The 58,481-nt window shown below is 45.8% G+C and overlaps 2 protein-coding genes across 2 annotated transcripts in view; both read right to left on the reverse strand.

Annotated features, from left to right (window-relative positions):
- Nucleotides 1-21,931: 21,931 nt before the first annotated feature.
- LOC149359785 (neprilysin-1-like) lies at nt 21,932-49,220 on the reverse strand. The gene is made up of 10 exons (XM_089567747.1): nt 49,182-49,220; nt 48,820-48,945; nt 47,081-47,355; nt 42,982-43,204; nt 36,794-36,985; nt 35,739-35,867; nt 31,927-32,040; nt 27,567-29,525; nt 24,390-24,740; nt 21,932-22,246 (listed from the first exon to the last, which is right to left on the reverse strand). The coding sequence occupies exons 1-10, from the start codon at nt 49,218-49,220 to the stop codon at nt 21,932-21,934; spliced, it is 3,723 nt and encodes a 1,240-aa protein (XP_089423873.1).
- A 5,806-nt stretch (nt 49,221-55,026) lies between these two features.
- LOC149359786 (uncharacterized) overlaps nt 55,027-58,481 on the reverse strand; it is a 7,181-nt gene continuing 3,726 nt past the window's right edge. Inside the window, exons 3-4 of the mRNA XM_089569143.1 lie at nt 57,733-57,789; nt 55,027-55,421 (exon numbers count right to left, since the gene is read on the reverse strand). Coding sequence (XP_089425269.1) covers nt 55,112-55,421; nt 57,733-57,734 — 312 coding nt within the window. The 5' untranslated portion in view covers nt 57,735-57,789 and the 3' untranslated portion in view covers nt 55,027-55,111. The remainder of the gene's footprint in view (nt 55,422-57,732; nt 57,790-58,481) is intronic.

A 58,481-nucleotide genomic window follows, 5' to 3' on the forward strand; every position in this document is an offset into this window, starting at 1 on the left:
TTGTGTACTATGCAAAAAATAAAATTTCTCGAAGTGAGAATCCTCTGTTTCACTCAAATATCTGCTGTACACAAGCGGAAGAAATTATCCGTCCATTTGGAGCAGAAAATATAAAAAAATAGAGATGGTTCTTCTAACTCCATCTGAAAAAAAAAAAAAAAAGCCCATACAGAAAATGAAGGACTTTGACCAGCGGGCACAAAATTGCGGTAGATTCGTTTCTTTTTTTTCAGGGGAGAAGTATCCAAAAATACCAGACTTTAAAAGATAGCCTCCTTATCCCGCCAGACCGTATCCTCGGTGCAGCGATTTCTCTTCTGTCACTTCCGGCGGTCAATTTTTCACACCTTTCCCTGGCTGTTCCCGAGGAAGCAAGCCGCGAACTGTGGATAGAGCGGACAGCAGCGAGAAAAATGAAGCACCCGAAGGAGAGATTAAAAAAAAAAAGCAGTTTGCTTTGGAGGCCAAAGGATCCTGCCTGTATCCAGCTGATGAATACTCAGAGGCTGGCGTTTGTCACTCGGGCTGTGAGCCCGAGAGGAAGGCAGGCCGCAACGGCGCCAAGCGGCTAGCAATAACGACTTCTCTGATTTGCGGTTATCAGAGGAAGGCGTGGTCTGCCCGTCCAGAGTCTAAAAGTAGCGAAAACGTGGCACATGTGAAGGCAAGAAAGAAGAGAAAATACTCCCGAAGAAGGAACACTCTGAAGGAGACACACACAAAAAAAATGCATCCTTATTCGCGATGAAGGCTCAGTTTCCTACCTTGGTTTTTCCCCTCCGGGCAGCCATTTGTGGCCTTGCTTGGCCGGTGGAAAGAGAAATGCGCCTGCCAGAATTTGGATCAGGGCAAGTGGATGCCGGAAATCCGAGAACTAGGCAGCTGACTTACGAGGATAACTGGGTTAGACAACGAGACCAATATATATATACCCGCGAGACTTTATCAACGATCGACAGCAGTACTTTAGTCAGTTACCCAGAAGTACCAATTATGCAGCGTTTGCGTTCAAGTTTCACGTTGAAGGTTTTAGAAATATATTCCAAACAGTGCTCCAGAGAGCTGCTTCTGATTGATTAGTGCCCTGCTGCTTCTTTCTTTGAGCATGCATAGACATCGACAGCCAGCGTTTCAGTCCGTGGCTTGTTCCTGGAAGTGTATTGAAATGGCTGACCGAATGTACAAATAGAATCGTGTTCCTCCTAGTGAGACCACACGCTAGGGGGTGGCTCTTCTATGTACTCTATGGGAGAAGCTCTCGCTTCAGCATCAGAAAAATGGCATTTTAATTGTGCCTTTTTGTAGCAGCTCTTTTAGTGAATGTATGTTTGGCTGAAGAGAACATAGAGCAGTTATAGGAGATGTGAAAAATTGCTGTGCCGCAGTACGTTCTCCATAGCTTTTATGAATGAAGCCCCCTTTGCTATCCTGAGAATTTTAGCTCACTGCTGTTGTCTGGTCTTTAAGTGTGCTTTTGCATACGCACTCCCTAAGTGCTATTTGAAGGAGCCGTAAAAAACATTACAACAATTATTCAAAGGGCTGAAAAAAATAAACGAGAAAATCTTTTATTGTTTCTCCAGGCAGCAACTTCACGCTATCTTCAGTATCACCGAGGGCCCACTAAATGCACGCTGAAAGGGAAAGGAGCAGTAGTATCCAGAATAGAAGGGAGAGAAAAAGGCATCTTTCAGGCGACGAAATCGCATGGGGCCGCCCACTTACTGGGATTCATGTTCAGTGTGAATCGTGGTGGCCTCTTCGTTTTCTTCCGCAGCAAGGTAAAAATCAGACACGCTACCCTCCCCCCCCTCCCTCCTCCCCCTCCTCTCCTGATATCGTTTGTTTATCCTTCCTTCGCAGCATCTTCCAGCTCGTGGCTTGAGTGCCTCTTAAAAATGCACGGTTTGCAGGAAACATCATCTGGGCGGAGCACTCAATGAAAAATCGAGAGATTACAGCTTGCGTGACCCTCCCGCTTTTGCAAACCTCTTACTATGGAACAACGTATAGGCGGAATGGGTAGGTTTCGATTATGCGCTACTGCATCGTCTTAACATAAAAAGGAAGCTAAACGTTAAGGCAAATGAAATGTAAATAACTCCTATTACCCTTAACTACTCTGTGTTAATACCAGATAAAAATAGATGGGTCTTTTAATTTCATTTTAGCGTGAGCATTATAAGACTCTCTGTAATTCTAGTTCTTTTGGGTCTTTGTTTACAGTGTCGTCAAAGTTAATGCATTCAAATATACTCTGGCCCACAGGAGAACATACTTGTTTCTGTTTCCAACATTTCTTAATGCTCAGAAAGCAGATGAAGTATTTATTACCAAGCAAAATTTTTTTTACATTGTGCCTTTTCTGATTTTTGATATTGTCAGTATTTCTTGAAGTTTTGGATTCTTGGAGACTGCGTTTACATTTGGCATGCGCATATGACCAATGTATCAAAAACTTCCAAAATACTTCCACTCAGTTGTGACCGGTCCGGGAGGGAGGGGGGGGGGGGAAACAACGCTGCCGCTATAGTCAAGCAGCCCTAGTTTAGTGCCCGGTCAAACTTCGCTGCATTGGTTTAGCCCCGTTATTGTGTCTCCATTTCTCGGGAAGGAATACTGCTATAGCAGCCAAAGATAAAAGCTGGCTTTCTGTCGCGTTTGAATGAGCGGCAGTTATATCCACGCATACCTGGTTCCAGCGTTGTACCAACGATGCTGAACCTGATGGCAGCTTGGACTGCTTTCAGCCATTCACAGCTCGGCGCACAAAAGCAGTGTCTGAAATTAATCGGCATAGAGGTAAATCTCTTAGCGCTCTCTCATTGGCTCCAGTATTCGTCCTATTCGTCGTGCAATAAAGTCACGCGTCGCCTGATAAAATGTTGCCTCGATAATCTATTTTTCCGGAATGTGCGTACAAAGTTCGAGCTTTACTCGAATAGCCTCTCTTCTTGAGGCTAGTAGTATACCGGTAGAGGGGTACTAAGATCAGTGACGTGATATTTTGGCAATGCTAGTGACGAACTTCGGTGCCCAGTAGAAACGTGGCGGCTGACATATCGTAACGGTGACTAGCGAGGTAACTGGGTTCAAGTTTCGCGCGTAACTGCGAGCAGCTGCTATCCGCCTTTTGCTACACGAGCAGGGTAACTGTGGTTAAGCGTGACCGCTTCTCGCCGCATCCAGGCACGGCTAAGGTTGGGTGAGTAAAAAGGATAAAACGAGGTCCATAGATTGAGCCAACCATGATCAGCAAGTAGCCATGCATAGTTGGGTGTGCCGTGAGACTACGATCACCCGCAATTATCGATAGTCATTGCGGCATTTTTCTACTGCCTTTGAATTCTCGATGCGTTATGTTCTTTCTAACTCAATAGAACACGGTTCTTGGTCGCGCATTAGATCTGTCAAAGAAATGTAGTGAAAAAGCAAATAAGTAATAATGACATTAACTACAAGCATCTTGAGGTTCGCCACCCATCTCTGAGAAATAGAAGGAATAAAAAGGAGACAGGGAGGAAGCTAGGGATGCAAAACCTTCACGGCTGCACTCACGAAGTGTAATATTCAAGGATTTTTTCTTCTTTAGTGGCCGGTGATATAGGCATGGAACAAGCAAGCATCGTCAACGCAGTCGCATAATTGGCCAAGGACCGAGGAGTCCGAGCGCTGGCCTGAGGCTGCAATTGCAGGATGCGAGCCACCACATAAAAAAAAAAAATCAGAGATGATGGAGCTGCCTAAAAAATGGCGTTGCGGGGCTCGTTACGCATTACCACCGACACTCATGCATCTCACTCGACCGGTCGCTCGGCAGCCAGGTGAAGTCGAGAAATAGATTATTTAGCATTTGTTCAGAACCGCCTTGACTCTAAAAGCTTCTTAGACTTTGAGTTCATTTCTGAAAAAATTACCGACGATTACGTTACTTCCTAATGCGAAATTTGAGCGCAGCAAATAAGCTGTCTCACCTTTTCGATAGTGAGTCAACCCCAGCTGCGGAGTTGGTTTCAGGGACAACGCCGCCGATGCCGACACAAACAATATGATACCCTCGCTTCCGCAGCGCTAAGAACCAGGTCTAGCCGTGGGAAGGTGGTCACGTATTCGTCGACGTGCCGGGGCCTACGTGAAATAACCGGCGCGTCGGCAACTGAAGAGCACCCTATCCGCCACACAAGAACAGAGGGGGGGACCCTTTCTTCCTCTTTCTGCATGGCGGCGACGGTGTTCTATGCAGTCACGTTATCTTGACTCTCTAGCGGCGTCAGCGGCATCCAGCGGTATCAGTCGGTCGCTGCTAGCGCTGGGGGGATGAAAGGGGGGCGGAGCTGGTTACGAGGCCGACGACAACGCCGACGACGATGCGAAACCCAGGAACGGACGCCAAAGAGCTGCGCTCTAAAAAGCGATCCATCCCTCTAGTTCTGGCGGCCAGATTAGTTACCGTACTCAATACGTCTCTGAGGTTTTTGTATTCGAATTTTCTTGCTTTGAGTTGAAGTTGGTTGAACAGCACTTCATTTACTGGTTTTAGTGTTTTCCTTCCTACTCTTTCACAGGGAAAAAATATCCTCTAAACATGCACTAATCTAAATATTTGTTTAGATTAGATGCTGGCCACGTTCGTTTAGATTAGTACAAAAATTCTTTTTTCTGGAATCGCTGAACAAAATATTACTCCTAACATGAAGGTACCTCTTAGCAAGCTTGATTCTAAAGCTTTTTGCGTCTTCAAGATTGCAGCTTGCGAGTGAGGAAGCTGCTATTTTATTATGTCACTCATATCGCCCCATCAAAACCCGCTCTTTGATAAAATGCTTAGTTTGTAGGGAGCGAAGATTAATTAAAGCCCTCTTCATGCATGCTGATGAGAATACGACCGGCTGTTCCTTTTGCGAATGTGCGTTATGTACCATTCACAACGCAGTACAGCTTTGAGAGATATCAGAGTGTCGGCAATAAATTAGTGCTTTACAAAACCAGGCGTTGTGACCCCAAGTTTACACCTACCGCACCCATCGCTTTGTCATTGGTTAAGTTTCTAAACGTTGCGGGACGCATTTCGACGGAAGAAATTTTATTGCGATTTAATAAATAGAAATAGCTGCTAACCTCTGCAGATTGATCGTTGTCCTGTTTGTTGTCGCACAGTTTGGTCTCGATCGCCCCCAGATGAACTGACTCGGGCTGCTCCCTTTCATTGCTAGCCGCCCGCGGTGGCGGAAAAGCCGTGATATTTCCGCGCCCTTCAGGAATCTCGTTTTCACTTCCTGAACCTTTTGGGGCTTTTCCTAACGAAGATGCGTTCCCGCATACCGGCTGATTGCTTTCAGCGTCCTCACTGCTGTTTTCCTGACCTGTGCATGACAAGCATAAGGCTTTACCTTCCAGCACAGGTGGCCTCACCTCTTCGGACTCGGAGCAGTTGTCCCTCGCTAGTTCACTACCTCTCCTAGACTCTTTCAGCTTAGCCAGCTCGAGCTCTAGCTGCTGGCGCCTTGCTTCTAACACCTGCAAATTCGGAGGTTTTTCCTCGCATAGCGAAAGGATGTAGAGGGAAGAAGCGAAGGGTTCTGGGCATAGGGCGCAAGCAGGAGTGAGTTCCCTCTGCCCGGCGGACCCTCCCCCGCGGAACCTAGAGAACCTCAAGACCTGGGAGGACTGGGAGACCCTGCTGCGCTCGGAGGACCCGGTCGTGCAGACCATCGCCACCGGCCGTGCTGCCAGTGTTATGGACCTTCGGAACATAAACACTTGAGTGCAGTGGGGTCGTGCGGGGACCCTGGGGCGTGCCCCGAATTCCTCTGTAAATAAAGTTTTCTCTCTCTCTCTCTCCTCGCATAGCAGCGCCTTTCCTCCATTAACTTTTGCAAGCTCTGCCTGATAATAAGCTAAGCGCGCCTTCGCTAATTCTACTCGGTACTTCACATCAAGTGAGGGCCGGCTTGGATAACTCTCCATATCGCCTTCCGTACCCCTCAGCTGTCCTACCGGCTCGAACACAGGGACGTGAACAATGCGACCAAGGAAACTCACAGTTTCGATGCGTCGACCCGCATTGCCAGCTCCTTGGCGTCGGAGTCCACCGCCACTTTCACCGGACGCTGCGATGAGCTGTCGCACGCCACTGGTCCTGTGCACGTTGTCGTCACTTGCTGTGACCCGCCGGTGACCGTCAAGTTCTCGACGCGCTGCTTTGCTTGACCGGATGCAGTCCCGCGTCGCTGGACTACTGCCGTGGTCCTTGCGTCCTTGCCGCCGTCTCTCCGCAGGTCCTTTCTCGAACGCTGCTGTTGCCTGATCGTCGCCTTTCTCCCTGCCTTCAGTCTTCTTCCTGCGCCGTCTTCCGATGGCCGCAGGATCCTCGTCGACTGCGTTCAGGTTCTCTATCTTCCTTCCTCGCACCAGAGGTGCCCCGCCAGAGACGGTTGGCTTAACTTGGACTGAAGCTTGATCTTCGCACCAGGGGTGCCCCGTCAGAGACGGTCTTGTGATGAGTTGAGACGCAGGGGTAAGGCGAACGCTTGATGTTTATGTACAGCAATTCACATTGCATACAAGTTTAGGCACTCGAGACAAATTAAACGGCAAAACGACAAACAACAAAAAGGTGGAACTAGCTAATACTAGAGGAGGCCCCTACTGGGCGTAGCCGAAGATGCATAGCATCTCACATTAGCGCAGAACCCCGCTTCCAGCTCCGGGGCCCGGTTTTAAAGCCCTAAAGGCCCGGCCCACATTTCGTAGCTTCCAATCATCTTGTGCTCTTAACATGATTGGTTCTTCAAGGGCATGGCCAGCCCTCCGGCTTCAACAAGGTAAACCACCCTCTCTACCACTAAATAAAATAAAAACAAACACAAATACACAATCGTGCCAGCACGTGCGCGAATCGGTTCCGCGGGGTGGGGGTACACCCGTACTTGCCGGCGCGTTCGCGAGCGGCCGCTTTCCAAGAAAGGAGATGCTTCGCTTTGAGCGCCCCCAGCCGCGTTCCGATGACCCCGCGTACACTAACGATCCCTTACACGCCCTTCCCAAGATTCTACAAAGGGCTCAAATGCCACTTTTAGAATTATAATAAAGTGATGGGTACGGGTCACAAAACCACCCGGTGGGTGAGATACCGCAGCTACGCTAGAGCTGGCACCAACAAAACCAAAAGCAAAATAATGCACACGGGCACCAACACAACATTACGCAAAATGCACACTTAAATACACACAGTCGCATGCCTGCCGTGTGCCGTAACACAGCGTCCAAGTTGGTGCGTTGCACCCAGTTCACCACCTCCAAGAACACACTCGTCCTCGCGAATGGGCACACATGCACACAGACACTCGCAACCGGAGCATTCATTGGCACTCATATTGGGTCCGTAAGCGGCCACGTGAGCCTCCTTGGTCGCACCGCGCGTCCCCCTGTGCGTTCAAGCCAACACGTATGTCAAACGACACGATTAACGCCTAATGGCCGCTATGCTCATTAGACTGCTGCCACAGCGAGGCGTGAACTGAAAAGATAGTGCCCTCCAGGATCAAAAACGTCCTGGTCATCGATAGGTGAAAATCTCTGACCATGCGACGCACTTGAGAGCACTGTCTCTCCGGCGCGCCAGTACGACACGCGTGCTGCGTAAAGAGCATAGCCCCTGGCCCGTCAGAATATACCAGTACGGTCAGTCTTGCTGCACTTGATATGCCGACCTCTAGCACGGAACATACTGTTCCTCGCGTCGACTTTCAGCGTGAAAGCCATGCACCTGTCTCTCTCTACTTTGCCTCTCTTCGAGCCATTTGCCCTGTTTCTGCTCGGGCAAACACTGACGTTGCCGTTGCCTGCTCGATAGGCATTTGCCGGCTTCGTGGCATCGTCTAGCACCGAGGCTACATGAGCTCCCTCGCAGTTACTTGACCCGAATTTGCCTTCTGGCAAGCCGCCACGCATTTCTTCGAAGGACCTGGTGGGACACCCGCCGGGTGCGTTCAACTGCGCGGCGCTCGGTCCCGTCGGCCCATCAGGCCAACCTTCGTTCTTTGCCTCGGATGGAAGGTTCCTGGCATCAATAGCGCTACGGGACACTTTATGCCCTATGCCAGACACGGTGTGCCGCTGCGGGAACGCTAGACTTCCTCCTTTCACTCGCTCGCCGATCTGGCGTCTGTCTTCACTGACTGTTTCCTGCTGCACGAAATGCTCTTTTTCGTAGCTTGCTTGAGACTGCGTTTTTGGAATTGTCAGACTCAATTCCAGCGTTACTGAACTCGCGTCCGTGTCCCAGGTGTCATTTGGGGTAGAGCTAGCCTGTGCAGTACTAGATCTCCTAGACTCTCTGAGCTTAGCCAGCTCGAGCTCTAACTGCTGGCGCCTTGCTTCCAACGCCTGCAAATCCGGAGGTTTTTCCTCGCATAGCGGCGCCTTTCCTCCGTTAACTTTTGCAAGCTCTGCCTGATAATAAGCTAAGCACGCCTTCGCCAATTCTACTCGGTACTTCACATCAAGTGAGGGCCGGCTTGGATAACTCTCCATACCGCCTTCCGTACCCCTCAGCTGTCCTACCGGCTCGAACACAGGGACATGAACAATGCGACCAAGGAAACTCACGGTTTCGATGCGTCAACCCGCATTGCCAGCTCCTTGGCGTCGGAGTCCACCGCCACTTTCCCCGGACACTGCGAGGAGCTGTCGCACGCCGCTGGTCCGCCGCCGGTGACCGTCAAGTTCTCGACGCGCTGCTTTTCTGGACCGTATGCAGTCCCGCGTCGCTGGACTACTGCCGTGGTCCTTGCATCCTTGCCGCCGTCTCTCCGCAGGTCCTGTCTCGAACGCTGACCTGTTGCCTTGTCGTCGCTTTTCTCCCTGCCTTCAGTCTTCTTCCTGCGCCGTCTTCCGATGGCCGCAGGATCCTCGTCGACTGCGCCAGTAAATTTCACGTTCTCTATCTTCCTTCCTCGTACCAGAGGTGCCCCGCCAGAGACGGTTTGCTTAACTTGAAGACTGAAGCTTGATCTTCGCACCAGGGGTGCCCCGTCAGAGACGGTCTTGTGATGAGTTGAGACGCAGGGGTAAGGCGAACACTTGATGTTTATGTACAGCAATTCACATTGCATACAAGTTTAGGCACTCGAGACAAATTAAATGGCAATAGGACAAACAACAAAAAGGTGGAACTGGCTAATACTAGAGGAGGCCCCTACTCGGCGTAGCCGAAGATGCATAGCATCTCACCTTAGCGCAGAACCCCGCTTCCAGCTCCGGGGCCCGGTTTTAAAGCCCTAAAGGCCCGGCCCACATTTCGTAGCTTCCAATCATGTTGTGCTCTTAACATGATTGGTTCTTCAAGGGCATGGCCAGCCCTCCGGCTTCAACTAGGTAAACCACCCTCTCTACCACTAAATAAAATAAAAACAAACACAAAAACACATTCGTGCCAGCACGTGCGCGAATCGGTTCCGCGGGGTGGGGGTACACCCGTACTTGCCAGCGCGTTCGCGAGCGGCCGGGTTCCGAGAAAGGAGACGCTTCGCTTTGAGCGCCCCCAGCCGCGTTCCGATGACCCCGCGTACACTAACGATCCCTTACAAGCTTCTTAGACTTTGAGTTGATTTCTGAAAAAAAAACGATCCATCCCTCTAGTTCTGGCGGCCAGATAAGTTACCGTACTGAATACGTCTCTGAGGTTTTTGTATTCGAATTTTCTTGCTTTGAGTTGAAGTTGGTTGAACAGCACTTCATTTACTGGTTTTAGTGTTTTCCTTCTTACTCTTTCACAGGGAAAAAATATCCTCTAAACATGCACTAATCTAAATATTTGTTTAGATTAGATGCTGGCCACGTTCGTTTAGATTAGTACAAAAATTCTTTTTTCTGGAATCGCTGAACAAAATATTACTCCTAACATGAAGGTACCTCTTATCAAGCTTGATTCTAAAGTTTTTTGCGTCTTCAAGATTGCAGCTTGCGAGGGAGGAAGCTGCTATTTTATTATGTCACTCATATCGCCCCATCAAAACCCGCTCTTTGATAAAATGGTTAGTTTTTAGGGAGCGAAGATGAATTAAAGCCCTCTTCATGCATGCTGATGAGAATACGATCGGCTGTTCCTTTTGCGAATGTGCCTTATGTACCATTCACAACGGAGTACAGCTTTGAGAGATATCAGAGTGTCGGTAATAAATTTGTGCTTTACAAAACCAGGCGTTGTGACCCCAAGTTTACACCTACCGCACCCATTGCATTGTCATGGGTTAAGTTTCTAAAAGTTGCGGGACGCATTTCGACGGAAAAAATTTTATTCCGATTTAATAAATAGAAATTATTTCGTGAGGCGGTAATTCAGGTGTATTTTCTCATGCGTGCGCACAGAGAAAACTTGACTGATATGTTTGCATTTACACAATAAATTCGCTAGTGTAGACATATTTCCGCGTGGTTGTCGAAATATATTAGTAGGTGGGTGGGTGGGTGTTAATGCAAAGGGACTGAGGGCCTGCTTCCTTCGACTCGGTACTTTTGTGATAAGTGTTGCAGGGAAATACGTGCGGCATAGTCCCTCGCATATATCATGCTTCGGCAGCCTTAGAGCTTAATTCCATGGTGATTAAAGAAAACACACTTCAAGTGAGAACGAGGGCGGAGAGGAAAGCATGGTCTTACCTTCGGTTGTTTGAAGTGAACTCAGACAAATATGATGATGCGACGAAATGTAACGAGGGAAAAGACTACTGAAAAATGAAGAGACGATTTCTTCGATAGTAAGAATTGCCACATTTCTTTCCATTCGGAAGGACGAAAGAGTACTCCAGAATTACCTAAGGTACAATCATCGTATCATATTCAATGTTTTAGGTAACAAACATTCTTGACTTCAAAGTTCCTGTACTGAGCTTATCTAGTGCACAGCTCTAACGAAAGTATCACCATTCTGAGGGCATTTCCGCCACGCATGTCTACGGACACAAGATTTTATTTTCCTAGAAAACTAATTCAGCGCTACTTTTCGCGGACAAACACTTGAGACAGATATGACAAGTCGAGCGCTAACTACAACTAAGTTTATTGAAAAGCAGTGCAGCTTCATTTATTTAGAACAAAGGCAGTGAGCGCAGGCGCATTTAAGACCGTAGCAAGAAACCATTGTACAGTAAAGAAAACAGACAAAATTTTATCATTCACTAATCTTGCATCACTAGCTCACCAGGAGATCGATGTTACCCTCACGCAGATGTCACCTTCTCCTGGATAAAAAATGCTTCGGCCGTTCACGAGCTAATCTGTTTAGAATTTTGATTTCCTCATATCGTGGCTCCCAGACTTCATTGTTAGTCATCCTTGCAGGAGGGGCAATGGACGGGTATATTCTGGTTCGGGACCGTTGCGTTTCTAACGATCTTTCCTGTTCCCTATCACGTTCGTTAAGACAACACCGAGTTTGTCCATCGTACGCTTTCCCACATGAAAGGCGGATCTCGAAGACCGCGCCCATGGCTCGTCGAAGGTTTCGTTTCGCGTGTTCCATTCCGCACATAGAAGTCAGATTGCCAGTACTTATGACCATGGGGCACTTCTTCGCTAATTTACATGGTGTAGAGAAGACCACCGGGACACAGGGCTTTTTGCCAACCATTTTATGATTGTGGGATATACTGTGGATTTAAGGTAACACCACGGGTTCGGCTTTGCCAGGTTCTTCTTTGCTCCGTGTTTTATTTTGTCTTCCCATAAATTTCATCAATCGTGGCTCGTTCACAGTTTCCAGTACGTGGTCAGGGAACCGTGGATAGTGTAATGCATGGATAGTGCAACGGAAACTTCCAGCCACTTTTTCTTGGAAGTTTTCAGTGGAACAGCATTTGGTATGTGGCTGACCTGAGCTGTATTAGTATCTTGGAGGGCACCGGCCTACCGACACCTGAGGCAGAGCGCCCCCGTATTTGGTTTCAATTCTTTCGCCGTTATGATTATTTATAGCATTAGTTCAATCGGACCCATCCAATGAAAAATAAAGTTATACAATTCTTCTGAGTTTTCGTATTCGAAGGAATTATCAGAGCCACTAATCAGAGACAGTGGTCACATCGGCCGATTCCTCTCTCAACTATGCTAACCATAACGGCTGCCAGTTGTCAGGGTGAAACATAAGATGACATCTGTGTTTAGTTATGTCCGGAGAGGAATGAGTTTTTTGTGGCGGGAAAGAACTGTAAAAGTTGTCTTGTTAGGATTTATTTCCAAATGGTTATTTTGGCTGCAAACTGGATTACGTCACCATCGGACGCAAAAATGTTTGTATCATCGGCCTTAAGAATGAAACTATAGCGCTTAAGGCATTTGGGCAAGTCGTTCTTTATTTTCTGTAGCGTTTGCCCTTCTTGTCTCGCGCTGCTATTTCCCAGGGACAAAGGCTTCGTTTGGGTCCCGATCCGAAGAAAAGCATTGAAGTCTGGTTAAGGGAAAAATTGAAGATACTTATTATGGCAGTGGTTCTTTCTATATTCTTAGCACATATAATAGATGAACGTATTTGCTCTCGCTGGATCTGGATCCCGCCGGATCTTGCCTCCGCTTGTGGATCTGAAGCTATCGATTCTGGTAACTTTGAATCTCTCATTAGAAACGCGATTTCCATTCGGCACATCCTTCAGCTTCCTGTTCATATTTGTTCACGTTATCTTTGTTCCAGTGAGCTAATCAATGGTTCCTATGTACAGAATACTGAAGATGCAATGTGGATAAGTAATACTGAATTCAAGGATTTCCGCACAGCGCAGCACCTTGACTTTTCCTCATGTCTTAGTCTCAGACTAGAGTTATGGGGACCACTCGTTTAGAAATAAGCGACAAAACGGTGGCGCAGAAGCAACAAAAAAAAGGATAATAAGGAATTTGAGGATTGTGTTCCTTTTGTAGAACAGATTGCTATGTTAGATTTTTGTTATTTTCTGCATTGGTTCGTATACGTATGTTGCTGTCTAAGAGAAGTTATTGCTTCGATAACTTGTACCAATAATGCGTCAGTTTTTGAAACGGGTTAGAATAAGTCGATCGGCCTTTGGTTTGGCCCGCATTTCGCGAGTCACATTATTTCCAGAACAGGCTGCTGAATCTCACCATTGTCCTTTCATTAATGCGAACGAACAACCACGTGTAATATAATAGCCGTGAATAACAGCGGTGTGCCACAGCCCATGAATGATATCTGGTGTAGTAGCTGGTACAAGCGCCAATGTGCCCTTTGTACAAGTGGCTGCATGCAGAGATGAAGAAATATTGCGAATGAATCACGTTGCAAGACGTCGAAGTCTTAGAACAAAGTTTTAATGACAACCTAAACTTTCTTCGCACATACTTGCTTTCGTGAACTCGAAAATGAACTGAATTGTTGTGGAGTGATCTCAGGGTTATAGTAACTACAAATCTTCGAAAGCGAGTGACGTCACTGTTTCATGTGGATCTGTTGTTGTGCTTACTACAACTATGCTTCTTTAGAGGCTTTTATTCTACCCGTAAGCGCTCTGAAGTTCAAAACATGGTGTGACTAAATACTTAAAAGTGTGTATGAAATAAACTGGCAGGGCACGAATTAAATGAAACAAATAATGCGGGAAATACAAACGTCACAAATGCCCCAAGCAACACGCCCGAAGCGCTACATCTGTACTCCGATGCCCATATCCCATTTGCATATAAGACTCGTTCATTCTGAAAGGATCAAGCGGGAAAAGATAACAAGCGGCTGCGTTCCCTGCATTAAAGATGCAAGACTTCTGCTGGTTCAGTGCTCGATTCGAGGGCTTGATGAGATTACGATTCCCGCAGAGAGTCTTTCTTTTCGCTCACTCTTCTCGGTTGGCACTCTGGGCATACCGATCCCCTCTCACAAATGGAAGCAGTAATCAGCCGACAACAGTTTTCGGGCGAAGTTTTTCTGCAAAGTTGCTAGCGCTTTCTTCTATGCTTTCTTTCACCTGTTGAGTGGTGCCTTTTTTGCGCTTTTCGTTGTAGAACCAACGATGAGGAGATGTAAGGCAATGATCGAACATCTTGCAGTCGTTCCAATGCGGAAAGGGAAGGAGTAGGGAACGCTCGCAGAATGGTTAATAATAAACTACCGCGGAAGCCGACGTTCTAGCACGCGTGGCAGTGCCGAGAAGGAAGGGTGACCCGGTTTCTCCTATGCTGCTCCTCGTTAGAAATACCATTGCGAAGTGCATGGAATGGGGACGCATGTAGAAAGTGGCGGAACCACGTACGCAGTCTGCGTTGTAATATGAACAAGACGAAGGGCAATCAGCGAAGAGTGCCATGCTCACAGTGAATGGCTATGTTATATTTATTAAAGAACTGACTCCTTGGGTGGTACAGCGAGATTCGTAAAAACGTGCGCGCATATTTTCACCTCAACCATGAAGCGAGGAAATGAAGGCGAACATGAGGACACCCATGCAACAGCAGCAGGAACAGGAAAATCATAATCCAGCAATACAACTGGAGCTTATTGGCAGGAGTATAGTAAAATATGCTGAATATCGTTAGCACACCGCTCATAGGACATGCTGCAGAATGCAAGGAGTTTCTTTGCGTTTAAGACTGGGAATTCAACCGAGTGCATAACGAGATGAGCAGCGCAGTCCCCAAGCAAAGGATTAGCTACATATTCCGTTGTCATCCGAGGATTCTTGTTACTTCGTAACAATTTCGTCAGGTTTGAGGCGGTAGTTGGCTTCCGCCTGCATTTAGAAGGACCTGTTTAGCTGACGCAATGTTGTTGCCATCTTCTGCCTCGATGAAGAATCCATTTTCTGTTGCTGAAGTGTACAACTTAAACTATGAAGGTTTCCACAACGAGAATCTAGTGCTAGAAAAATCCAGTCGGTCACAGCTGCTTAAGTGCGCCCATATTGCACACGATGCTCATATTACGAGAAAACAGTGAATAAGACCATTCGAAGAACATGCGCCCATATACGCCGATGGCTCATGACATGACAGAAAAAACAATTATATTGTGGTGTGACAGTTTGCGAACGGAACAGGAATGCGCCAGGAATGTATTGTAAAATTCGCCTTGCATTGGGAACAATAGCTGGTGAGATCATAAAGTTAAGGTGAAGGTTGCTCAAACACGGGACGATTCACAACGAAGAGACACAGAGAAACAAACATGAGCTGTGCGTGTGTCAGAGCGCCTGTGTGTGTCTCTTTGTCTCTTCGTTGGGGATCGTCCCGTGTTTGCGCAACCTTCACCTTAACAATAACTTGCTGCAACTAGGCCCAACCGAAGTTTTATTGAAGATGACAAAGTGTTCAGTAGTCATCAGCGATGTATTCTTCCTATTAAAATCGCGCCATCACTGCTTCATTTGTAGACATTTAATATATCCGAGAAAACAATCTCATATCAGGGCAACATTGCTACACCACGAGTCGTGGAGGATACTTAAAAGAAAAGAGGGAAACCTGAGGACTGCTATGCACATTGCATTCTTCTGTAGAATGTTAAAAGTATTCATAAAACGTGAAAACTGAGTAATGCTCAAAGGGCTGACCTCCCTTGCGGTGAAATAGTCACACTGAGGATCTTTGCAGAATATCCCAACAAAGAGCCCTTCGTCTATACAGAAAGAATGAACCATAAAGAGCCTATGTGCAAACTTTGGGCATGGTAAAAACGCAAGACGTGTTTTGCAAACTAGGCTTAATAATTGAAACTCGATGGCGACAAAAATAGGTTCTGTGTACTCAGTTCACCTTGACAGGGCGCCAATCCCAAAGGGCAGGATAATGCACCAACTTGTATGGGTACCCCAGTTGGATATGCACCCGCGAGCGCCTAGGCTTTACGCCTGTATAGGGCCACTCACCAGAGTGTGAAATTTTAAATCAGTCACAGCTAGTTAAAAGCAGAGTGACTTAGTCATTCGAAACTCCAGTCACAAAGGAAGTATCGTTGTCCATCATAAATGCATCTCTGCCATAATCTGCGCGAATTCTAGCTCACGTTTGTTCCCTGGCCAAGTGTTTCTTTTTCCGGTCGCTTAGATCCCTCTAGCTTTATGCACATCAATTTTTAGCTCTAGAATTCTCCTTTGTGCATTTAGTCCACAATCATGCACTGCCAATTCTCACCCAAGTCAATTTTCGAGTATGCGTACGCATGCGCACAAGAAAAAAAGAATGGCGTTTTAATTATCATTCTTGACTGTTCTTTATGTGCTCAAGAACAGATAAACACGCGAGAACGGCCCAGAAGGCGTCTAGACTATGTAATGCAGAAGTGTAAATGGTGGAAGGACATTTAGTACTTAACGGATTTCTTTTTGCAGTAGATCCACGAAAGGGGCAAACTATTCAGAGGTTATGTTCTCGCTTATCAGTCTAGGATAATAAACAAGGAAAAAGCGAAACCACCCGCGGCGCAATATATAACAATTTATGTCCCCGTTATTCCGCTTTGTAGGAAATTATTAGGGACTCAAGCAAAGCCACATCGTCGTCAATAATTTGAATTGTTCATTTCGTGAGTCGATATTACACGAAAAACTGAACGGCAATAACAAAAGTGTGAGGCTACTCTTCCCTAGCTCTTATGCCATTAGTGTGGCGAAGTAGAATAAGAAAAATCGTCAAATGGTCGCTAATTAGAAGCACTCAGATTTTTTTCCTCCTGACGGTCGGTTTTTCAGTATTTTTTCAATCCGCGCACACGTATCATGGAATAAATGAATTAATACCAAAAATGAATTAATTTTCCGTCGGCTTGTGCAGCAGGCTCTCCCTCAGAAGTTACGCACGACTGCAAGCGCGTCATAGGTAGCCTTTCCACGGGGCGCTGGTGACAGCGGGGTGGTAGGCGCCTCGCAGTGCTGTCTACGCTACAAAATTAAGAAAAATTGCTTTGCTCCTGCATGACAAGCAGTACTCATTAATTAGCCAACCACCACGTGTCAGCCTTTTCTTTCATCACCAGCGAAGGAAAATATTTTCTTTCGGGATTCGTCCCTTCTGGGAATATTAATGGCTTAGCATTAATATCGTGTCAGCATATTTTACTTCTTTCCCACGGGAGAAAAGCCAAAGCAAGCACCCACGCCCCCATTTAACACTTAGGGAAGGTTAAGAATAGGCGTTCCTTTCTTCTCGTTGCCCAGTTTGAGCATTCCCACTTTATTGTGCCCCCTTTTTTTTGCAGTCTTATGTGAAGAAAGTGAAAACCTGGTTCACAATCAGGGACGCGACTTTAAGCGAATGCTTTGAATACGTGTGTACACTTTAGGTACTCAAGCGGTTTTCTTCCGCGTGTTTCGTCCGCACATGGAACGATGGGCTAAATACCAACGAGCTCCACACCGACCACGTCACTCATCACCTTCGCCTCAGCACTTAGTCGCCATCTTTATTTTTTTTTTTTGTTCAGTGGAGATGCTGCACGTATTTTCATGCGAAGTTTTAGCGGAAGCGCTGCTTTCTTTCGCTTTCTTGGGCCCAGAGGCGAGCTTGCAGGGCCGCTTCTCTTTCGGCTCTCCTTACAATCTGCGGGTTAATCTTGCCCCAACAAGCGTGGCGGCGGGAGTTAAGTTGACGCGCAACGCCCGCATCATAGCGCTTGCTGGCGTTCCTTTAGCGCGCGCGCACGCAGTTAGAATGCCTGGCAACGAAACTACTTGTTCCTACACTCTCACATAGATTGTACTGGGAGAAGAAGCAATTAAACTCCATCCGAGACTTGATGGAGTCAGCGGTGTTCTGAAGTTTTCACGATGCGGTACGTCAGTCACATTGCACAGAATGCCAAAACCAGCTGCAGACGTGTTTCCGAGCAGAGTTCGGGATGCGAAGTGCTCGAACAAGAGGCATTGATCAGCGACAAGTCAAACCCATGACTCTGACTCAAGCACAAGAAGCAGGCAATCCCTCGTTCTTTTCAATAACGGTAAAAGAAACGCAAAGCTTTGAGAATTCCGGCTTAAAGGTGAATGAATCAAAGTAATGGCCGATAATAACGACAACTGAATGTTGTCTGTGCAGTACAATGTCTCGAGCTATTTGAAAATCGACCCATGGGTATGTGGACTTAGGCCAGCTGATGATTCTTTATGGACAAAGCGAAAATAAGAAATAATTTATGAGGGCTCATGAGTGTACCCAGACGAGGGCGGTTCAATTTTGATGCATGAAATCGAGCAGCTGATTTTTTTGGCGTTTTTGTTTATGGGGATTTAACATCCCAAAGCGACTCAGGATATGAGGGACGCCGTAGTTAAGGGCTCCTCAGATTTCGATCGCCAGGGGTTCTTCAGCGTGCACTGAAATCGCACAGTACACGGGCCTCTAGAATTTCGCCTCCACCGAAATTTGACCTCCGCGGCCGGGATGGAACCCGCGTCTTTCCGGTCAGCAGCCAAGATATTTTTTTTTTTGAAGAGGTGAGCGTTTTCTGCCACACACAAGAAAGAACAAGTTCTCCTGGCGAAATTTCATCCGAGCATTTGACGACGTGGCCTTCCCGCTGAAATAGTTGCGTGGTCATCGAATGTTTCTTGCTTTGAGGTTTGATTTTTTTTTTGAAGGATGGAAAATGGGAAACGCCAGACATAAAGTTATATGTACAAATAAAAGGGACGGTTTATATACAACTTGTCTCAATAAAAGTATGCAGCCAGCACTGATTTCGTGAAAAAAACTGTGCATCTCTTGGTGGCGAGAGAAATTTGGGGTAGATGTATTTTAACTGTGGCAATGCTTCATGAAATATGGAAATAGCAAATAAGGTTTCACGGTACCGAATTTCAGGTGCAACTTTGTTTTAGCCTCTCCACTGTCGCTTCAAAAATTTTAGAGCCGAAAATGTTCCGAAGTAATTCCTTATCTTCGGTGTTTTAAGAGACAACTTACATGCCTGTGTTTTTAAAATGTTTTGTATGCAGTTGACTGCCCTCGTTTTGAGCGAGAGCGTGGTTTCCTAATTGCTTCTCTGCTCCGTTTGGACTCGCGTCCTTTAACAGAGTCCAACGTTCTGGGGCCTTGGACACAACCTTCCACTCAACGGAAAGCGGTGAAAGCGCTCCTGAATTTCTTAAGGGACTCGGGGTTGCATTCCCGCCTATAATCTTTAAGTTTTCAGTGCGCGCCCTCTGTCCCTGTGACATAGTGGTCGCTGGACACTTAGAAAACTAATTTCCTTGCTGCTCTTTTTCCTTTTTTCTCCTTTGTTCCCCTCCCCAAGTGTAGGGTAGCCCACTGGGCATCGCCTGGTTAACCTCCCTGCCTTTCCGTCCTTTTTTCTCTCTCTCTGTCTTTTGTATGCAGTATCATTAGTTAGTATCAGTATGTTAGTATCATGAGTTAAAATATTAGAATACTTTTTTTCTCATATTTGTTCCGCGTCACATCAAGGTGCCATTATTTTCTCAACAAAAATACACGCGTTCGTTCCGCCCCGGAAAGCACCCAACAAGGCGCCTTGTTAAGCGCGGGCAAGCATAAGTTATTCAAATTCAAAGCTTGAAGTGGTAACCTAAGTCATATGAAGTGCTTGTTTAGCCCAATTACAGTCCTGCTTGTTTCCCCAGTTAAATTCATGCGGAGAAACTGCACGAGTCTGTAGCGCTGGCTCAACCTTCAAGGTCTAGAAAGCGCATGGAAAGAAAGCAAAAGAACGGATAATACCGCGAGGAGCATTAAATATTTCAACAACTTTTTGCCTGTAGTCAAATGCTGCGTTAAATAAGTAACTATTGGCGGCCGCTTTATACTTCTAATCAGAGAAGCTATACTGAGCTGAGATATCCAGAGCCATGAGCCAAAATAAAATCTCAATTTTAATGTTTCTTCTCTACGCCACACACGCGCCTAGATACAACCTCTGCCACAACTGTCCAATGCTCACTGGAAACTCCTTAAGCGCGTGAATGGTGCAGTAGAGAGAAATCAACGCAAGCCACGCTCAAGGACATATGCCTTTGTTTATGCACGAAGCAATGACGAAAGTCAAGGCTACTTTTAAACAGTCTAGCCACGGCAACGATAATGCCTTTACTCCTGCATGCCGACAGCGCAGCTTGTAAATATGCAGACGGAGGGCCCTTGTTTTCCTAGCATCGATTTGCAAAGACCGTCAGATGCTTGCAAGAGCAACCATGCGCATAAGCATTAAGAGCCTGGGCGGCACACGTGCCTACAGAAACCTTTCAAGTAAGCTTATTTTCCTTGAGAATTTACGCGAGAATGCACGCTCTAAAGCAGAGTAGAAATCTGTGTGCTGTAACGTTGTGAATAAATACGGCGAGTAAAGAGCACAGACTTGTCTGGAGTTTCTATGTGTTCAGTAACGCTAAGGATTTGCGCTGGCATTCTCTTCGTTGAAGCGCTGTTCGCGCGCTGCTTTCAAGTCATATTAAAAATGCGGCTCGTTACGTAAACGGGCGGAATACCTCGATCATCCCGCTCAACAATACATAAGTCCACTGCTGTACTCCACACTTTTTTTGTGCGGCTGACAAAAGGCATTACTATCAACAGCTTAACGTCGGCTTCGTTCTGTAAGTTCGTTCTGTAATGTACAGTCTTTGTCAAAAGTTTAGAGCCCAGGGAGTTTGATTGTAAGCCTTGTAGTGGGACTCCTGAAGCATTCGTGGCAGCCCTACCCACTGGAGGAGGAAGGACCAAGGCCAAGCGCCTAAGGCCATGAGAGACGCCGTAGTGGAGGGCTCCGGAAATTTCGCCCAATTGGGGTTCTTTAACGTGCACTGACATCGCACAGCACACGGGCCTCTAGAATTTTTCCTCCAAATAAATTCAGCCGCCGCGGCCGGGATGTGTAGTAAGGCATAACTGCAATCTTCATAGTGGAGGAGGCGCGAAGCACTCGTTTTTCGCAGTGTGGCTGAGGGCGGAGAGAAGCGTAGTCGATTGTTAAACGTGTTTTGGCGATGGCCGTGGTGTAAACTGACAGGGACGCGCTTCTGCACCGGACGGGGCTTTAGCGACGACGGCTCGGCCCAAGGCGGAACCAAGGCTGTGCGTGAATAACCATTACACACATTTCTATAGGAAACACTGACTGCAGCTCTGAGCGATGCCTGGATTCAGCGCGAGGTTTCTTCTTTAAGCTCCAGGATTTGCACATTTTGACCAACTACAATTTTCTTTGGGGTTTCAGGGCAAGCGGACTGGCTTTCTTGTTTGAAAAATCTTTCGTCAAGACCGGAACAGAGCGCTGCTACATGGCTCTTTTTCTTGTGGTGTGTCCCTCGTTGGTTGAATCTAGCCTCTGGATTCATGGGAATAGAATGCGCAGCCTTCAAATTTAAGGCATTTATTTGTGCGGTAGTCTTGGAAAACAAAGCTGCTGAAAAATAAAACGCCTTTATATTCAATGCTCACTTATTCACTTTTATTAGGCAAATATTTACGGGATGCATGAGTCGGGTGTTTATACATACGGTAGGAGATTACAAGTCTAGCACCTTACAGAGTAATCGCGAAAGAAGATACAAAAATTGCCGGTATTGACAGTTTCTATGTCGATAACACGCGGTGGAGTGCCACCGAATAGCACACGAATAGCAGTTGCGCAGGTGATCACAATATAAACGCAGTTCACTACGTAACCAACGTCCATGGGTCATTCGGTAATGTGGAGAGGCAAGCACTAAGATATTTTAGGTATATGAAACGGTATCGGAACTAAGGAACCAGTAGGGATCTGTCTGTGCCACGTGTAGCAGACCGAAAACTAGTTTTATGGAGTTTCTTCGAAGCGTCACTTGAAGCTTATATAAAAGCCGAGCATGCCAACGTTAATCTATAATAATGAACACTGAAAAAGTCCTAAGTGGGATATTTGCTTCTACCAGCGCGCAGGTTGCGTCTTTTCCCATCGGCAATAAGCCTAAAACGTTTGAGGGACGCTGGAAGAGGCACTCTAGCGCAGCACTTGGCATTTCTCTTCCGCCACCATGGGTTCACCCGGCCGGCACTGGAAGGCCTGAGCGAATTGCTCTGAGTAGCGCAGAGCCATGTTGACCCGCATCGCGGCGGGAAGGCGCCGATGCGCCTCGAACTGATGCGACTCGAAAACGGCGTCGCTGAGCTCGCAGTTGTCGAGGGCGTAATACAGGAAGAACAGCTGGTCGGCCGACATCTCCGGAAATGTGGACAGCCGGAAGTCCTGGAGCCAGATGCGGCGCACCGTCAGGAGACGTCGGAAGGCCCGGAATCCCATCTGTAGGGCCAGAACCTTCGTGATGGAAATGCGGTGCCGGCGGTCAAGAAATGTTTGTAAACTTGGTCCAATACGCAGAACATAAGTAAGCAAAGAGTAGTTCTCATCGCTTGAGGATATGTCAGTCATCTCATTGATGTGGCTTGTAACGCTCGGCGAACGTAACAGCGCGTAACGGAGGCTACCGTGTACTAATAAAAAATAAAGTCTAGAGGCAACGGAACAAAAAACGAAAGAAAGGTTCATACCGGAGGAATGTTTCGAAAGCAATTCATTTCCCGGCCCTACGGGTCTGTGTGCATACATTTCCTATTTTCCTATCGTTTTTCTGCTGTCAACTACGTCCCTTTCCTATTCTCGTTCCCCTGATTCTAGGTTTCAGAGTGATGTGTATGCACGGGGGCTCTATCGCGAGGCTTTATGGAATTATTCGGTTTTTTTCTTCGGCTCCTTTGGAAACGGCGAGACTTGGTAATAAAAGGAAAAATGTGAAGTGAGCGAAGTGTCGAACACTGCGCTAGTTGCTCGCAATCGGGACTAAGGTGCTTCATTATCATGGGCGCAGGAACCTGTGAGCAGTATTTCGGACCTGAAATCTACTGAGCTACTTGGAACGTTGATAAAGTGGAAACAGCCGGATTAAGTAGTAAATTAGTGATGGGACGTGGTCATTACTTTTTTGTTGGACGCAAAAGAAATGCACTTTCTTATGAATTGATACAAGATATACTACTGCTACATCTACAGACCCGCCATGATGGCACACTGCATGTGGCAATCGGCTGCTTAACATGGCTTCCCGGATTTGACACCGGCTGCAGGCACAACGGATCGGTGACACTGGATAACAACGGCCATTTCGTGTTGCCTGGAGGGAGCATGCAAATTCATTGGGCCTGGGTCTGTAAAAAGGATGTAAATTAAGGAGTTTACGCGAGCGTTGTTTGAGTGCACTCAATATTTATGAAGGAAGGACTGCCTTTGAAGTTGGTGGAACTGGTTGAGATACCAAACCTTTTACTTTAATGTGCACAGGCTGAGAGAGATCAGAACTGGTTTTGATAGTGACGTTTCACTGAGGGGCAGCGTATGCCTCGAGACGGAGAAAGCAGCCCTACCTCACGTTTGGCAGGACCAGCGGATGCCATTGCTAGAAAATGCAGCGGCTACCCCAGGCCTTGCAAAGTGGATGTATTTACAGTAAGAAATCTGATTTACGTGGGCAATACCCCAATCGGGTCCAAAGTCTAGTAGACTCTACTTGAGTCATCCATCTTTGCACGTGCTAGTCAAAAGCTCTCTGGTTCGCAGAGCTCAACAGCCTCGAGGCAAAAGATTACAATCTGGGCTTGTCGTGTTTCAATGCGGCCGAGGGCTCTAGTGCAGCGCTTACACAAGAGGACGTCCTTTGCACGCACATGGGAAAGCAGGTGGTGTTGAGATAATGCACTTCGGGCTACGACTCGGACTGGTCATGTAAAGCGTACAAAACACTTCTGGAAGAACTAACGGCGCAAAGAAAAGTCACACAGACAAACGAAAAGGTCGAGGAGGACGCAGTTAGGACAAGCGGAGACGCAGTAAGAAGAGGATAGCGCTTGTGTGGTGTCTTACTCGGTCTTTTCTTGTGTGTTTTTTTGTGGGTAGGATTGGGGGGAATGGGGGAGGGGGATAATGTTCTTTCCAAAAGCTATGAACCGTGTTGTCTGCCTGCAAGTTTGGTTATACAACACACAGACAGACAAATATCAGCCTCACAGATCGACAGGACCCTCATCGGGGGTGTTTCTGATGAGGTCGCTAGAGTGGCAGCTACGATCGCTTTCACATCGCCGAGGTGAGTTTTCGCATTTTTTTGTCTAAAATCAACCGTAGCTACCGGCTTGCTGTCGTCCATTAAGTGAAAAATGCAGACGGCAAAGACAGTAAAATGGATAGCGTCGGCTTGGAGATTAAATCTTATTGGTGAAGACCTATCTGCATGTATTCCCAGAGGGCTTGTCACCACGGTCAGGTAAGCTAGTGTAACTCCATATCATATACGATTGCGATGAAGATTTCACAAAGGGTGTTAATTGATCTAATTGATGAGGTGCGGGGGCAACTTCCTGCCTGCAAATGTTCTTGTGTTCCTTCCCCCTGAACACGCGGCCCGTACCTGTTCCAGTAGGGCGTTGCGCACTCGATCTGGGCTGAGGCCGTGCGGAAACTTGTTCTTCGCGCCGGTTACCAGACACTCTAGCAAGTCGTCCAGCGTTTCGGCCGCCTCGTTGGTGAAGTACAATGGAATCTCGAGCTCGTACACGGTGCCTGCGTAAAAAAGCTGCGCGAGAGCAGCGTACAGGCGCACTGCAAGGCGCGACAGGTGCAGGGCGAACAGGGTGCCATTGGCTGGCACCGATCCGTTCACCAGCCCCACCGGTATCTGGAACAGCTGAAGGCATAGCCGGTAGCGGGGCCACACCGCCAACGGAGAACCGGTGCTCAACTGAAGGGGGCTCTCAGAGAGCTGCAGAGGTTAAAGTTGACGTTGGAGTTTATTCTTGACAAGAAGGAGGTGGCAGGGACAAAATTCTGCGCAAGTCGTTGCTTATGAGCTCTTGAGCTTAAAGTTTGCATTAGCCAGTGACTGCTGTACAAATAAATGCTACTCGTTCATTAGAAAGTGAAGGAGCAGGAATTTATCACAAATATTACACCATAAAATATGAAGTGTTGTGAATACCGCTCACAGTTGAATATGATTGTCATACGGCTATAAAGCTGCAACCAAACATTCTCTGTTTTTGGTTTGGTTTGTTTTATGTGGTTTAACGTCCCAAAGCGACTAAGGCTATGAGAGACGCCGTAGTGGAGGGCTCCGGAAATTTCGACCACCTGGGGTTCTTTAACGTGCACTGACATTGCACAGTACATGGGCCTCTAGAATTTCTCCTCCAAAGAAATTCAACCGCCGCGGCCGGGATCGAACCCGCGTCTTTCGGGTCAGCAGCCGAGCACCATAACCACTGAGCCACTGCGGCGGGGTCTCTGTTTTTCACGTTTTACACTCAGCAACGTAGGAAAAATTCAAAAACGAAAAGGAAGATCACATAAAAAGGACAAGTGCATATAGATGGAAAAGTAGCTAAGGTATAGGGTTCATGAAAGGGGGGATAAATTTAGCATGGCACGAACTAATAGTTCATAGTAGAATACCCTTGCGGTCTACTTCAATAAATAATTATTGTGATGTGCATCACTAAGGTAATGCCATAGTTAGTATGTGTGTTTACTGCACAAGATATATTAAGCAGGCAATTATCAGAAAAGTTCTTTAAACTAAGCTCAACGCTTGAAATATCCCACTATCACAGCTTAGCAATAAAGAACCGTAAAATATCACTAGGGTAGTAGTAAACCGTGAGCAGTGTGTTCTTATTCGCGTTCTTCAGGGGCAGTGTACGAAACGATTCGCGATTCAAGCTAATTTAACAATTTAGCAGCAAAAGTCGAAGCCTCTGGGGACGCTTCTTTTCTGATTTGGTTGGTTGGTTTATGGGTTTTAACGTCCCAAAGCGGCTAAGGCTATGAGAGACGCCGTAGTGGAGGGCTCCGGAAATTTCGACCACCTGGGGTTCTTTAACGTGCACTGACATCGCACAGTACACCGGCCTATATTCTTTTCTGATTTGGTTGTGGCAAGGTGTTTCCGCGATTTTGTTTTCTTGGGTTATTCGGTTTTCATTGCCGCAACACTATCTCCGTTCCATTCTATTTATGATATATTCAGTTTGTTTGTTTCCCTCTTTACTTTTAGTGAGCAGAACCGAATGCTCATACATTCGCATTTGTTTATTACGCGTGCCATGGAATGCGAACTGTTATATTGGTAACCTTAACATGCATATTAACAGCTATCGCTGTTATGATTAACCTGTTTGCCGTGTAAAAGAAACGATGACGTCGTCCAGTCTAGATAGCTTTTGAATACTCCAGACTTCAGTTTCATCCAAAGCTCAACAGATTCCGAGGTCTGGTGGCACAAAAATAGCTGGTTTTGTGTTCGTTAACCGCGTGTTGTGTCTCCGCTTAGGAAAAGCCAAAAGAAGATTTCTCTACGATAACAGAAGCGAATTCATGGCAGTTGTATGCATACGCACCTTTGACCGCATTTTGCCCATAAGCTCGTGAGATAACAGCGTGCAGAACATATGACGACGTGTAGAGTGAGTTGGACAGCTTGTGCAGGTTTCTTTGAACGTAGTGCGTAGTGAACAGGGTGTTATACGACCGGAGACGAACACAGGGCCTGTGCTCATTTTAAGTGCCTCCCATCAGATTTTGACTTCGTGATTTGCTACAATTTTGATTTAGCGCAATCTCTGGTAAGGGAGTTTTTTTTTTTTAGCTGAGAAGTTACTTCCCGTTAAAGCTTGCAGTTGGATGGAGACACCAGTAAAATTGGATAGTAGGCTACAGGTTTTCTTCCCTCTACGGTCTAAAAATAAAATGCACCATGGTGACGCAAGAGGCGTATGCAATACATGCCATTAATTGGGGTTCTCAGTAAAAGGAAAGATAACCTTTTGACAGTGTTAACAGATTTCACTGCCCAAAGTAGGACGAAGCCGTGCCAAACGAATTACTCAGTACGCTCAGAAGTCGTAATGAATGCATGGATTCTAAGAATAATTTGTAGATATGCAATGGTTTGCAATAATTTGTACGGGCATTATATAAAGATTAAATTAGCGTCTTCATTAAGAATATACGATGGACATTGCAAAGTTAGCTCTGTTCTGTTTGTTTGTGTGCGGTTTTCCATGTGAACAGCCCTTTATATAAGGTCATTAGAGTTTAGTTTATCTACTTCAATATCCTAAAGTGACTGAAGCTATGATGGCCATTAGAATAAGCAGCATTACTCATTTTCATTCGTCGTCCTGACATGATAATTTGTCATTTATCTTGCTCTTTGAAGTGTACATGCACAATAACGTAGTTAGAGCGGAAAATTACCTCATCCCTGCAAAATTCTGTGCAAAGTATCAAATTATTTTTTTTCCAGAAGGGAGGGGAGAAACTTGTAGATGTTGATTTTAAATTCCCACGTTTCTCATATCCTACATTTACTCTTCCGTACCGAAGCCTAGTCACGAAATCAGGCCCCAGTTATGGCGGCGGCATTTTCTTTCGCTTGTGTGCTCGGACATGCAGAAAAGAGTTGAAAATATTGAGGCATCGGTGCTATGATCCGTGCGTGCCCAACCTGAATGCGATCCTTCAAAAACCCATTGGGGCGAGAAGCCATGATACCCCCCAAGTATGTTAGTTAAAAAATGTAGCACCGAACCTGTTGCAGGTACTCAGTTTGCCGCAGGCTGACGGCGTCCACAAAAGTCCCAATGGCCTTAGAAGCAGCAGCCCCGCCTTCAGATGTGGCGCTGCAGTTGCCCAGAGGCCAGGCAGGAAAGAAGCGCGCCAGGTGGTGGTGGCGCATCTTGTAACGCACAAATAGGGATGTCAGGTTGTCCATCCACGTGACGTCACGGACCAACCCTGCGAACACTGTCTCCAGCTGTGACAACCACACGGACCGGTGCGTGTTCTTGTGTACAACCTTCGACACCTCCGACAAGCAAGCAGGGTAAGCCCGGCTCACGGCACGCAGGCACATCAGCTCGTTGCTTCCTGTTTCGGCCCGACCAAGCGTGTGGACAGAGTGTAAGACACGTAGATCGCTGAGCTGCTCCGGCAAGAACGGGGACAGTGCCACCAGGGCGAGCAGGCCCAGGTAATTGAGCATGGCGCGAGGAGGTGCTGTGTCCACGGCTTTGTCCAACTCCTGGCGGAAGAGAGGACCTCGGCGCACCAGAAGTCGCGAGCGAGCATCCAGAGTGGTGACGTTCTCGAAAACAGCGCGTAGAAAGGCCTGTACACCCTTACCCAGGGAATCCAGTTTAGCCACATCAAAATCTAAAGGCGAGCTTCCAAGGTCTTCAAGTCTGTGAGATGAGATGGCAGTCAACGCTATTCTGACATCTTCGGCGGTCGCGTCCGCGGAAACAGTGTCCTGTGGGTTTAAAAACTTGGCTGCAGTGCGCACTGCGCTGGTGAAGAGAGTCATGACGCGTTCATTGGATATGTCGTTGGAGAAGAAGATTGTGCTGGGTGGGCCCACCTCAATGATGTTTTCTTCTAGGTTCCATGGGTCGAGCCCGATCTCGATGCCTACCAATGACGGCACGCCTAGCACCCGTATAAGTTTGGCGGCGAAGCGCCACACGTCGGCTGGAGAGTTCTTCGCACTGTCGGTGTGAGGCCACTCCGATCCCCATTGCCGGAAGAGGTACTTCACGTCTTGCAGCGCTCTATCTGCATCGGTTCTGCCAATGCAGAGACTGTACAGTTCTCGGGCAGGCGCAACGTTAGCGTTTTTCTTGTCTTTTATGTAGGCCAGCAATTGAGCTTCCATTGATGATTGGAGGAGTGTATCCGTTGAGACTGCTGCTCCAGGGAGATCTTCAAGCATCCGAAAGGACGAATTTTTCCAGGCTCCGCAAACGTGTTGGTAGAAATCCTCGCATGGTTTCTTCCCGGACTTCGTAGTCAAGTCATGGAGATAGTTTCCATCTCTCTGGCAGTACTCGGTGGAGCAAATAAAGATACCATGCAGCGTCTCCTCCGTTGTTGTAGTGGAACCGCTGACATTGGTTGGCGGTGTGCCCGTTACTGTTGATATCTGCTTTGTGGACCATTTGGGGGGCTCCCACACAGTAGTCCAACTCACTGTCCACGGTGGTGGCGGAAAGGTGAGGCCGGGCTTCGTGGTACACTCGTCATGCGAGGTTGGATAGGGTCCATGCTTCACAGATGCGACGATGATGACGAAGATAATCCACAACAGACAGAGAATCGCCAGTAGAATGACCAGCCTGCTCTCAGGATAAAGTTCCACCGGGGTAAGATCTAACTCGGACATATCCTTGTCCATCTGTTCGCTCTCTCTGTCAAGCTCATCTAGCTTTGCCAGTGACAGCTCGCCTACAAAAAGCGGAGCAACTGGAGAGACGGCGCCTTCTTCCATATCCGACTTTTGCGGAGATACTACAGCGGGTTCCTCTTGGGGCGGAGGTTGCGGCGAACTGGGAGAGAGGGAAGCTTCTCGAGCTGCATTTGCTTCAAAAACTCCAGTCTCCGAATTCTTCTCTTCTTCGGGTTCCTCTTGTGGCGGTTCCTGGGGCTCCGCGGGAGCTTGTATGGGGCCTAAATCTTCTTTCTGATCACTCTTTGAGGCCTTGCCCTCGGAGACCTGCGATTAAATAAACGAAGCAGAAATGAGACTTTCTGACGTGGATCTTTGTCATATCTGCAGACGTGACAGCAGTGGCATGTACGAAACATGTTATATGAAGGCTTATTTGGTGTATATTTGAATTAGTTCTGGTACAGAAATCAAGAGTGTGCATGAATCTTTGGAAACCAGACGAATCTTTGGAAAGCATTGACTTCAGTCAGGAGACCTACGTTTACGCCTTGACAAACTGTTCCATTTCTGTGATTCTCCACATGTTTTGCATGGAGACTTGCTCTGCGTCTGCACTTGCCCAAATATCACGATGGGTGCTGTGTGCCACACCGAACAATAAAGTATAAGCATTGGTTTAGTCTCATACCAGTGCTTGATTCCCTATTTGTGTTTGAGGGTGGCAAGCAGCAGCCCTTGACCTTCGTTGGAATTAAACATAGACACGTTTGGAAGGCCTAAAATCTATTGTGTCATTTTTTTTATCTAGCTTATCACCTCATTTCAATTAAGCAAGACTAACTCAAAGTTTGTGAGCTACAGTACGGCTGCAATCGAATGGTGTTGTGCAATCCTGCCGTACCGTGCGACACTTCCGCAGTATTTGTAAATGGTTGCTCGTAATTCCGTTTTTCGACGAATATAAATTTTGACCTCTCCTATTTACCTCTCCTATTCCCACCCCCGCCCCCAATCTTCGTATCCTTCCCCTCCCGACCAACATGTCCCCCGTCCTGCACGCCGGACGTCGTCATGCGGCCCCACAGCACCATTCCCCCCTCTTTGATACCCAGGGTGTAGCTTACACGGATGCCCCCTTCGTGGCTCCTCGAGGTTCCTGCGGCTACACCCTGTACCATCCACACCTCCCTGCTCCTGAAACCCACACCAGCGGGCCGTATCTATACCCTCCAGACGCATTGTCCCTCGAGGTCCTCGCCATTGCGCATGCCCTCCAGTCATTTACCCTCCTTCCCTCTCTCCAAGAGTACACAGTCTATTCGGACTCACAAGCCGCTATACGCCACATACAGAAACGCACCCTGACCCCTTCTCTCCAACAGGAGGTCGAACGAGCGGTCTCCGCACTGCAGCCTTCCATCGTTTTCTCCGCTGGGTCCCTGGGCATTCAGGGATTGACGGCAATGAGCTGGCCCATCAGCTCGCCCGCGACACACTTTTCCGGGCACCGTTGATCCCCTGGCCCAAGCCCTCGGAGGACGGTGGGAGACTCACCCTTCGCCACACCATCCGCCTCGACAAACACCTTTACCCTCCCCCTCATCCATCACTAACGGTGCTGGAGTCTCGCCTTCTTCGGCACATTCAGATGAATGCAGTTATCACCCCGTCCCGCCTCTTCCTCTGTCGCTATCGATCGGACCCTTCCTGTCCCAACTGCCCCTGTATCTATGCGGACCTGGCCCATTGCCTCTTCTATTGCCCGGCTGCTCAGCAGTCGGGTTCCTTCCCCCCACCCTCTCTATCCATCACCCCCTGGCTCGACTGGCTTGGCGCTGAAGGGGAAGAAGAACAGCGGCTTCTGGTCGCCCAGGCGGTCGAAATGTTAGGCCTGTAAATTATGGTCGATTAAAAGTCTTTTACTACTACTACTACTACTACTAAATTTTGACAGGTTTAGTTGCAAGACGCAACGACATCTGCTGACTGATAAGGCTCTAGGACTCCAGAAAAGTTCCTGTACTTCAGATTACTAAATTTTGACTATTGCTTTCTTCTGCTAAATCCCCGTCCATTACTTAAAATGCCCTCTACAAGAGCTCAGACGCTTCTTCGCGTCCAAAGGTTCCGATGCTTATGTCTCTTCGAAGATACGGGAAATAAGAAACGCAGCGTCAACAAATAAAAGCTACGCAATTGAAGACGCAAGTGGCCGAATTCATTAGCTGAAGCATTAACTACCAGTTACCAGTGATGTCTGATTAATTATTGCACTTAACGCAGTTATTTCAAAACAGTTTTATCCATATTCTCACACAAAGAATGCCTTTGACATAACGGATAATGGAACATACAAAAATATATATATATATAATTCAAATTAGTCTAGCAAGGGAGCCAGTCTCTTTACTTTTTTTTCAAGCTGGCACTTGACTCACGTTTATATCAAATCAAGCGTTCGTAAGAAACAGTAAGATTGGGACCAGTGATGGTCTTACAAAGCAGTAATTGCATTTCTGGTTAAATGTTTAGGTGAATCCCCCGATGCTTAAATTTTAGCTTAACTGTCACGGCGGGAACAGGTACGCGATCGGCGTAAGGTGCACCTAGAAAGAGTCATTAATTAATGTCATTGATGGTAAGGCTGGTCCAGACATTTACTGTCTTTTTCTCTTCGCCGGCCGCAGTGTCACTAAAGCGAAAAACTTGAGATTGGAAGACACACCGGTACGGCCACAGGAACCGGTTTTTTCTTCTTTTTCTTCGTCCCCTCAGATCCGCCGAGTGAAACGTGCTCCTCTTCATCTTCATCTTCCTCCTCTGCCTCCCCTTCTTCCACCTGCGTAAGCCATTTGGAGGTTTTGAAAACGGGAACTACGCGCATTCGGAGATCGAAGCTATCTTTTGGTGAGTGCGTGTGGTCGAATGACATCCCACAGGCGGCTCGAGATTACACATCATCGTTACCACTCCAACTGGTGGGACGAAAATCAGAAGTCATCCCCAATACAGCGAGTGGTTAACCCGGCGGCACACGAGGCTAAAACTTTGGCTTTGTTTTGATTTTTCGGTTGGGCTTCAGTTGTGAGTCACCACGCACTTGCGGAATGGCTACTGGGGACGCCGCAACTTCCAAAGAAATGAGCATGCATTCGTATTCCTACGATAGAGAAAACGCCTTGACGAAGACAAGTCCTTTTGTCTAAACTTTAGCTCAGCATTCTGAGGCTACCTCCTGCATTGTTGACTTTGTGTTGGTATGAATTCAAAGTTATTTGAGCGTGTGTAAATGAAATGGTGTTTAAGTAAAATTTTTGCGGTATGCGCTTGGCGACAAACGCGTGTTCATGCTCAGAGGCACCTGGTGGTGTATTAATCATCCGTTTCTCGTATTGGCGTAGCTTCTTTTTGAGTTGCTCTAAGTTTTAGTTCACAAATAGCGCACGTAGCCGAAGTTCACGAAATTCGCTCAGCAATGCAGTTAGCGGTGGTTGCAAGCTCTGCAGAATTTCGTCATTTCCATCAGTTACTACTATTTCATCGAAATCTGATCTCATGCAGGGTTTAATAAATGCAGCTGCACGCTCCCTCTGATCTATCACTGAAGAAACATTAAGCTTTCTTGAATCTCGATTGAACCCAGTCAGAAGATGTGTTGCCTTCCATGCCCCGACTGCATAAAAATTTTGCCATTCATGTGCAAAACTGATTAAGCATTGAACACGTGGACGACATTCAAATAACGTCCTAAAAAAAATGACGATTCCTCATTTTTTTGCCAAAAGCGCACACATTTCCAGTCATATACAGGCAATAACACTGAAGAGGTGAATATCTGTCGATAGTTTCATGCGAAACCTGCACAGAAGACAAGCCCTACTTGACAAAGGGTGTCGTCGTCAGTGTATGTCGCAAACAATATATGCAATGAGTTGTGAGCCTAAGAGCCGCAGAGCACACTCTTGTGCCATCGGACAGCATCCTGACAGAGCATTATGCTATGGGTGTCTTGCCCTGCGTGTCCTGTGGGCACCATGCGCCCTGAGGACGGCGGGGTGGGGGGGGGGGGGGGGGGGGGGCACAAATCCTGCAGGCAGGACACGTAGAACAACAGCCACTGTGGGGGCTCAGTTTCTTTGCGTTCTGCTGCTGATCACAAGGTCGTGGATTCGATACCGGCTACGGTGGCCGCATTTGCATGCAGGCGAACTATAAAAACGGCCGAATGCTCTGCGATGACAGCGCACGTTAATAATCTCCAGGGGGCCTAAATTAATTCAAAACGTTCTGCTGCGACTTGCCTTAGAATGAACACTGACACTCTTGAGAAAAAGTTTGTAGAGTAATTGGAGGTAGTGAAAATAGAACCAGTAAACGTTACTACCTTAAGAATCAAGTGGGAATTATTACATTCGGGAACAGAAGGTAGTGGTATCTACTAGGAAAATCGGAAGAAACTGCTTTTGCACATGTAGCTAGGTTTTAGAACGGCGTGTTGGCTTGGCTTGTAAAAATAAACTGGAAAAATAAAAAAAACACACTAGAAAAATAAACAAAGTTGGTTATAGGGGTTTAATGTCCCAAAGAGACTCAGGCTATATAGGACGCCATAGTGAAGGGCTCCGGAAATTTCGACCACCTGGGGTTCTTAAGCGCGCACTGACATCGCACAGCACACGGGCATCTAGCATTTCGCCTTCATCGAAATTCGACCTCCGCGTTCAGGATCGAACCCGCGTCTTTCGAGACAGCAGCCGAGCACGCTAACCACTGAGCCACCACGGCGTCCTATAAGTTCAGTGTGACCAGTGCCCGACACCAGTGAGAGCTACCAGGGTGTGCTGGTCGCAAATCACACACTATGGATTAGACATACTGGGCATTACGTGCACAAATCATGTGAGGCGACGGCGTCAAAAAGCCCTACCGGGCGCACACAAAGGCTCAGAATTCAGAAAAAGCACATGTTAGAAAGAGCCGCACAAGCGCGACATGCGCACTGCATGTTGGAGGGGTAAACATTTCTCAGCCTCATATGCTCCGTAACTCTGCCTTTCAGTTACCAGCTAGTGGCTCTTAGACGTTGAGCAGAGATGCCAGCCTTAATTGTGAAGTTGCGATTGCAGAAACAGGTTAATCTACCTAAACATGCAACGCTGCAGAAATGTTTAATTGCAATATCATTTCATTCACACAACACTCTGCGTGCGTTATCTCCTAGAACTCTATCTTAGGGTTGAAGGGACGATTACTAACCAGGTACTAACTAGCTACCTTGGGTAGTAGAAGGTACCTTAGAGCTGACTTCGACTTATATTGAAGAGTGCAGTAAATATCGAGTAAAAAAGTAGTAAAATGCAGTAAGTGGTAATCACTACTGCACTTACTAAATATTTACTGTTCTAGCACGGAAACACGGGGACAAAGAAACGAAGTGTACAGGTTACAGCGCTACTAACACGCGCTAGAATTCTCGCGAAATATACGCCAGCTGGCACAAAGGATATTCTCGCACTGTTTAACACGATTTTTTTTAAAAAAAAAAAGAGTGTCCGTGTAGCGTTGTAGAAGGGTGCGAGCACAATGCATTTATTATTGCTAGTTCGCAGAGGATGGGCCGATGATTTCGAGGTTTCGAAAGTAATAAGTTTGGCTTTGGTTTAACCAGGGCATGCAGCTAGTATACGCGGTGTTTCCCCTAATACTACATAACTTTTAAAAACAGGCTTGTTCAGTTAGAAGAGCGTTTTTTTCGGCATAGCATTGTCAGCGGTGTAGTACATCAGAATAAAGCGCAGATGTGCGAACTAGCAGATTGGATAACTAATACTGAATAGCTAGCTTTTAACCATTATGAAAGGCTCCTTAATTATTGAGAGAAGCGCAGCACACCTTAATTAATATCCATATCAGTTGTTAGAGTTTCGAAAACTCTTTTACCATCGGTGCTGTGGCCCAACAAATTTTGGCTACATCGTGCCGAAATACATGCGCTTTCGAGGAGCTTGCAGGCAAAAAAACCTCTCCAGTGCACGCAACCTTTTGGAATAGTCAAAATTTCTTGGGCCACAGCATCAAGGGTAACCGCGCTTTCGAAATTCAAAAAATTGATATGGGTATTAATCACGTTGGGCTACACTCTTTCCAGTAATTAAGTAGTCTAACTATACTAGTTAAGAAGTTAAATATTCGATATTAATTAACCAGCCTCCTATTTAGCACGTCTTAGCTGATTATGATGTACTACACCGATGACAACGCTATGCCTAAAAAGAGCTCTTCTAATTCAAACAGCCTATTTTAAAAATTTTTGTAAAGTCTTACGTGAAACACCCTATATACAAGACTCCCAGTGCGTGTGCACATTAGGGAGCAGATCCGGTCAACTAACTTTGTATATTCCGATGAATATCAGGTGGTGCTACATATTTATCGTGCTATTGAGCCCATAATAACAGTGTATTTATCGTCCTTTACCAGGGCAGAAGGGGGTGGGGGGGGGGGGTAGGGGGGGGGGACACCCATGCATGAACGTACCGGCTCAGCATCGCCACTAGCCGCAACTTCATTCTTTTTCTTCTTCTTTTTTTTCTTTTTCTTCTTGCCACCTGATTCCGCGTCGGGCTGATCGTCGCCCTCATCTTCTTCCTGTTGTTCCTCATCCTCCTGTTAAAAGACGCAAAATAATATTGGTTCGAGACGGGCCGAAATGGTGTGCCATTGACGCCTCAAGGTCCTGACGGGTGCTCAAGGCAAAAGACCTGGATATAGGAGACTTGACTCTCAAAATCTTCACCGTCCACGTATTCTTCGATTGGCAAATAAGCGATTCGCTAGTTTCTCCAAGAGTGTTAGATTTTCTAACAGTAGCACGGGACAGTGCGTGCTACAATGCCTCACGAAAAAAAAAACAACAAAAAAACATCGTTTTTCATGTCGGCCAATGCAGCTCCGTTGGCTAGGTTAGCCTGGTATTGGTGTTGAGTGAGGTTTACGGCGCAGCGCTCAGTGCTGCTTTTTTGGCTGCTTACAAACAGACACGTAATATAAGTAGTGTCTATGGCTCGGCAGCAAGTATACCGATAATTTGTCATGCTATGTTTTTATCTTTGGCCGATATTAGCTTCTCAGAAGTAGTTAAGTAGTTTTTCATAAACAGGACTAAGGAGCGGGAGCTTTAAGCCATATTTGAATAGTGGGCCTCATACTTCTATGAAAAAAGGAGAAATGGGAATGGCAGTCACGACTCACAAAACACGAAATAAAACCACTCTATCAAACCATTACCGAGCCGCTGCGCGTTCCCATTGCTTGCAGAGAACATAATTTGGCATAATGGCAAAGCCGGACGTTTCAGCAGACTGTATGCTTATTTCCTCTGCATGATAGAGTCAGGGAGCAATGCTAATCTCTCGAAGAGTATCGGCAAAAAAAAAAAGATTCACTTTAAGGCATCGCATTTGTTTTCCATTTTACTGCTGTCTCCTTAATGAATACACGAAGGACCACACAAAGGAGTGACGTATTCTAAGGGTTATGCATTTATGAGGCCCATACGTGCAGAAGCATTGCGAACGCACAGAAAAACTTACATCAGCGGCAACGGATCCTTTCGATGCCTTGTCCCCGCGTTCATCTTCAGCGACTGCCTGGCCCTCTTCCTTCTCTCCCTCTTCATCCTTCTCCTCTTTCTCTTCTTTCTCTTCAACCTCTTCCTTGTCCTCCTTTTCTTCTTTCTCTTCGGGCTCTTCGTTAATAACCTTCTCTTCCGGCACACCGTCACCCTGCGCCATAGAAGACAGTCAATGGCAAAACTAAAGTCAGCGCAGATGAACGAAGGACACAGAAAGAATAGACACTAGAAGAATTTTCTTTTCAAGATGAACTACATCCAACTAGCCCAACTCGCCATTCTTCTGCAGTGAGTGAGCCTTTTATGTTCTACACGAGGAAACACAAAATTCTGTTCCAACGCGTGTCAAGGGTCAGTGCAGATGTACGCATTTCTCCTAGGGCATCGATTTACAAGGCAATTACGAAATACATTTTTATAATTTACAATGGTTCGCGTCATCAGAGTGTTACTTCTTTATTCCTCACTTACTCACAACCCCTCTTGTTGCACTGGATACTTGCGTAATGTTTCGCAAAATATTCTGCAATAATTACTCTAACAGCAACTGTTCTCAACTATGCCTAGTATATAATATCTAGATTATCTAGAAGAGTTTTAGATTTATTGTGGACGTCAAGCTCTAATGTAGAGTCGTGCAACCTAACAAGAAATGCAGCAGTGTCTGATGCGTATCAATATGCGCATGGAAATATACCTGGGAAGTTGACAATATTTTCTTATGGATGGAATGAAAGAAAAACATACAACTAGTTTTCTGATGGCTACTCCAAACCAATTTGTATACACCGCAGTACATCTCTTGAGGATCCTCGCGTAATTTGAAGCAAAGTTTGAAATATCACAGCCTAAGGAAGACTGTCTCCCTGGGTGTCAGGCAGGAATACGCGATATCTCCAATGCCGTTAATCGCCTATTTATCGGAGGTATTCGGACTTGTGTTGAAAATATGTGGTGACAAAAGTTAACGGAGATTTATATAGTAACGTGAGATTCGCTAATAACTTTGCGTTGCTAAGTCACTGAGATAATGAACTGGAAAGCATGATCAATGACTTTTTGAATGAAACTTTTAAGCCAATTAAAATGATTTCTACGCCATGCGCGTAAAGTTTAAAAACACCTTCCTCAGCCAAGTTACTGAACGCAAATATCTGGGAATTTGATCAGCAGCCGACCTCCGTAACCACTGAGCCACTGCGGCGGCAGGAAAGGAAAATTATGGGTGCAACGTCAACAAAAAGGAAAAGAGCAGAATGGATCAGGGAACAGATGCGGGCTACTAATATTCTAGTCGAGATCAAGAAGTGGGCTTGGGCAGGTCATGTAATGCGAAGGCAAGATAACCGATAGTCATTAAATGTAGAGGACTAGACTCCAAGGGGAGGTAAGCGTAGGAGGGGATGAGAGAAAGTTAGGTGAGTGGATGATATTCAGAGGTTTACAGGAATGAAGTGGCTGCGGCTGGCACAGCACAGGTTTAAGTGGAGAGACATGGTGGAGGCCTTTGCTTTGCAGTGTGCGCAGTCAGGCTGGTGATGAAAATGAGCAAAAAGTGTGCAGATAGAAATATTTAGTCATTTTCGAAGGTAATAATGCAAGTGGGAAAGACCACTAGACCTAGTACAGACCCCTGGGGAACACCACGAATAATGACTGTCGAAGTATAAATAGAAGTGACAGCTTGAACCAGCTCAAGTCTATCAGCAAGATAAATGCGTATTATTGTTAGAGCAACGTCAAAAATTTAAACCGATTGTACTTTTTGGTAGACTATAATAGCTGATAAAATAAAATGATGTAGTCAAATTAGAGAATAGTGTTTTAGCAAAGCAGCCGTTATCCAAAGATTGCTTATTGAAATCAGTGAGCTCAATCAGCGCAATTTCGCCGGAGCTAGATGCCAAAACAACGGGATGAGCAGTTGTCCTGAGTACACTGCTTAGTGCCCTATGTAACATCTTCTGGCACTAGCTTGTAAAAAGCGTCTTTAATCAGAAGAACGGGTATCTTATAGCACGACCTTTCTAACTTTGTAGCCGGCATCCCTGATCTACTAACTACGAATTGAACACCAACAATGAGTTATTTTGCATTTTTTGTGTTCTTTTTAAAATCTAGAATGCATTTGGTAATCCACTTCATTGCGTAGCTCTTTTTGGCCTAGACGTATTCGTAAAAATAAGCAAACAAATAAATCTACCTAGAAGGTTTCTTTCTGACAGCCTGCAGGATGGAATCACATCAGTATTGTATGTAGTAACATGCGCCTCAAAACTAGCACTGTACAGGAGCCCCATCCTTAACGAAATTCTTCCAACCAAACTCCCTTGGTCCACATGATCGTTCTCGGAAGAAAATAATTTTGGCCGGTCTTTGTAAGTCCCTTAATGCTTTGTACGCTTCTTACAAGTAGCAGCTGTTTTGATTTTGTAGCAGCTTTTAACTCGGAGAGAGCATAGGATTGCGGTTGTTCTAGGAAGAGTGAAGAAGCGATCGCCAATTATAAACTTTTAAAATTCCTTACTGTATAAACTTTTAAAATTCCTTACTGTAAAGAAAGCATAGAAAAACAACACCTAGAGGTTTACACGGTGGTCTTCTTTTTTACAATAATTGAACTATATTGATTGGAAGTCTGCATTTCCTAAGCTCAGCATTGAAAATCACGCACAGATACTCAAGAATACATTTCTAGATCTATGTCTTTGAATTAGCCTTAAAGGAACATAACGAAGGTTTTATGAGCGCCGATTATTAAGATCAAAAGCACTCCTGACAAGACCTCGAAACTAGTGTGAAACTGGTTAAATTCCCTTGTTGTGACAACAGTTACGCCGATAATGAAATTCAATAGTCTAAAGAAGGAAAGGAGAAGAAATAGCAATTAGCTCTCCCGGGGATAAAGGTTAGTGATATCAAGCATCATCGGCCGTTCCACGAACCATCTTTACTATCGAGCTTTGGTTACCATGACAGGGCAGCAAACAGCAAAATGCCAATGCCTCGTTTACTGGCGGCGTCATCGCTCGCACCCTAGGCGGATAGATGAAGCTGGCTTTGAGGTATGATCAAAACAGGCCCTTGGCATTCTATTTAAAACACTATTGAAAAGCTTCGTCGGTACTTTTCTGTCTTTTCTGAAGTCTTTTTTACGCTACCCATCCATTGTCTTTCGAGGGTACCTAGGTCATAGGTATTCTTTTCTGTTTTCTCGTTCAGGCCTTTTCTTCTTCATCTAAAATTTCCGCACCGTTTTCTGCAAACTTAAAACAGATTACCTTGTGATGATCAGTAGAATTTCAACAAAACTTTTTCTATGCTTTTGAATTGTCGTACTTCCGCGATTACATTTTTAGCTTCAGTGTGTTCATTTATTACATGACCATGTTACCGAGCTCAAATCTACGCACGCCACCGAAAGCACTCGTGGTTTTTTTAAGGCCTACAAGAAGGTAAGGAGCAGCGGCGTATTTTAGCGCAAGGTAATCATCATCATCACCAGCCTGACTACGCTCACTGCACAGCAAAGGCTTCTCCCATGTCTCTCCAATTAACCGTGTCCTTTGGCAGCTGCGGCAAGCGTATCCCCGCAAACCTCTCAATCTCATCCGCCCACCTAACTCTCTACCACCCCCTGCAATGCTTGCCTTCTCTTGGAACCCGCTCTGTTACCCATAAGGACCAGCGATTATCTTCTCTTCGCATTACATGCCTTGCCCAAGCCCATTTTTTCCTCTTGATTTCGACCAGGATGTCATTAACGCGCATTTGTTCCCTCACCCACTCTGCCCGCTTCCGGTCTCTTGACGTTACACCTATCAGATTTCCTTTGATAGTTCACTGCGTTGACCCTAACTTGAGCTGAACCCTTTTCATCAGGCTCCACGTTTCTGCCTGATAGGTGAGTACCAGTAAGACACAGTTGCTGTATACTTTTCTCTTGAGGGATATCGGTGAACTGCCATTAGAAGGTTGTGGCCGAGTACTACACTAGGGTGGCCAAATTCTGCTCTGGTGAGGGAGTGCGTTGTCGGTTCTGGTCAACGAGATCAGGCCACACGCCAACGTAAAATTTGATCGCCGACCATCTTCAACAGTCCGTGCGACCGATGCTTGAATAGTAATTTCATGCAAGGTGCTATGAAATCATTCGTGTATAGAGGTAGGTAAGACAAAGCTATGTCATCGCGGCTTTGCCTTGGTGACAAGAAAACAATTTTAATACGTGCTCAGAAAAAGTCAAATAATGTAAATTTTTATCATGCCGCAACTCGATTCGTGTAATGTTCATGTAAAAACACGTGAGAACATGTAAAAAGAGGAACTGCGTGCATCAGTGTTCTTGCAAAGTAATAAGTTCAGGAAAAAAGTAATTTAGGCAGTTAGAACCACTGAGACAAGCAGCTGTTAACTTAGCAGTTTATCTGTTCATACAGATGTCCGTTCGAAATGGACAAGCAGTGCATAAACTGGTTTTTAGAGGCTGCCGTGCCATTCCCGCGTGAAGCCGTGGCCAAACTGGGAAAGGATATTCATCTTCGGCTGCAGATTCTCTGAAACGCCAAGGCGAAAAAGACAATACGCACCGCGTCATCAGCCGGAACAGATTTTTTCTTCTTCTTCTTATCCTTCGTCTTCTTCTTTTTCTTCTTCCCCTGCTCCTCTCCTTCACCGCCTGCTTCACCGGCGGCTGAATCGAGCTCCTCTTCCTCCTCTTCGTCTAATTCCTCCACCTGCGAGATGAAACTATTGGTTAATCGTTATGCTATTGGAAGTCCTTGGAATATTGAACCGCGAGGATTTGTACCACACAGTTATCTTTTGGCAAGTGGTTGCATAAAGTACAACTTCAGTATGAAGTTGCCAGTCCCAGTGGTGTGATGGGAATCGATGCAAAAGCTCAAAATTTCCCGTGAGTGAGTCTGCCAAAGCTCCAAAGCTCTTCTTGGTGGCTTCTGAATATCGTGCTTTGGCAGTGTGGGAGCGGCAACAAGGCTCAATTCGGTATATTACGACCACCCAGTGTTGGTGAAAAATGCCTAAACACATCACTTTCTGGGTTTCGTTCAAATAACTAAGGTTCTGGGCAACCTCTCTACAGTAATTTCAACGTTGCAAAGAACTGAATTTCATTGGTTGTGTCAAATCCACTGGTACTACCTTTAAACCTTCTGCAAATTTTGCCAAGGCTTCCTTTGAGGTCATACTCGATCATCGATCGTTTTTTGCCTCTTTCTGTTTATATCACCGAGGTAGAAAAATATTGTAGTCTTTGAGAAAGTATACAATTCTTTCGTTTGCCTTATTGCTGACCCAAAAATAGTTAAATTAGCCCCCAGAAAAGCGAGGACGCAGTGTATTTTGCAAACGACATGTAGCAAATGTTGCCAGACCCACACACCTACGGCCGTCGCAAGCACCGGGTCGAACGATAACACAATGACCTCTTTAGACATCAGGTTTTCTGTTATAGAAGTTAAAAATTAATTCCGCTGTCACGTGGTCCTGTGAACAAGTACGGAGGAGCTTTCCCAACACACGCGTGCAACCACACTCAAAGAATCCGGGCACGTGTCTTTGGGAAAGTATCCAGCACAATACATTTTTGACCACACCAAATAACATTAAAAAAAGGCGACGTGGCAGGGTAGTGGGCTCAACTTTGTCCCGTTTGTTTGCGCAGTCTCGAAATTCTTTCAACAGTGAGGCTTCTCAGTGCTACCTAACTTACTGCACGCCACGTTTCAGCGCTACAAGAAAAAGACGTCAGGAAATCGAGAAATATTTTCTAAGAGCATAGTTTGACATCTGCTCTCAAGAATGCTGCATAGCATACAATATATTTAGTAGCTATTTTGTCATAAGATGTTTATGATAGTGCATGGTCCCGGGTCTTTGACAAGGAGAAAAGCGGCAAGAATGTCTTGCTAGTGCAAGACAGTTAGCTACAACTGTAATCTTGCAGGTCCCTTGACGCCCAAGGGAACTGTTGAGAAATTCAGCATGCTTGAGCAAACATTTGCAACAGTAAGTGCAGGTTCTATATGCAATGTCTTCACGTTGCGAAAGAATGTAAACACCTGCAATCGCTACGTTAAATCTGCTTTCAAATTATGTGTTCCCCCTTTAAAAAACGACACTTACTTCTTGGGCTTCTTCGTGCATTACTTCTTGGGCTTCTTCGGGCATTACTTCGGGGGCTTCTTCGGGAACTTGTTCGCGAGCAACGTCAGTATCTGACGTAGCGGAGAGAAGCATTTGGGTCTTCTTTTCATCGAGCGCGATCGGGCTCGAGGAGGACTTCGATCTCCGAGGCGAATCACCAGCCTTTGCAGACTCCTCTGGTTGAGACGAAGCTGCACTTAGCCTGATATAAAGCGGGAGTTAAAGCAGTTATTACTTATAATCATGAACATGGGCGGAGCATTGCGAATTCAAAAGAAAGCTCAGGAATAGGTGCTCTCTTAATTGAAATCTACTCTCGCTTGGGAGATCACCCCCATACACTGGGCTAGAAACCGCAATAATCTAATAATGCACGGGAGGATATCAATAATCGAAGAATAAAATTCGCCAAATATTGCTTTTCAGCTATATATAAGCCTTGCACATGTATATCCAGGACGTTTCAAGGCTTGCTGCATCGTGTAGAAACGAAGCCACTTTTCAGTGAGGTTGGAAATGTTAATTTTTTGTTGTTCCCATTCTACGTCGTAAAAACGGTATGTTAAGTACAGCCGTGATGAATATTTCTTTGATACGAAAACTCATAGCGGTTCACTGCTTTTACAGCAAAGGAAATCTAGCTTTCGGCATACTGCCTTCTCTTCTGCAGCTGTATCCCTTGTTCGCATGTATAGGTATGTGGCCATTTCTAAGCCTGTGGTGCTTCATTTTATCTTCGCTCGCAAGTCCACGTCGCTGAGAAAACTGGTGACAACCTTGACATGCCTTCCTGGATGTGCATAGGGCTCTTTAATTCGTTTACAAGTGCAGCCTTCTCCTATACTTAAGTCCTGGATTCTTGGACATCTATTTTAATTGTGAGGAAACTATGGATTGTTGTAAGGCATTGCTATGGAAATATTGAAGGTACTGGCATATTCTTCCCATGCGTAGCAAAATCTCATACACAACCAATCAGGAACATTTTTTTACAATACCGAAATCGATAATAGCTAAAAAATGCAAGCCTGCCGAGGGGAGAACTGCGGGTATTTTGAATATTATAGGGAAATCTTAGGATACATCAAGAAAGTGCGTTCATGAACAATTTTCGTTGATAAATGCGCTGGTCCCGAATTACTGGCTATGTACGTTCTTAGTTATTTCTTGGACGTCATGGCGCCCGGTTGTGTTAAAAGCAAATTCGCTAGCGTTTTAACAACGGCTACTCTGATAACGAGTCCAGGCTTCAGGAGAGTTAACAATCTTCCTCATTACTGAAGAAAGCAACTTTTGCTTCCCTCTAGGATTTTCGGGGAGGACACAAGAAAAGGTTGCAGCACCACAATAAGTCAATCTATAGAGCAAATTTGGCTGAAAAGTATTGCATACAAGAACCTGCAAACGTACGTTTCCGCAAATGCCAAACCGATGATTTCGCTACAAGGTGAGACAGGCTGTTGGTTAAGTGGACAACTTTTTCGCTCATGCCGTAGTGAGTTTATGAACTTCTGAAAGTCCAAAGATTCCGAATGCAATGGCGACTATTTCGTTAGAACGAAGATTTCACTTACGATTGTTCCTCCCGTTCAATTTCCCAGGCTCTGTCGGAAAAAAAAAGGAAGGATTCTAGGCCATAACAAACAAACAGATATTATAGCGAAACTCAGTTCTCAAATAACGGTACTCAAGCTCTTATTCTCATACAAGTGGCGCGCAATAAAATCTCTTGGAATTTTCTTGCTCTCTGTGCAGACGAAAAGAGAAGACAACGGGATCCAGCCAACTTATTACTCCCACTAGACAGAAATTACAAGAATGCCGGTGGAAAATTGTCATAAATGCTCCACTCTTGGAAACAGAATGGTGGTTGTATCTTCATCAAACGGAAAATCGGCAGTAGGGGTAGGTTATGCGGCTTTTATTACACTAAGGCACAGAGCCAGCTTACGCCGAGTAGCACCAAAACCAGTAAAAAAAGTTCATCACGCAGGCAGTGTGAAAAAAAAAACTGTCTACCCTTAAAGGAGGTGACTCTGCTGATTGGGAAAAATAAATCCTACATTGGCAATCAGCGAGAGCTTTTCTTCTGTGTCTGCTTTGTGAGCTTGAAGGACACACCATTCAACGAATTCTCTTCTGGGTGCTATGAATGAACTAACTTTATCCGTAATAATGCGCCGCCTCTAGTTGTACTTTATATAAGCCCTTTCAACCGCGTTAAAAGTTTCGTCTGTTCTGATCCTACTTGCGTGAAGGAATCTTGGGCGTCCTTCACAAGACTTACATACGCTAAAGCGGTGTTGTTTTTCACACAAAATTTAACTTAGGATGGTTGACAGGGAAAGACAAGACTCAGATAGAATATAATAGAAAAGTTTGGCTCGTGTCTAGTGCTACTCCAATGGAGCTTATTATGAGTAATTCCCTCGATCCCCTATATGCGTTTTAGAACACGGCCTAACTACAGACGTGTCACTTGGACTTGCTGTATCTTGAAGTGATTTTAGTGACTAAGACTACAGCGGTTCCGACAGCTAAAGACATTTCACAAAATAAATTACAGATTTTCGAAAGACACAGCCGTGATTACCGAACAGCAGCAGAGCACACTTTTAGCGCTGCACCGTTAAGTGAGAAAGTGAGGCATTAGGCTTTCGCGGAGCAAAATTGAGCAGGAGGGTGTGAACGGTACTCATTACTGGGTTACTGTAGCTGGATTCTCGCTGGATTAGCCACGTTCAGTCCATTTATTGCTTACTTATCACGCTTGTTTCAATTTTTTAAAGTGCGCTACATTACACGGTCATAAAGAAATATCAAAACTGAATTGAACTTTCGCTTGCGCTATTGAAGGTTGCGCTTTATTTAAGAATATTCGGTAGTCAATACTACCGAAAACACGAAATTACTGCTTTGTTGACAGTTACTACAGACGCAATGGAGCATGGCACACACTGTAATGGTAAGTAATTTTGAGGACAGCGACGAAATTAATAACTTGACTTATGCTGCACAGTATGGCTAAATGAAGGACCAGGAAATCGAAGACTGCGTACGAATCTGTTGCACGTTATCTACGAAAGATTACGCATCTCCTTAGAATGTTGCACTTTATGTTCCGCCGTAAGCTTGTGTCTTTTGGGCGAACGATTTGTATATGTGCAAAGCTTGCCTACATTGAAAAGGTAAAATTACAAATAATGTTTAGTGAATAGCTCTAGATGCTGGCGTCCCCAGTCCTTAGTTATGGAAGGTTAATACACCATAATTATCGCACACTGAAAACATTTGTGACGAATTTATCATTTATTCTAAAAACAACGATGATTGCAGGTGTCAATTATTCTCTAGAAGATCGCAGTAAAAGTACAGGCAAATTCCCCCGACCTTTAAAGCGACAGTTACTAAACTCGTGTTTCCCGTTTATGTGGTGTCGGAGTCATTGGGGTAACAGAGCAGGTGCGTTGAGTCACTATTAAAATTTGTTCACGTCACTCATTTCGCCATGACAAACGCCACGCTGATTGGGCAAAATGTCAATCACTGATTGGTTTGAACATGATTACTTCACTCAAGACGTCATGCGGCATTCTTCAGACCTCACCCGCTAAACACGCTAAAGGCACTAATGCGCCTTTAGCGGCATAAACACAAAAGCCTATACGCAGTACGTAGTGCCGCCGCGGTGCTCAGTGGTTATGGTGCTCGGCTGCTGACCCGAAAGACACGGGTTCGATCCCGGCCGCGGTGGTTGAATTTCTTTGGAGGAGAAATTCTAGAGGCCCGTGTACTGTGCGATGCCAGTGCACGTTAAAGAACCCCAGGTGGTCGAAATTTCCAGAGCCCTCCACTACGGCGTCTCTCATAGCCTTAGTCGCTTTGGGACGTTAAGCCCCATAAACTAAACCTAAACCTAAACCAGCAGTACGTAGTACTGCCTAACATTTTGAGTGGCATCGGAATTTCGCAAGAGCCGAGGTGTCTCTGGAATTCGAAGTACCGCAGTGCTAAACTCTAGAATTTTTTAACAAGGCACTGTGCTGCGTGAGGCAGTGTGATAAGCCGCAAGGCTTACTCTTGTTCGTCCAAAAAGTCCTCCTCATCAGCAGGTTTGAACTCATGCGTGGTGGTTGGCATGAGCAGCGCTTTCGAAGACCAAGCGAAGCGGTCGGTCTCACGCGCGCCATCCACGCTGGCGCTGCCGCTGGTCTCCGGGAGCGAACGGTGAGCGGCGGAGACTGACAGCGGCCCACCCTCGGGCGCATGCCACGCGAAGTTCAAGAAGAGCGCCGCTGCGAAGGAGCTCCGTTCCCCGAGTTCTGCCGCACCCATTGACGAGCTTCGGCTTCCCTGCAGACCGCCAGCACAGTGTTAGGTTGTCTACAATTGCTTTTCTCGTCACGCTGTGCATATATCTTAGCTGTGAGGGGTATATAGGCATGTTCGAGTACTGCTGCTACAGAGGTGGACGAAGCCGAGGGTAACTGAGAAAGGGAAGCATTTCTTTTTTGGTAACCTAATTTTGCTATACGTTGAACGTTTATGGCAAAATAAAGTTGGCCTCTTGATTGTTGACTAACTGACTGAACGACTGAGTGACAGGCTGGCTGGCGAGCTGGCCTTGACTTTGACTGGATTTGACCTCGACTGACTGACTGACCTTGAGTGACTGACTTTCACTTTGGGTGACTGACTTCACTTTTGCTCACTGACTGACTGACTAACTTGACTTTGGCTGACTGAATGAGTGACTGAATGACTGGCTGGCTGGCTGGCTGGCTGGCCTTTGGGTGGATTTGATCTGGACTTGATCTGGACCGCCTGACTTTGGCCTTGAGTGAATGACTTGACTTTGACTGACTAACTTTGGCTTTGGCTGACTGACTGACTCTACTTTGACCTTGACATTGCTGGGGTGTCTAGCTGGCAGTGACCAGCTAATCGATTGATCTCTCTGTCATGCAAGAGGACTGCCAAGCCAACAATGTGCTCGTTTCGTCGTTCGACTTCTATTTCTTTCTCGCGTAAAATGCTCGCGAAATAAACGGCTTTGGAGAGCCACGCCGACGATTCATAAGCTGCGACAGTGTTTGGTCTCGAACTGACACGTTTTATTTCGCCGCTCGCGCTCCGCACGTGCACAAGAGCAGTCCGCGTCGTCCAGAGCGTGTCGTCAGCGGCTCTGAAAGCTTGCACTGCGCTCAGTGAAAAGAGTATGTTTTACTTCTTCTGCTTTGTCAGCTAACTTCCCATCTTTTCAACCAATCAATTCCTCAGTGTTTTCTGCCGGGGTATGTTCTTCTCAGGGAAGCAACAATTATAGGGACCACGGTAAGTGGAGTGGAAGCTGCCGCATTCACTCTCTCTGTGAGTGCCGAAAAAAAAAATCTTTTCTATGTATCACGCTCCATGTTCGTGTTTACGATTCATTTTCACTGTGAAGACCAAATCGCCCGAGCGAAAGTGTGAAACCTGCCTGTTGGCTTGCGTATCCCTTTAAAAATATGTCAGCCTTTCGTCGTATACGTGCCCATCTTATTTCCTTCAACTAATGCGAACAGATATGTAAGTAGCGAAGGAACTCATCTGAAATGTCAACCGGAGAACCGAAAAGGAATAGAACTTACTTTCTGGTTGAATTGCGGAAAAGAAAAATTATAGCGAGGTTCTAATTAACCCAGCATGGGCAGGCGAGATATGTGTAAAAGTGCTCAAATAGAAGCTGCGCAGTGAGCATCCCGTATTTTAGGTGCATTCAGCCGCTGCCACGCATCTTCCCGAAGGGCACGTCATCGCGAAGGCTTGCGTACTGACCTGCGAGGCAATGTGCAGCGGCTGGTACCACCCATGCGACGTCACCGACGAGTCACCTCGTTGCGTCAACGCGGAATCCCTCCGCTCGGGGGATTCGAGGAAACTCGGGACGAACATCTGCTCCTCCTAAGCGGAAAGCAAGCGGCGAGGTAAGTTGTACGCGCAGGATACTTTAAAATAAAGGAATCCACGATAAATTCACCGGATGCAAGAGATCATCACGGTTAGAGCGTATGTGAGAGCGCGGACATAAAAACCGATCCACCTGAAAACAATAGCCAGTGGGACTGTGTTGCTAACGAAGCTCTGCCCACAGCTAGGCTGCATCGGGGTTAAAGATGTTCTGCTGGTTAGGGCCTCACGGCAACTTTTGTATACTTGCGTAGCGGCAGTAGACTCATCTTCGTTGAGATTATTTCCAAGTGTTTAGGGCACTAATTATGCAGAGAGCGTTTTTCACAAAAATGCGCCCAGAACTATGACCTCGTGAAGAGCACTTTCCATAGATAACTCTAGACAATAATGCAGCAATGACGAATTCATTTCTACCACTGAAGCTAAGGCATTCTTTGCGTAGCACTTTTAGGAAAGAACCTGATTGCATGAGCGTTAAAAATTCACATTTTAAAAATGCAAATATCTCTCCTCCATATATATCAACAAAGAGAGTAACTCATTTGTGATAAGCGCTACTCTCTCTTGAGTATTGTTAAACGTTTAAAATATTTGCGAGGCAGAGAACCATCAATTTTTTTTTACAAACTTAGAGCACCCGAAAAAAAATGTTTCGTTGTCTTGCGGTATCCTTGATAATTACTGTGTTTTGTAAAAAAGGACCGGCAGTATTTTCAGACTCCACAATGCCCTACAGTTTATTGGCACTGGCATGAAAGCTACAAATAAGGCCTCCAAAAAGCCTTCCAGTTGCCAAACATATGGTATGTGAGGTGGCGAAGAATCACGCAAACTGGGAGAGATGCCCCAGTGGATGGCTGAGGATTAACACCGATCATCCGGGCTTTCTTAACATGTAAACCTTCGCGCAAGGAAGACTTGTAAATATCCGGCAGGAATCCGCCATTCTTGACGACCCGCCATATACCACGTTGCAAAGGCGTAGGTGAATCAAGTGCCTATTAATGGCACGAAAGGGTTTGACAGTTGGGCCTCCTCATTCAGGGCACCATCGGCATCTTTCACTTTCTTGTCAACAATCTATGAGAAAGGGCCAGAGAACAACATTCGTGTGCAAAACAAGGCCTTCAGGCTAGGTGCATGCATATGTCAGGATAAAACGCTTACCGCAGTGACGTCACGGGACGGGGCCGTGTAGTAAACACTGTCCCCACGCGAGGATGGCGTATACGAGCGTTCAGAGCATGGCTGAGGCGGCGGGAATTCGGTTAATACGCTGACACTCCGTCTGCACACCGCAGATTCTGCGGCTTCCGTTTGGCTGAAACAATAAAAAGGAGACTTTATTTACTGCCGGTAGCAACTGACAGAAGCGAGCGATGTGTGCTCTCTGTTGTGTCGTCATCCGTCGCAATACTTCTTGTCTCCGGAGGAGCTGTAGTACTTGAGCGTCATTAAAATGCTGGTTTTATTATCCTCAATCCAAGGGCGCTGGGGCAGTATCTACCTTAAAGTATTGAGGAAGGGAGTAGATACTTTGGCTGTGAGCATTTTGAGCAAGCCTTGTGAGCCTGACACTTACGCAAGCCACTAAAGCCACACGTAGCTCCTAGTTAGAGGTACCAGATTGCGTTGCATTTTTGTCGCCAATGCCCGGTGGTCCTGTAACTATAAGGTAAGGTAGACGTCAAATCTACCTTTGAACGACCTATATATTGTTTATAGAACATTAGAATAAACTAATATAATAATTAGCTCATAACGAGGCTGTTTTAGAGCTGTAGTAGGTTCCTTCTGGTGAGGTAACTCACACAATACGCATTCACATGACGTAGTCCGTCAGGGAAAAAGTGATAATGTTGCGCTCGTGCGCAGTCGAATCTCATCTGCATTGCTTGATCCCGATGGTCCATTCTTTTGAGAGAGTAGGATCAAAGTAAAATTTCAGGTCAGTGCTCAGCCTACCTGTGTGCTTACTACAGCCGACATCTGTCAGTGAGAAACATTGGCTGCAGTACTAGATGTACATTTATTGTTTGCAGCCTCATAGAACGGTCAGCAGGCAGTGATATTAATTCTCATTTACAAGAGAACAGATCGCATTGTGTGGGCTTCTCTCAATTGCTAAGCTTCTCTAAAGAGTGCAAAAAAAAATCTTGGGGGACACATAACACGCTTGAGGAGGGGACAGCGATAGCAATAAAGATCCCAAGTGCTGCTACTTTTGTGTGCCCACAGCCAGCCAAGAACTAGTTCTAACCGAATTTCTCCGCCATTTTTTGCCTCTCTTTCATTTGTCTTGTTTTTGTTCCTTCGCATTGTTTTCTCCATGCGCAGGTTGTGATGTCACCGGGTAATGAGACCTATTTCTACCAATAATCAGTTCAATTATCACTTGCCACGGCGGGCAGGTTCCTCACGATCATATGGGTCGGTTGACCTGCCCATGTGGGTAGGTTGTGATGATGTCACAAGGTTGTGGTACCTCTGAATTCAGTGGCTCGATTACCACGTGCCGTGGCAGTCAACTTATGAGGAAGTGACAAGGTTAAGTTACCTCTTTCGACCAGTGAACGAATTTCTTGACGCACACCGCAATTCTTGCGGAATCCTGTCACATTGATAGTTGCTTTTGTCGGTAAACATTCAGCTGACCGGACACTACTGCGTAGTGCATAATGGAATGGTCTTCACCTGGGGGGCAGAAAGAGCAACTCGATCTCCGTGGCCACAGACCTTCTGGTTGGCGCCACAACCTGAGATTAAGATACAAATACAACAGGAATCAAGAAGATCTGCGGATATGTCATGGACAGCGACAACTACTTGCATTGTAGCCGAGAAGAATGACGAGTGCATCTCCGGCTTATTGTTTCTGCTGTTATTTGACTTCATATTACTGGAAGACACCCGCTTTCTCAGTAGTTTCAAGAAGTAAATATGGTTGTTGCTTGTAGAAATTTCACCCTTCCGTAAGTGTGAAAGATTTGCAGTGTCGTTAAAAGAGTACCGTACACTCATGCCTTGTGTGCATTTTTGCTTTTTCGCTAAGACTCTACTTACGCCAAAGGCCTTTGTTTTGGGCGCAAAACAATGGACATGAAATCGGTAACTGCATTTGCTAAGAACACAGCGCCGTACGCGGCAAACTGGCGCTCACGGAGATATGAGCAGACTATCAGAGATTAGATTGGGCTAAAGAAAAGCAATTGCCCTGCCCGCACCCTCTTGCGACACAACGAGCTATCAGTGGAAACGTCGCATATTTGAACAACAGCGTATTGTGAACTGCCCGGCAGGCAAGGAATGCACTAAGACGATAGATTTTTGCTATGCGGTTTTGTCCTGTCCTTTTTATCTCCCAGTTGGCAATGCAGCATTTTAGTGCCAAAGCACTACTCAACCCACTTCAACCCTAAGCAAAAATCTTGTAATCTTTTGTCTTGCACTCCGAACTAAACTGAGCTAACCAGAGTTATTCGGGTGAGCTCACCGGTGGCTGTGAAAGAAACAGCCGCCTGCCAGTGCAGTGGCGCAGTGATTAGGTGAAGCGCCACTAACCCTAACCCCTACCTCTTTTTCATTGCAAAGGGAATGCTGACGACGGCACGTGGACTTTCCGTGGGGTTAGTATGTAACGGTACTCACCTATCGGGCAGAAACGTGGAGGCTAACAAAGAGAGTTCAGCTCAAGTTAAGGACAACGCAGCGAGCTATGGAAAGAAAAATGATAGGTGTAACGTTAAGAGATCGGAAGAGGGCGGAGTGGGTGAGGGAACAAACGCGGATTAATGACATCTTAGTTGAAATCAAGAGGAAGAAATGGGCTTGGGCAGGGCATGTAATGCGAAGGCAAGATAACCGCTGGTCATTAAGGGCAACAGAGTGGATTCCAAGAGAAAGCAAACGTAGCAGGGGACGGCAGAAAGTTAGGTGGGAGGATGAGATTAAGAAGTTTGCGGGGATACAGTGGCGGCAACTGACAAAGGACAGGGTTAATTGGAGAGACATGGGAGAGGCCTTTGCCCTGCAGTGGGTGTAGTCAGGCTGCTGATGGTGATGATTGATGAGTATGTAACGGCAAATCGAAATCCGCGGTGTGTGTGTACGTTGAAACTTTTGCCAAAAGTTAACTCTCCGCCTACCTTGCACTGCATATCATTGCAGCCGATGTTGGGAGAAGTGCTGTCTGATTTACCTGGTTTCTACCGATTCCGACCAGTTGCATTACCCTGCCGTAAAAGCCACATTTGAATCACAGAAGGCCTATGTAAAAAAAAAACGGTCTCGCATTCATGGCAGAAGTGCAAGATCGTTTACTGGAGATGGCGCGACAACGACAGGAAATTGCCAATGGAGCTAATACTGGCAAGTAAGTCACCGAAATCAATAAGTCCAGGGCACATGTGCAGATGATTTGGGCCTTCATAGCCGCGAGTGTCTCATTTTCTTTTTTTGCACTTGCCAGCCGGTACTGAGTGCTTCATTCCAAATTTTTCGCAACAATGATTAATTTTTTTCACGATGAACATAGCAACATTCAATGCTTTTTGCATTCCTGGCCTTCCCTGGCATGGCTTTGTCTGCGGATGAGAGGGCCTTCTAGCGTTTTTTCTCTACTTCACCGCGTTCCATTCGACTTTTTGTAGCTTTCAAGAACACGCGAATAGGTTTAATAGCTTCGGTTAATTTTGCAATTGGAGATATTCAAACATAAGTCGCTTTTCTGGAGAGGGCTGGATCGATGGGTGAAGTCATAATTCGGCAACATTCTGTTTCCTTGACTAGTATATTTCTTGGAAAAGCGATAACAAGGCAGTTAGGAGAATAAATCTGATGTAAATATTCGCATAAGAAGAACGCTTTTACTCGACAGCTATGTTTGACTGAACCCAGCGCTTGAAAATATACGTAACCCGCTAGGTACAGGAATTTACTAGTCACTTAAAGGCACTATAGAAGAGGACAAAATTTTTTGCACTTGTAAAGCACATTTCACAAAGGCCCTTTCCTCTCCATAAACTTGCATCATAGGTACAAGAAGCTTTCCCCTTAGAAGAATTATTTTTTATATTTTTGCAAGCGAATTACTTGAATATCACAGGCTCAGTGGACGAGGGTGTTCTCACTTCCCACAGTCGCGGTGAATTACATGACGATTTTTTGCGTGCTTTACTGCAAAGACAACGATGTAAAACACGTTATAGCATCTTGTCTGCCCGAAGTGGCGTATTTCCTTCGGCGTTGTTGTCGTCGTTAGGCCGATAAAAACTTCACGTCTCTTAAAGAGGTACACCGCTTTTTATTGAAGCATTGCTGTTGTGGACTGTTGAGGTGGTTGAGGGTGAAGGGAATGGGTCAGCAAGAAAAAAAACGGAAAATAAGAAGTTTGATTAGAATCACAAGTACGCAGCCGTAATGCGTACAAAAGATATGGCTGATGATCTAGAAAAGCAAACATCAAACTTTCTTGCTTAAAGCCAACACACGATTTAGGATGGCATACGTTGCGCTTACTGTATCATAAAATCTACCGGTTTGCGCAAACAACTGCTCACTTACGAAAACGCTATGAGTCTTAGGATTAGCCTATTTCTTTTATTAGTACATACATATTGTTTCCCAGTCACTCACATATTCTGTTTAAGTAGCGACAGCAGAACACTTTAACGAATATTTAGTTGCAGCCTGCATATGCTTACAACCAAATGGTCAAAATGCTGGCCCGCTCGATGCAAGACAGAAGTTATTAACGAAATAATTGAGTTACTATATTTGCTGCCATCGTTGTCCATCTCAATGGTTATTAACCATGACGAAATTGATTGACACTGACTCAGCTCAGACGGGCCACACATTAGTATCGTTATATTCAGAAGGGTAGTGGATCGGGCTAGTTGGTGCAAATTTGACATTTTTCGAAGCGCTAAAAGAACAAGGACGCAGAGGGAGCACACAAGGACGAGCGCTACTTCCAACTCAGAATCTCGTGTAGAGTTGGAAGTAGCGCTCGTCCTCGTCTGTTCCCTCTGCGTCCTTGTTCTTTTAGCGCTTCAAAAAATGTCATATCGTGATATAAGACCATTGCTCAACGGCTGAAATAATGCAGGTAGATTGTTTCAGGAGAAGTATATTTAAAGTCGCCGCCTAACGGTTCTCAGAATGGAGCGTGTGAACAGTGAAGCGCACGAACCGGCGCCCGTCCGGCGGCAGTGTCCTTGTCCGTGACGACTGTCGAAATTTTGAATAACAAATTTCGCTCGGTGATCGGCTGAGGAGGGGGCTGAGGAGGAGGCTGAGGAAGCTGCGGTTCCTGTAGGCTGCCGACCGACATGCTGGTCTGCACGTTCACGGTTGATGGCGCTGCCGGAGGCTGGCTGTAGCTGGCCCAGCTTGTGGTGGGTGACTCTCTTTGAGTGGTATACCGTGGTGCGGCGGTATCCGGGACGCGCTGGTGGACAGGACCCCTGCGGTAAATGTTTCAATAGAACCTGAAGTGGCCGTGTTGGAGATGACAAGAAAGAAAAGGAAAGTATAAAGCGAGAAGGCAGAGGAGCAGGATGCGATAAAAATGCGATAGGAGCACCGCTGATGCTGCGATCCCTTGTCTTCACATATCTCTGTTCTTCCTCTACCTAAAATCATCTCGCTCTTCTTTTTAGTTTCCTCTGTAGTTTTAATTTTTTTTAACTGATCATCTCCGTGTGTTTACTACCGATTTTTTTATTTAACGACTGCCTACATAACTCTTCATCCTGGGAATGTTAAGCGTTTTTCCGATGATAGTAAAAACATGAAAGAAGACCTACAATAAAAAACCGGTACCTGCCGCTAGCTCATGGAGCACACGTGTTCCGAGTCTAACTCGTGCATGCGAACTGCTTCGGTAAGCTATGAAGATGAGCTTGTCTTAAGAGTATTTAACTGCCTACAAAAGGAAACTTTGCCATTAGCCTAACCCTGTAGGCTCTACACGAGATTCTGAGTAACTTGAGCCGAGGATTGCCGATAGAGCAGTGCATTAAAAAAAATCAGCTTTAAGCTCATAGGCCTCATCTCTCCTGTTGAGCCATTCGGTCTTTGAAGGCTGTCTCACAAATTAATAAAGGCTTAACTATTTCCATTATCTGGTCCCTGTAAATCTATATAGTTACCTTCACTAGCTCTGTAGTTACGGCCGAACTCCAAAATTCGGAAGCCTATATAATGCTTCGGAGCAATCGTATGTTGTACCTTATTCACTTCTCACCGCCTTTAACGGAATGAATTGGATTACAAGTATAGGGGAAAAAAGCCCCTTGGTATACCTCATTTTGCGCGCTACAATATCAGTGATTTCAGGGGAACTGTCAAGAGGTTATAGGTCACAAATATATGCATTGAAGTGAAATTCAGGCCACCAACAAGTTGCAAGTCTGTGGATCACGACACCGCTCTGTTTCAGTCTGTGCGTGAGACGGCTTATTCCAGTATCGCCGCGAGACCATATACGTCGCTCAAGGCGTCGCTTGCTTTGCGCTGCAATACACTAACGTTGAAAGTGGACTTCACTTATAACTTCACATTCTGCCGCTATAGCGTTAAAGGTCATGTTCAGTAGAAAACCGGCGTAGTCCCACCATGTGAATGATGTATGCTTGGAGTGGTGGACTAGTAATGGAAATTGATGACCGGAGCATGTCTCAATCTCAAACGACTTAATTTTATAATGTAGTTGATTTACGCAAAGAATATCTCCATAAATTTTATTGGGATTCTAACCAACGACCCTTGGTTCACCAGCCAGGCATGGTGCGGAGTGGACACCGTAGCCACATTTACTTGCCCTAGGCACATGTGGGATTATGTGTGTTCGGTGTTGGCTTAATTTGAAGCAAAGTAATTTGATAACTAGTGGAGTGAACTAGAGACCTGCTAATTAGTGAGATACTAATCATTGTAGCATTACGTGCGTAAACTGTAGTGTGGAAGAGTTCCAAGAAAAGAATGTGGGAACTGAGTTGCGATGATTATGATAAATGTCTGAATGTGAACAAAGACCAGTGACTATGTGTGAGCAGAAGCAGCTGAAGGAAGCTATAGCACTGACGTGTCATTGCCTAAAATGTGCAGCGTACATGTCCTCGTAGTTTTTTCGTAGTTACCTGGCATTTTTTTGAAGCGATAAAACTAATACGTAATATAGACACGGATGTTTACTTCAGAATGGGACACCTTTCATGAATGTCTTAAAATTCGAAATGAAAATGTCGGCCTTGAATTCAATACTTCGGTGTTTAATGAACTATACATACTTATTCGGAGAAATTTGAAGACACTCCGATTGATACTAAACAGTTGTTGAACAAATGCATAAAGGTGCGTGTTCCTATAACGATAGGCGCATAAGCTGCTGCACGTCCACAGAGCATGAATGTATGCAAGACTACACAATATGTGACCACTGACCGAAGGTTATTTGACGACTGTAAGCGGACGTCAGAAGAGATTCTCTGCGTCAAGATGGATGCGAATGCTAGAAGGATTATGAACGCTCTCAAGTTCAGTTGTTGTATGCATTTCGTTTATATCACTTGAAATATGCGCTTCTGTCTAACGTACAACAGGTGGAAAAATAGGGAGGCTGAAGTTTTATTCATGACGATAATGACGGAAGTCGGGCTAATTTTCCTGGGGATTTTTCCCAGTTTTCTGGCTCTAACTATGGTCACTTTGGTTTTATTTTTGCGACAGATCGAGGCAGGCACCAAAAAGGAACTTCAATATATTTTTACTTACATGCAGACGTCGGTGGTTTTAGTCGTATAGGACTCAAATGATGGCTCGTAGGTGACCCTGCACATCAAAACGAATGAAAAAGTATCAATCTCATATAAAATGGGGCCAGCTACTCGTAATTAGGATAGTTCATTCCAGCATCTATAACAAAAATGGTGACCTACATAAATAGTACTTCATCAGTAAAGGAATATTTGTAGAGCTAGGCTAACCGGCTTAGCGAAGAAAATGGAGGGGACACTTGATCTCCACCTCAATATCATTCCCGGCAGTCTGGCAGGTGTATGTGGTCGCCACTTCCCATAGCAGTATTATTTATCTAAGTGGTCTAAGAGCGGACATACTCTGTCCTTCATGGTGCATTCTATGCAGCAGTCGTTGAAAAAGAAGAAGCATGTCGATTACGTTGTTTGAATCAGAGAACTAGCCAATTTCCTTGAGCTCATTTCCCGAGCTTTCTAGATTTGGAAAGCAGGTCTTCGTCAACGGTGTTTTTAAAAACGTAGAGCATCAAAGCATAGTCAGAAAAAGATGCTCTGAGTCCCCACCACGCCGAAGTCGAAGATGAGAAGTAACTTTGTTGTCTCATGTGAGTATGAAGGTTGTGAATGTTTAGAACTACCAACGTTGTTCTGAATACTAAACAAAAAAAATGTCAAGCTGTCCAAAGTCAGATATTTTTAGAAATCACTGCAATGTCTTTCAGCTTTCATAATTTTTAGTTTGCGAAAGGGGAAAATAGAAATACG

Source organism: Amblyomma mixtum, chromosome 2 (assembly GCF_055824585.1).
Source record: "Amblyomma mixtum isolate Tamu chromosome 2, ASM5582458v1, whole genome shotgun sequence".
NCBI classification, from domain to species: domain Eukaryota; kingdom Metazoa; phylum Arthropoda; class Arachnida; order Ixodida; family Ixodidae; genus Amblyomma; species Amblyomma mixtum.

Coding starts and splice junctions, on each gene's coding strand:
- LOC149359785 (XM_089567747.1), bottom strand. CDS start 49,220: ATGAGTCTACTGCCGCTACGCAAGTATACAAAAGTTGCC. Junction 43,205..47,080: donor GACTTTTTGGACGAACAAGA/GTAAGCCTTGCG, acceptor GCTTTATATCAG/GCTAAGTGCAGCTTCGTCTC. Junction 22,247..24,389: donor GCAACGCCCTACTGGAACAG/GTACGGGCCGCG, acceptor TCCATCACGAAG/GTTCTGGCCCTACAGATGGG.